The 68,972-nt window shown below is 40.0% G+C and overlaps 4 protein-coding genes and 1 long non-coding RNA gene across 8 annotated transcripts; 3 read left to right on the top strand and 2 right to left on the bottom strand.

The window, feature by feature from the left end:
• Positions 1-9,120: 9,120 nt before the first annotated feature.
• LOC130139565 (uncharacterized) lies at positions 9,121-9,889 on the bottom strand. Its single transcript, XR_008817673.1, has 2 exons — positions 9,261-9,889; positions 9,121-9,179 (listed from the first exon to the last, which is right to left on the bottom strand). It is a non-coding gene; the product is annotated as an uncharacterized LOC130139565 (long non-coding RNA).
• An 8,793-nt stretch (positions 9,890-18,682) lies between these two features.
• Positions 18,683-23,747, top strand: LOC115674174 (transcription initiation factor TFIID subunit 8). Its single transcript, XM_030596504.2, has 2 exons — positions 18,683-20,762; positions 23,289-23,747. The coding sequence occupies exon 1, from the start codon at positions 19,505-19,507 to the stop codon at positions 20,624-20,626; it is 1,122 nt and encodes a 373-aa protein (XP_030452364.1). The 5' UTR covers positions 18,683-19,504; the 3' UTR covers positions 20,627-20,762; positions 23,289-23,747.
• A 2,263-nt stretch (positions 23,748-26,010) lies between these two features.
• On the bottom strand, positions 26,011-30,007 carry LOC115674210 (membrane magnesium transporter). Its single transcript, XM_030596557.2, has 4 exons — positions 29,784-30,007; positions 29,610-29,662; positions 29,435-29,535; positions 26,011-26,439 (listed from the first exon to the last, which is right to left on the bottom strand). Exons 1-4 carry the CDS (start codon positions 29,854-29,856, stop codon positions 26,346-26,348), a joined length of 321 nt encoding a protein of 106 aa, XP_030452417.1. The 5' UTR covers positions 29,857-30,007; the 3' UTR covers positions 26,011-26,345.
• A 2,316-nt stretch (positions 30,008-32,323) lies between these two features.
• LOC115674208 (phosphoglycerate kinase, cytosolic-like) lies at positions 32,324-48,881 on the top strand. 4 transcript variants are annotated; one of them, XM_056316511.1, is made up of 13 exons: positions 32,324-32,933; positions 33,045-33,091; positions 39,984-40,254; positions 40,632-40,816; positions 40,908-41,193; positions 43,621-43,688; positions 44,098-44,352; positions 44,981-45,056; positions 46,210-46,286; positions 46,360-46,409; positions 47,207-47,291; positions 47,436-47,534; positions 48,004-48,881. In XM_056316511.1, exons 1-13 carry the CDS (start codon positions 32,762-32,764, stop codon positions 48,229-48,231), a joined length of 1,899 nt encoding a protein of 632 aa, XP_056172486.1. In that variant the 5' UTR covers positions 32,324-32,761; the 3' UTR covers positions 48,232-48,881. The 4 variants fall into 4 exon arrangements, with proteins under 4 accessions (XP_056172486.1, XP_056172485.1, XP_030452416.1 ...); XM_056316510.1 differs by having other exon boundaries at positions 40,548-40,816; XM_030596556.2 differs by having other exon boundaries at positions 40,476-40,816; positions 44,101-44,352.
• Positions 48,882-50,080: 1,199 nt separating this feature from the next.
• LOC115674207 (TSL-kinase interacting protein 1) lies at positions 50,081-57,157 on the top strand. The gene is made up of 15 exons (XM_056316512.1): positions 50,081-50,284; positions 50,404-50,520; positions 51,538-51,819; positions 51,927-52,009; positions 52,102-52,149; positions 52,250-52,359; positions 52,839-52,923; positions 53,035-53,302; positions 53,819-53,956; positions 54,047-54,198; positions 54,286-54,524; positions 54,605-54,956; positions 55,643-56,053; positions 56,183-56,314; positions 56,587-57,157. The coding sequence occupies exons 3-15, from the start codon at positions 51,693-51,695 to the stop codon at positions 56,767-56,769; spliced, it is 2,328 nt and encodes a 775-aa protein (XP_056172487.1). The 5' UTR covers positions 50,081-50,284; positions 50,404-50,520; positions 51,538-51,692; the 3' UTR covers positions 56,770-57,157.
• The last annotated feature ends 11,815 nt before the right edge of the window (positions 57,158-68,972 follow it).

Genomic DNA, 68,972 nt, shown 5'->3' with positions numbered 1-68,972 from the left:
TTTTTTGAGATGCCCAAAAAAATAAAAAAAATAAAAAACTTCAAAACTTCACAAAATGGCTTAGAATACCTGTAGCCACCCACTTTGAGTAAAATTTAAATTTTTTGAGGTGCCCAAAAAAATAAAAAAATAAAAAAATTCACAAAATGGTTTAGAATACTTGTGGCCACCCACTTTGAATGAAATTTAAATTTTTTTAGGTGCCCAAAAAAAATTCAAAAATTCAAAAAATTCAAAACTTTACTGAATGGCTTATAATACCTGTGGCCACCCACTTTGAGTAAAATTTAAATTTTTTGAGATGCAAAAAAAAATCAACAAATCAAAACAGATTTCTGTTCCAGAAATCAATTTCTGTTCCAGAAATCAATTTCTGGAGCAGAATTAGTCATGTTTTACCAAACAGACTTCTCCTCCAGAAATCAATTTCTGGCAAGAATTCCAGAAATCAATTTCTGGCAAGAATTTGATTTCTGGAGCAGAATGGTTACCATTCGCACCCTTTTTGTAGCTTCTTTTTTTCGGTGAAAAACGCATTCGGAATGCGAAAATGCATTCCGGAACTAAAAAAAGAATGTGTTTTTACCAAACGAATTTTTTGTCCAGAATGCAAAAATTATTCCAGAATGCATTCCGGAAATTTTTTAACAAACGTCATTCTGCTCCGGAATGCATTCCGGAGCAGAAATTTTGCTCCGGAATGGATTCCATGCGCACCCTTAAATCTTTCTGAAATAACCCCAACTTTCCAATTTTACATTTAAAACCCTATTGAAAAACTTTAATATTTTTGAAATTTTGCAAAAAGGACCTCAAACTATTTTTAATTTGCAAAACAAATTCTATGCAAACTGAGATCAGTTTTTTAGATCAAGCTCAAAAACTTTTCGCTACTTTGCAGATGAATGTTTTTTCATCAAACGAAGTTGGATTTTTACAAAAATTATATCATGGGAAAGTTCTTGATCTCGGGGAGAAGTAACATCTCGCAAAATATTTTGAAATTTCGAACACAAAAATTTCTAAAAATCGAAGAACATGCAAAGGTCGGAAGAACTCCGAATTTTCAGATTTTTTCCTTTAGTCTTAAAACACACATTCAAGTTGTTCAAGTTGCTGAAGTTGATTTAGGCAATATTCAACCTTTATCTAGTGCTTGTTGATTGTAACTCGTCTTGTAAATTACTAGTGCAATCCAGCTCAACTTGTGGCCATTAGTGTGAACATTGGGCGTTAGCTTAATGATAAAGCCGAACCACTATAAATTGCTGTGTGCTATTATTCGTTTCGGTATCATCTACTCGAGCACATAAGTACTTCATAATATTCGAAATTGCTTAAGGTTATTAAAACAACATATTCACCCCTCTACCTCTAGGTTGTATTGTTAGCCCTAACAATTGATATTAGGGCATTGTTGCTTGATACTTGAAGTGTTTTCTTCATAGCATAAAGATCTTCACTGATGACTAACTCTGATGGCTTTCTCACAAATAAAGCGCTGGCTTCTAGCAAGTCACTTACTTTGATGGATCCAACTATGGCTACTGGAAGCAAAGAATGCAAGCTTACATTGAGGCAATTGATCTTCTTATGTGGGATGTAATCTTTAATGGTGTCGAAATACCAACGGAAGTTGCTGCCGCACAACCAGCGGGAGAAAATGCTCAAGCCCCAAATGCAGTCGATGTTCCTACTACCGCTGCTACTTGCTTAGAAGAAGCTCAGAGAAAAAGTGCAAAGAATACCAAAGTTAAACATCTTTTATATTGTGCATTATCTCCATTTGAGTTTAACTTAATTTCTTCTTGTGGGACAGACAAGGGAATGTGGGATTGCCTCCAATTAATTGAAGGAACTAACAGAGTAAAAGAAACAAAGATGAACATTCGTCTTAGAAGCTATGAGCTATTCAAAATGAAATCTAATGAAATAGTAACACAAATGTTTACAAAATTCACTGAGATAGTGAACGGGTCTAGCAAATCAAGAAAAGATCTGCACAGACGCAGAAAATGTGAACAAGCTACTAAGAGCACTTCCGAAGGAGTGGAGTTATGTAAAGACCTCAGTACGTAACGCGTTGGCACAAGTCAAGATAGGTCATAGTCCTTTACTAGAAAACAAAACTAGGTCACATCAACACCGAGCATATCTGATAGATATCCTCAAAGGACCGTGTTCATGGATTACCAAAGAGCAACTATGGAAAATTTGATCATTGCAGTGCATACTCCTTGGGAAACAGATTAGAAGTTCATTCAAGTCAATAAATGATATTGCAACTAACCGATCTTTGCAGCTATTGCACATAGATCTATTTCGACCAACAAGAACAATGAGCCTCGGAGGAAGAAGATACTGTTTGGTGATTGTTGATAATTATTCAAGGTTCACATGGATAATGTTTCTTGCCTATAAGCATAAAGCATTCCAATCATTTGTGAAATTGGCACAAAGAGTTTAAAATGAGAAAGGATATAGCATCACGTCAATCAAAATCGACCATGGATGAGAATTCTAAAATCAAAGCTTCACAGAGTATTGTGATGAAAATGGTATGGATCACAATTTCTCTAGAGCCTACACTCCTCAATAGAATTGTGTTGCTAATAGATAAAATCGTTCTCTCTAAGAAATGGCAAGAACTATGATGATAGAAAGCAGCACTACTAGCTACTATGGGCAAAAGCAATTGCTATTGCTTGCTATATTATGAACAAGGTACTGCTGAGACCATTATTGGAGAAAACTCTCTATGAAATCTTCAAAGGAAGAAAGCCTACCATATCTTACTTCCATGTATTCTGATGCAAATGTTACATTCTCAAGAACGTGAATGACAACATTGGCAAGTTCGATGCTAAAGCAAATGAAGGTATCCTTCTTGGTTATTCAACTTCTTGTAAAGTTTCTGTGTGTTCAATAAAGCAACATAGGTAGTGGAGGAAGCTATAAATGTCAAGTTCAAAAACAACCAAATGATCAAAGAATCGATGCAAATGGTTACACCATCTGGTGATATCCACAAACATCAACAACCGAATGCACATTATTCAAATTCTACATTATTTCTGAAGGACTAGAAATTCAAGATGGATCATCCTAAGGAACAAATCATTGGGAAGATCGATGAAGGAATCAAAACCAGATCTTCACTCAAAGATCTGATGAACTCTTTAGCCCTTATCTTTGAAATGGTGCCGAAGGGAAATGATGAAGCTGTTGCAGATCAAAGCTGGATTGAAGCTATGCAAGAAGAGCTATTAATTCACAATCAATGAAGTCTAGGAAGTAGTATTTTGACCTCAAGATCATGATATTATTGGCACAAAATGGGTGTATCGCAATAAACTTGATGACAAAGGTAATATGGTTCGCAACAAAGCTAGAATAGTGGCAAAAGGATATTCTGAAAAGGAAGGTTTTGACAATGAGGAAAACATATGCTCATGTTGCAAGATTAGAAGCAATTTGATTATTATTAGCTTATGCTTGACGCGTGCGTGGGCGAGTGATTATGGAAATGGGGTTTTTTGGATTATGTGTATGGATGAGTGTGTGTTTGCGGGATAGTTACTAAAGGGTAAGGTAACGAAGGATAGATTTCGATCACCACCAAGATATAAAGTATGCGCCACCAACTAAGGATGAGGATCGGGATCAACGAAGTTCACCACCGAGACTTAAAGGACAAGCCATAAGATTTCGGGATAGGAGAAGCTCACTACCAGGGCCTAAAGGGTAAACCATCAGCCGAGGGTAAAGCGCTTCTTGGTCACCATTGAGGAGTAATCCACTCTCCACAGATAAAGAAACCGATATAGGAATTATCCACTCTTTAAAGATAAATCGCTCACGCATAGGAAATCTCATGTATTATCATTCATCAAAGTTTTCTCCATTACAATGGAGGATTCTCCTCTATTTATAGGGAGACTAGGACATAAGAAATAACCAAACATTAAAAACCTATAAACTAGAAGCGTTTAAAATCCTAGGAACTTAATACTTTGACTCTCAAGCCTTACACTCATAAAGACCTAGTAACTCAAAAGTGCATGGATGACACATAATCTGTCCAAATTTGGGTTTAAATTGAATAAGCGTTCCTTTATGGCTCACTTTGCTTTCTTGATTGATGATTGTGAATCAAAGTCAATTGACCTGAATATGTGTTTAATTAGAGCCTTATGCAAGTGATTGTTAGATTTATGTTTACAGTTGATGAATGATTCGACAGGTAGCTTAATGGGATGATTAGATTAGTGCTTAATGATGTTGTTCATTGTTTTGTGAATGTAAGCGGTGGTCAATTATCATTAATCTCAAAGAAAAAACCTTAGCTAATTAGGAGGTGGCTTGGGATGATCGAAGTGCATGAGTTCCGAAGGCTGACCTCAAGCAGGCTATCTTGTTTGTTGAGTGAATGGTGCTAATTGACTTGAGTTGATTGAGCGCATGTGAATGAATGAATGACATGAATGAAACCGACACCATAAATGGTGACCGAATAAGGTGGTCCATGGAGGAGGCTTCCGAGAATCTTGAAGACGATGACCAAAGACTGATGTCTATTCCGGCCTCAATTATTGTAATAGCTAGTGTAGTTTAGTTTAGATTAGTTAGTTAACAATTAGGTTCGAGTTAGCTTAGTTTCACAGCTAATAAAATCAATTAGATTTAGCATCACATTTTAATAAATAACTAGGGTAGTTTAGCATAAGCACTTTCATGATCAATGAATTAGAATTAGGTTCACCTTAGTCTCAATAGCAAGTTTCCAAGAACTCATGTCTCGAGGCTAAAAAACAAAGCCATGTCTATTATTTACTCGACATTGTATCGGGTTTTCATTTGCAAGACCTGACAAGTTGCAGGTTTTCCTTTTATTGCGCTTAAAAGAGCTCGCTTTAAATACTTCGGTGTTCACTACATTGCTCGTTAATTTCTTTTTTAGCCTAGGTTAGAATTAGTTTGGAATCTTAGGTGCGTTTGTTTGAGAGAAAGTGTTTTCTGGGAATTCATTTCCCGGACTTTCACTCGTTTGGTTCGCTGAAAATGATAAGTCAATCGAAAACACTTTCCAATCAAGAAAAACATTCATGTATAAAACTAACAAAATGAATTCCCTAATCTAAGAAAGTGAAAAGACTTTCCGGAATTGCTCATCTTGAATTTATTTTTTCTTTTCTTTTCTTTTTCTTTTTTCTTTTCTTTCTTTTTTGTTCTTTTTTTCTTTCTTTCTCCCTCTGCCGGTCTTCGGCCTCGGCGACAGGCAACAAGTGTGGGTTGGCAAAACAAATTCATTTTGAAATCATTCTCAAAATGAGATCCAAACACCAAAAAAAAATTTCGATCACATATCACAAAATAAAAGAAAACTAACCGTTTTTCTGGAAAATGATTTCCCGGAAAACATTTTCAGAAACATTAACGTTTTCTATGAAACAAACGCACCCTTAGTGAAAAACTCTAAAAACATCTGCATGATTATTAGAAGCGGCTTTTGAGACCTTTGGGATCATAAAAGGTAAATTAATATTGTATGACCACCTGAGGAAAAAAACAAACTAATTTAGGTACCGAAAGGACACTAATAAAAATACTAGCGTAATCAAGTCCTCGCGCATAGAATCTTTGGTTGCGTAGAAATTGAGACAACACTCCCACGTCTTGATTAAATTCTAACTAACCCCCAATAATGATTAGTGGCAATCCCTAAAAATAATAGGTTGTTAAAGAAAATTAAAAAAAATCCTGTGTCACGCGATGTATGGATTTGGAAGCGTTCGCGCTCTTGATTGATGGACCGATTTGTTGACGCCTGATTTTTAGCTCATTTTTTTCATATTTTTAAAAATCTCAAAATTAGGACTAGGAATCTTGGCCAAGCCTAGAAACCTACTTCTAAACCAAAAATATTTTTTTTAGCATTTTCCTGCATTTTTCCTTAATTTCTTTTAGTCAAAATAAGTGAGAAAATCAAGAAAAATAGCAAATGAAATCAGAAAATTCCATAAAAATAGTCTTTAGTCTTATTTTAAATCCAATTTCATTAATACATCATCAATTTTGAAAAATCTCAATCGGGTATATGTTTTTCCAAAATTGGGCAAAATCAAACCCGAATTGAACCAAAATGCAATTAAATCTTTTCTAGTCATCTTTAAGTCGTAGTGTCTTCACAACAAATGTTTCTGAGACCTTGAATTACATAATGGCTGGTCCAATTGCACAATTTGTCAAAGAAATCAGAAAACCCCAAAATTCAATTGAAAATTAAGAATTTTGAGCCCAAATTGGGAATCGTGCCCAATATGAAATTGTCGAACCATGAGACCATCGTTCCTAGGGTTAATCATATGTGGGTAATTTAATTTTGGCACCAATTTTTCCTAATCAGGTCATTAGGACATCGAATTGAACAAAACCCCAATAATCCGAATACAAAAATTTAAAAATCTTGGACATGATTTTAACAAAAATTGGGGAAAATCACATATTTGGGTTCAAAATGTGATGGGGAATTCAATTTTGGAATTTAATTTGAAAAAATCGGTCAAAATTGATCTCAATTTGAGTTTTTAATTAAAATCGGGCTTTCCGGGTCGACCAGGTCAACCCGACTCGACCCGACGACCCGTCTTCTTCACCCGGTTTGCCCTCAATAAAACCCAGAAAAAAGCAGTTCAACCCCGCGACTTTGCCGACTTTCTCCGATCAAATTAGCACGTTTTAATCGAGTTGGCCAGCTGGAGATTCTCCAGCTAGCGTCGGAAATCGGTTACAACCGATTGGAAGGCGGTGGTAACTGATTTTAGGCAGGAATTTTGATCAATAAAAGGCTGGAAAAAACTGAACGAGGGAGGGGAAGGTGTTCGACGAATGGCCGAAGAGAGAGAAGAGAGAAAAGCAGAGAGAAATAGCGCGAAGTTGAGAGAGAGAGAGAGAGAGAGAGGAGTAGAGATCCCTGGACCGAGTGATCGGCGCCGGTCGTTTGAACGGCGCCGGCAAATCGATCAAACAAGGAGATCTCCTCCTCGGGAAAGCTTGATCGTGAAGGTCTGAAACCGGACTTAGGCGGCTTGACCAGGTACCCTCGAACGGAGCTGAAGCCATCAACTTGAAGCCCAAGTGTCAAGGAGCAACTTCATGGGCGCCGATTAGCCCGAGAACTCCGATTTGTATACATTCGAGGCAGGTAAATATTACTCATGGTCACGGTTTTTCTAGAAATTCCAGAAAACATGATATGACTCAATCTTGATGTTCATGTTGTTCTAATCATGATTTTGTATTTCTTGATGTTCAAAACTTGTTTCTAATCACGTTTTATGTCGTTTGATTGCATTTTGGTGGATAAGCTTGCATAAACCGAACCAGTTGTCCATGAACCATCTCGCCGAAGTTCATCCAACCCTCGCCGGAGCATTGCCGTGGCCGTAGGGTCATTCAAGTTAGCCTCCTTGACCTTGTTTGATGTTTTGTTAGTCATTCGAACCGGATTAGACGACTAGGGCGAGTAGGATGGTCATTCAGATTCTGGAAATGTAAATCCTAGCCAGTGAAAGTTAGTGTTTTTGAGACTGGATTTCGCCAGCCGGCGAAGGTCTGGCGACACTCCGGTTAGGCTAGATTGGTAATGGGTAATATGGACTATGTAGTGAATTAATCGGAATGGCAAAATACTCGCCGGAAGGTCGCCGGAGACGGGCTAGAATCGGCGGCCTCGAAAATGCTTAATACAGAACTATGCACACCAAGTGCTCGAGGAAATGTCTCAATGAAATTTCCCGGGAACGATGCCGTTTCGGCGCTGCGTTCACCGGAGAAGATGACCGGCGCCGGCCCCGGCGAAGCCCAGTTCGGCCAAGCCGAACCGGGTTGAACTAGGGGTGAGCATGGTCCGGGTTGGGCCGGTCCACCCCTTAACCCTAGGACCAACCCGCACAGTGTTGGTTCTCAATTTTTGGGACCGAGGACCGGACCGACCCAATGGGTTCGGTCCGGTCCAGGGTCAACCCAGGACCAACCGATAATTTTTTTATTTCATTTTTTGTACCAGGTTTAACTAGGGACCAACCGACCCAATGGGTTCGGACCGGACCGAGCACGGCGAGTGGCGAGAGGCAAAAGGCTAGCAGCGAGCGGGACGAGCACTTTCAATAACGAGACTGCAACCCACAAGATGCAAGGAAATTCACAGAAAGACCAGCATTTTCACGACCAAATCACTAGCAAATGTCAACAAAGGAAACATGCTGTTGAGGAAAACTCCTATTGATTTTGAAGTTGACAAAATCTTCAATGTTATTGTAAATCTGATACTTATTCTGAACTATTCTATTCCAGGAATGTATATATATTATGGAAGCTTAAAAGGAAGTTTTTCAGACTTTACAAGCTGGTAAATACATTATTGAAGACCCACATAATCTAAGTCCTGAGACTCAGACGCTGAAATTATTCAGACGCAGACGGAGAAATTTTCAGAAGCAGATGCAGAAGCTGAAATTTTTCAGAAGCAGACGCAGACGTAGAAATTCTTTAGATGCAGAACTCAGAACGAAAAACAATAGCTAGTGATTTGGTATGGATTTCACAGAAGGAAAGCTTTGATCTCAATCAAATTGATTGACAATCAAAGATTACGACAAGCATGCATTACAACTTCACAAGCTCCACATTAAATACATCCGTAGCTTATATTATATATCACACATGGGAGTTTGCCACAAGTTCACAATAGTCAGCAAGTAAACACAACAACAACTTTCCTATTCTCAGGAATCAAAAGAGCAAGCAACTTATTAAGCTTTGAGAGCTCTTTCATTTCAAGTTCCAACATCCTGAAAACAAATAAGTATAGATGAAACAAGTCTGAAATAATAGTGTTTACAATTTACAGACACTTTGTATTGAAGAATATGAACTTACGCATGAATAAAAGCAGCAAACAACTTCTCAGGCTTTGAGTGCTCTAAAACTCCAAGTTCCAACCTCCTGAAAACAAAACAACAATACGTATAGATGCAGATAATCACACAACATTAGTTATAAATTAGAACTACAAATTGAAATCAAACAATTATTGAAAAATCTCACCACATATATTCCTTTCGCTTCAACTTGTAAACTCTATGTACTGTTAATCTCCACGTTAACATGATTCATATCTAATAAAAAGAAGATATTAAATAAAGCATTCACTCATTAGATATACGAAATAATTACAAGATGAAAAGATATGGCCTTACCCAACTCAAACTTTTCCGCATTCTCGATGCACTCTTCAATATTAATCGGCTCGATAACCGCTCTCAACCAATCTTGAGTGCAAATCAAAGCTTCCAAGACTCTAGGAGTCAAAGAACTTCTAAAGCCATCAAGCACACGACCAGATGTACTGAAGGTAGACTCTGAAGCAACAGTAGTTACAGGAACAGACAAAATATCTCGAGCCATCAAAGATAGAATTTTAAACTTTTGATCGATCATGCTCCACTACATCAAAATGTCAAGATCGCGAGCCTCTTCAAGTTCAGCTTTAAGATACCGATCGAGTTCAGATAAGTTGCCCTCAGACTTCTTTTTCTCCTCATTAAGAAAGGCTTCATATGATGGCTCTTGCACGTAGAAATCCAAACCGCAATCTTCCCCTTCATTTCCCTCATCGCAATAAGGATCGCAACTACTACCAGCACTAGTAGAACTCAAAAGTTGACCACCCAAATTCTTATCACAAGACCCAAGAGAAGATTTCTCATAAAATTTAAACAAACGTTCCATGGCGAACTTCACCTTGTCAAACATCTCATCAACTATTGCAATATCATCATAAATGAGTCTACAACAATACCTCACATAATTCATTTTTTTTCTAGGATCCAATACTACAGCAATCAACACCATCATATTCACTTTCTCAAAATTCCCATAGTATTTGTCAGACTTATCTTTCATTTTCGCACCCATAACTCTCACCCTAGGATCGAAAGCCTTCGCCGCTTCTTTCAGATAATTGAATAAAGAAGCTATTCCCTCAAAATAATCATTTGAAGTGATATACAAAGTCCCAGACATCTTGTTGGTTGCATCATAAAACTTCTTCAAAAATTTGCAAAGAATAATGGCATTTTCCCAATCAACACTAGTTGGAGTATCGGAGCTAAGCTCAGTTGAGAAAGAAATATCTTCTTCATCCATCCTTTCAAAAGCTTTTCTTAGCTTTATGGCGGTGTCTAACATTAGGTAAGTGGAGTTCCACCTAGTGGAGACATCAAGACAAACTGAACCCTTATAAGTGATCCTTGTTTTCTCAATGCAATCTTGAAATGCTTTAGCTCTCATGGGAGAACTTCTCACATACCTAACAACGTTACGAATACGTGCAATAGAATCGCGTACCTCAGCTAAGCCATCCCTCACAATCAAGTTTAATATATGAGCCGTGCACCTCATGTATAAAACTTCACCATCTAAGATCAAAAGTTTATCTCTTGCAAACTTTTCTTTCAAATAACCAATAGCAACATCATTCGAACTAGCATTATCCACAGTGATTGTTGACACTTTTTTCTCTATTCCCCACTCGTAAATGCATTTTTCAACCATTTTCCCAATATCCCTACCCTTGTGACTAGGCAACACCACAAAATTGATGATTCTTTTGTTCAATTTTCAGTTTTCATCAATAAAATGTGCGGTGAGACATAAATAGTTCAAATTCTGAAGGGAACTCCCTATATCAGTCGTGAGTGCGATTCTAGAATTAAGCTTATGAAAGGAAGCCTTCAAACTCTTTTTTTCACAAAAATACAACTTCATACAATCTCTAGCCACCGTAAATCGCGACACATGCTTGAAGAGAGGCTGTAATTGATTGGCATAATCACGAAATCCAACATGCTCAGCCATCGAAAATGGTTGTTCATCAATTATAATCATTCGAACTAGCATTTCCCTACATTTCTCCTGATCAAACTTCCATGTCGTTAAAAAACTAGCACTTCCAATACTAGTATTTCCCCCTATTATTTGATTCCCACATACTGTATGTGATGCAAACAATTTTTGCTTCTTATCTATATTGCGAGGATACTTAGGGCACTTTCTCAAATGTTTCAACATAGTTGAAGTGCCATTATCAACATGGTACAAATACTTGGTCCCACAATAATTGCAAAACATTTCAAGTTTCCCGTTCGCGTCAGTTTTGCCTTTACGAAAATGAAGCCAAGCTACTGATTTTTGCTTACTAGACTGAGGACAAGAACCAGATACCTTATCTGATGCCTCTTCAAAGTCATCTTCCCCTCCTCCATGTTCTAGTGATTCTGATTCAATTATTGGTATTATCTCATCATAGGATTTCTCTACTTCCATTGACATGTTAATAGATCACCTGCTCAAATCAAGCAACATGTCATTAACGGATAAAATTTAAGGTCATCAAGATTCAAAACTAAAGCCAGAAAACCCATCTAAACGACTCCGAAACGCAAAAAAACGACGTCGATCACGGCGTAGTCGTGACAAAACTTATCATAACGGGTAGGCTTGATGGGTCTTGTTAAGCCTCCCAACCAGACTTGAAGGTGCAAAAACATTGAGACCACATAAGAGATCTCAAGCACTTGTTAACTGAATACTTCACAAAAAAAAAAAGAAATTTACCAACATAGCAAACTTAATCGAACATAAAATACCAAGAATACCAATTCTAGAACACCAGCAGCTTGAACATACTAGTGACTGGTAAAAGAAAGCATCTTTTTGGGCATGGATGTTCCAAAATTTTGCCCTAAAGTTCTACCATCATGTTAACAAAAGTATAAAACTGAGAATCACTCGTGAGATAGGAGAGCATGGCTCATAATCAAGGCAAGCATTTATAAAACGCACAAGTACCGTAATGTTTTTTCTTTTTATTCAAGAAGCTTGATGCAATTTAGCGCTTGCTATTGTACACAAAACCAAACTTTCAGAAGGGTTCAAAACAAACCTACAAGATGCAAATCACCAAAAGAATATCGGCGTAAGAACAAGCTAATCTCACTTGTGTTCTCTGTTCGATTCTCTGGTCTTTTTTTCTACTGTCGGGATTTATTCAACAAGTCCAAGAAGAAGATCTCTTAATCATTGGCTTCATCTGCTTGTCCTCTTCCAGGGAAATCATTCCCAAGTGCGAAGGATCCTCCAGCATCATCTTCGCTACCAAATATCCTGCTATAGACCATGTTTGGTACTTTCTTGCTTGCTTGCCAACATATCTACCCATTTTACCATCATAAAACAGAGATGCTACCGAAGACCCATCTAAGTGCATCATTTTGTAAATGACTTTTAATGGGTAGTTTCTCCAACTAAACTACCCATTTACAACCCACTACCCGAGCAGCAAAATGCGGAGGAAAACTCGCGAATTTGACCAACCCATGTCGAGAATCGCACGAAATGTAGACGCTATCAAGCACCGAAACATGCGAAAGAGGAATTCACACGAAATAGAGATGCGACTGAAACACGCGAAAAAGGAATTCATGCAGCATAACATCCAAAGCCCAGCAAAGTGCGCGGGTTTCTTCGCACACGTACACCCCCACATTCAAGCAAAACGAAGCCACACCCCACAGAAAATCGAGAGAGCAGCAAATGCAAAGGACAACCGGCTAGAAAGAGATAGCGAGAGAGCAGACCTGGCAGTCGCAGTGGAAGAGACGGAGACCGGCGGACCCGATGGAGACGGAGACCGGGCGATGGAGACGGAGACGATGAGAGTCGGAGAGGAGAGAGTATCGCAGATTGAGACTTGAGAGGCGTCGACCAAGAGTGACTGAGTGAGCTTGTGTTGTGAGAGAGTATCCTGATTTAGGGTTTTGAATTTTTTAAATTAAAAATTAAAAATATTATATTATATATATTATACCGGTTCGGTCTGGGTGGGCAGGTGGGCGGTTCCACACCCGAAACCGGGAACCGAACCGGTACCCACCGATTCCAAAAAATTGGAACCGGGAATCGGACCGAAACCCTTAGAACCCACCGGTCCTGGTCTGGTTCCGGGCGGTCTTGGGCGGGTTGGGCGGGTACCGGGTTTTTGCACACCCCTAGGTTGAACCGGGTCGGTCCGGTTCATTTTCCCGGCGGGAGATTTTAAAAAATAATAATAATAAATAAATAAATATCTAAAAAAATTCAAAAAATTCAAAAAAAAATCACTAAAAAATTAAAAAAAAATTCATAAAAATGTAAAAAAATTCAGAAAAATAGGAAATTCACAGAAAAATAAAAATTTTCAGAAAATTCAAAAAAAATTCAGAAAATTCATAAAAATTCAGAAAATTTTTAAAATACAAATAAAAAATGAAAAATTCAGAAAATCTAAAAAAATTCGAAAATTAATAAAAATTTTCAGAAAATCATAAAAATCAATTCTCGGTTAATGAAATTCTCAGAAATTCAATTTTCGAAAAAAAAATCAATCAAAAAAAATCAAAAATTTCAAAAATTCACAGAATAATTCAAAAACACTGTGGCCAACCTTAGAAAGTGAAATTTGAATTTTTGGAAGTGCCCAAGTGGCATTTTTAGAAAATCTCAAATTCAGGGGTTATAACCCCTAAAAAACCCTAAAATCCTAAAAAAAATGCAAATCATGAAATGAATAAACTTCTAGGGCTTCATTAGGGTTTGATGTCTTGATTGATTTTCATTTTTAGAGACCATTTAGGATTGATTGATTTGACTGACATTGATTGCGTATTTAATCCTCGATTGATTTTCCCACGATTAGATTGGATAGAATTAGTGGGTAAGTCTCGGAAGCTTGCATGACACGTTAGACATCGTATCGTTCTTAGGTACCGAAAGGGCGTTAGGGATCTCGATTTGGGATCAATAACGTAACCAAGTCCCCGTACTCAGAATCTTTGGTTCGTAGAATCGTGGTATTTCTCCCATACCCCAATTAGGTTTCTAGTCTACCTACCAATAATGACTAGTGGCGACTCCAAAATTAAAAACTTAGACCAAATAAGAAATTACCATCCGCTGTCACGTGAGATATGGTATGGGAGAGACCCTTACACGAAAATACCTCCTTAGCGCGCAAATCCCAAAAGTCCAAAAAAAGCACGGCGCGACACGATTAGGTGGACAAATATGATATGTTCGAGCCATCTTTTCGATGATCCATTCGAACCGTCTTTCGAGCAAATACATCTAAATATATTCGCGAGGGCGACTCCTTGAGGGTAGGTCGCGACAGATTTGATCTTGTCATTCATAAGGCATAAAAAAAAAGGATACCGATTCTTTAGTCATGTCTTTATTACGACAGTCTATTGTTACGTTTTATAGGAGACAAGACCTTTTGACTCATACACCAATCCTAGAATTTACCGAAAGAAAGTCTCTCTATGGCTTCCATTATGCCGTGATATTCTAAATCTGCTTATTCAGCTGTCGAGCCAAATACCTCGCTATCAGGATCTTCGATATTAAAAAATTATTCCAATTTAGTTTCCATTTAGGAAACGAAGTATCCAAGGTGACTCGCCTACCTAGTCACGTTGTTTGATTGAGTCGAGGTTGGCGATTGTAGACATCTAATTTCATTGCCTAGCCCTCTTTGTGGTGTGCCACTCTTGAGCTTCTTCGCTCTCATCCGCATTGAATGATTTTCATTAACTCTTTATTTATAGACGATAACATATCACTCCAAATTCTCAAATAGCAATAGATAACCATGTCGAGTCTAAGTTAGTCCTTTCAGCCTCATAACCACATGAGAGTTCGAACTAGTTCTATAAGTTCCTTTTATCGGCTTTTCTCCTCGTGACATTCTATATCTAACAAGTGGAATTGATGCGGCGCTATATTAACAAGAGAAGAAAAATTAAGAAGAAAAAAATGCATACACACACCTACGCACAAAGATGGGAGAGGGCTCGATAAAATGGCCGACGATCTGTCGCTGCCCGACGTAAATACGTGTCGCGACCTTCGCCGGGAACAGTCGATGCATCGATGAGGGTCCCCAATGCTTTTTATGCCCACGAGAACTCCCGCTGAGGCCTGCAGCTATCACTCGCTCGAAAGAACTTGGGCGAGTCCAAATCTTTTCCAGAGTCGCAGCGCGTGAGCCTCTTGCTTGCCTTTCCTCTCATTGGTCAAATCAATGAGAAACAAAAGCCCTACGAATAAAACTTGCACTCTCACGCCTTTTCATCGACTTTGCTCCTCTCTCTCTTCGCCTCCTTTGATCTCACCCTTGAAGCTCAAGGTCTTACTAGGTTTTATCCACTTTTCAAAATCTCTCCCTTCAGAACTTTCCCGCTTTGTTCGCCGATCCCGATCCCACTTCTCATGCAAGCCCTAGATATCCCTCATCTTCTAGGGTTTATGAGAGCTCACTATCACGCATCTTCGATCCTTTGATCAATTATTATTTCTAAGGAATTTCGATGGTTCTTTGATTAAAAAAAAGTACGAATATCGAGAAGATTATAGAAACCTCGTGATTACTAGTATCGTCAAGTTACTAACATGGCAACTCTAAAAGAGAGGTTTTCTTTCCTTATTCTTCTCAGCTCCTATGGAACATCTAGCATATGGAAAAGAATCCATCTCCAATTCTTATTATCAACTATAGTTACTTCTTGTGGAAAGTTCGATTAAGGGAAATAGTGGAAAAGGGTTAAGGATAGCTTCCCATATTTGCTTGTACTTGTTTTATTCTTATCTAAATTCATTCAATTGCATTCTCAAATTAGGTGACTGATGTTACGAAAAACTATTCTTGATCTGATCTTGTCATTTATAAGGGCATTAAAAAAAAAAGGAAACCGATGCTTTAGTAATGTTTTTATTACAATAGTCTATTGTTACATTTTTTAGGAAAATAATCCATCTCCAAATCTTATTATCAACTATAGTTACTTGTTGTGGAAAGTTCGATTAAAACATGGAAACAGAGGAAAAGGGCTAGGGATTGATTCCCATATATGCTTGTACTCTTTTTTATTCTTATCCATTTCATTCAATTGCATTCCCAAATTGGTATATGCTAGTACCCTTTTTATTCTTATCCATTTCATTCAATTGCATTCTCAAATTAGGAGGTTGATGTTACCAAAGACTATTGTTGATCTCGTCTTTTCATTCATAAGGGCATAAAAAAAAGAAACCAATACTTTGATCATGTCTTTTTTACGATAGTCTATTGTTATGTTTTTTAGGAGACAAGACCTTTTGGTTCATACACCGAGCCCTAGAATTTACCCAGAGAAAGTCTCTCTGTGCCTTCCATCATGCCGTGATATTCTGAATGTGCCTATTCAGCCGTTGATTCAACTTCGATCGCCGTCAAGCCAAATATCTCGCTTTTAGGGTCTTTAATATTAAAAAAATTCTTCCAATTCAGCTTCAATTTAGGAAACCAAGGCTGCGAATGATAACCATTCTGTTTCTCTATTTCTGTTCCAGAAATAGGTTTGGAACAGAAATCCGTTTGGTAACGCAATTTTAATTTCTATTTCTGGAACAAATTTTTGTTCCAGAAATAGATTTGAAAGAGAAATCAGAAGTTAAAATTTTTAGCTTCTCTATTTCTGGAACAGAAATGAGAAACAAAATTTTTTTGTTCTTCTCATCACTTTCCCTCACTACTAGTCGGTCGCTCACCCACCGCCCATCGCCGGCCGCCGCCACCCGCCGACCGCTGCTACCCTTCACTGGCCGCCGTCGCCGGCCACCGTCTCCTGCCACCGGCTGCCTCCCACCACCGCCGGCTGCCGACCACCGGCCACCTCCCGCCACCATCGGTGGCCAGCCGCCTCCCGTCGGCCAAAAAAAATTCCAAAAAATCCTTAAAAATTGAAAAATTCCAGAAAAATTCATAAAAATTTCTAGAAAATAAAAAAAAGTCAGATTTCGGGAAAATAGGAAATTTGTTCATTTTTTCCAAAAAAATAAAAAAATTTCAAAACTTCACAGAATGGCTTAGAATACTTGTGGCCACTCACTTTGAATGAAATTTAAATTTTTTGAAGTGCCCAAAAAAAATAAAAATAAAATCAAAAATTTCAAAACTTTACATAATGGCTTAGAATATACGTGGCCACCCACTTTGTGTGAAATTTAAATTTTTTGAGGTGCCCAAAAAAATCCAAAAATCAAAAATTTCAAAACTTCACAGAATGACTTAGAATATCTGTGACCACCCACTTTGCGTAAAATTTAAATATTTTGAGGTGCGCAAAAAAATTTAAAAATAAAAAATTTCAAAACTTCACAGAATGGCTTAGAATACCTGTGGCCACCCACTTTGCGTAAAATTTAAATTTTTTGAGGTGCCCAAAAAAAAACCAAAAAATTTAAAACTTCACAGAATGACTTAGAATACTTGTGGCCACCCATTTTAAGTGAAATTTAAATTTTTTAGGTGCCAAAAAAATAAAAAAATAAAAAAATAAAAAAAATTAATTTCACTCAAAGTGGGTGGCCACAGGTATTCTAAGCCATTCTGTGAAGTTTTGAAATTTTTTATTTTTTGATTTTTTTGGGCACTTCAAAAAATTTAAATTTCACTCAAAGTGAGTGGCCATAGGTATTCTAAGCCATTCTGTGAAGTTTTGAAATTTTTGATTTTTTTTGGAAAAAATGAACAAATTTCCTATTTTCCCGAAATCTGACTTTTTTTTATTTTCTGGAAAATTTTATGGATTTTCTGAATTTTTTTTAGATTTTTAGGAATTTTCCAGATTTTCTAATTTTTTTATTCTATTTCTAAAAGAAATGAAGCGATTGTCCGCCGCCGCCGTCCACGCGCCGGCCACATGAGAAGGAGAAATTTTGTGCCGTTATCAAACAAATTTACGTTTCGAAATAGAAATTTTGTGTCGTTATCAAACATGTTTTTTAGCTTAGAAACTCCTCCAGAAACAGAAATAGAAAAATCAATTTCTGGCCAGAAATTGATTTCTGAAACAGAATGGTTATCATTCGCAGCCCAAGTATCCAAAGCTACCCGCCTACCTGGCTGCATTGTTGATTGAGCCGAAGTCAGCGATCACACACGTCTAGTTTCGTCACGGCGTGCCACTCTTGAGCTTCTTCTTTGCTTTCGCCCGCATTGAATGATTTTCATTAACTCTCTATTTATATACGATAACGTATCGCTCCAAATCCTCGAATCAAGTCAACTGATGATCGCGTCGAGTGAAAATTAACCCTATTAGTCTCATAACCACCCAAGAGTTCGAACTAGTTTTATAAGTTCCTTTTATTGATCTTTCTCCTCGCGACATTCTATATTCAACCAAGTGAAACTAACGCGGCGCTACATCAACAAGAACGGGATAGGGCTCGACAGAACGGCCGGCGGCCGGTCGCCGCCCCTGTGCAGATACATGTCGCGACCTTCCCCCGCGAGACGAAGGGGTACCCCGGTGGCTTTGGGGGGCCCCCCCAAGAGCTCTCCGCCGAGGGCCCCCCGGGCGAGTACGGATCTTTCTCCGGAGACGCAGCGCGTGAGGCCCCCACGCCCCAGCCCCGGCCCCTCCCTCGGGGGGCCTCCTCCCTCTCCTCCGATTGGTCAAACCAGCGAGGAGCCCAGCTCCCTATAAATACGGCCTCGCCCCCCTCACCTCTTTTGCCCATCGAGCTCGTTCCCCCATCTCTTCTCTCTCTACTTTCTCTCTCATAGCCATTCGATCTCTCGTCCTCGTCGTCGTCGTCGTCGTCTCTGTTCAAGCAGTCCTTCCTCCCTCCTCGAAGGGGTCTTACCAGGGGGTTTATCCCACCCTCTCTTCCCTGGAATTCCCGCTCCCGTTCGCTCCCCCTCGCCGCGAGCCCCTAGAAATCCCCCCCCCCCCTCCTCCGCCGTCTAGGGTTTCCGCCGGAGCTCCGGGGGGGTTTTGGGTTTCCCGCGCGCGGGGCTCCGGGATTTCTCGCTGGGTTTTCCGGCGACGATCGGTGGGTCGGGTTTTCTCGATTCGGTGTCCGGGCTCGCGGACCGCTTGCGGGGGGCCGGGGTTTCTTGTTCCCGGGCCGAGCCGGTCTTGAATTTTCCCCGTCCGCTCGCTCGCGGGTTGCCGTCGCTCCCGAGTGTGGTTTCGGCGGCCGCTAGGGTTTCGCGGAAGCCGGGCCGGATCTGGGTTTTGCGGATTGCCGCTTTTGGAGCTCGCCCATTCCTTCACCCGCTGCTGTAAGCCGGTAGATTTCGTTGTCTGCTGAAGTTTGGACCCGTTATGGAGGTTTCCGGCTTTCTTGGTACCTAATTGTCCGAATTCTCTGTTTGGGTTTGAAGCGTTTTTGTTTGTTTCTCCTCCATTTCGAACGCCCCCCGTATCGATGGAGTGGAAGTGGAGGAGAAAATGATTGCCCCTGATGGAGCAGATCTCGGGCTGGGCTGGGCTGAGCTGAGCTGAGAGATTCGTGGGTTGAATGAAGGAAATTTTGTTGTCGGGTTATCTTCCATTGATATGAGTCATCGAATATGAACAATGGAGGTGTAAATACAACAACTGGTAACGAAACGAAGGCTGATGCTCCGAGTGGAAGAGCTAAAGCTGACGACTTTGCTCGTGCGGTATCGAGGGTTGCGGTTGCACAGGTTTGTGAGGGTGTCGGGTTCGAGAGTGTCAGGGACTCCGCTTTGGACTCTCTTTCAGATATAGCGATTCGTTATCTTCACGATATCGGCAAGGCTGCGAGCTTTTATGCTAATATCTCTGGTAGGACTCAGTGTAATGTTTTTGACATTATTAGAGCTCTAGAAGATTTAGGGAATTTTCAAGGTTTCTCGGGGGCTTCGGGAGTTAGTCACTGCCTTGCCAGTTCTGGCACAGTAATGGAAATTCTGGATTATGCGCAATCGGCCGAGGAGGTTCCCTTCAATCAGTCGATACCTCGATTTCCAGTAGCCAGGGATAGGCGTCTGATCCCAAGTTTCACGCAAATGGGTGAGACTCCACCTGGCAAGCATGTACCTGCGTGGTTGCCGGCCTTGCCTGATCCTCACACTTATAAGCAGACACCCGTGTGGAATGAGCGGAAGTCGGATCTGCGTGCTGATAAGATCGAGCAAGCGAGGCAAAGGAGAAATGCAGAGAGGTCTTTGTTGAATTTGCAGCAAAGGCTAGCCCAGTTTGGTTCTGCAGGAGCTTCAACCTCGAATATTGTTCAAGATCACCAGCCGAAAGAATTGAAGGCAGACGAAGGCAATCCATATCTCACCACACCTTTGCCACCTGGTGAAAAGGAAGTCTCGTCTGTCAATTTGCCTGTTATTCTTTCTAATGGACCTACAAGGGAGAATAGTTTATCTGTCCTGGAGACATTTGCCCCTGCAATTGAAGCTATGAAAGATCGGTTCTGTGAAGATGGTGATGGCGATAATAAGATCCTTCCTCCTGATAAGAGACCTGCTATTCATTTCAAGTTCAAGACTGGAAAAAAAGTTTTCGGTCAGTCTTCGGATCTAAAACTTCATACTAAATATCTCAGCAGACCTGTCGCTCTGATTGGGCGTGAAGAGGAGAGAGATGACAAGAAGAGAAGAGCTGAATACATCCTTAGGCAAGCCATGGAAAATCCACAGGAGCTCACTCAGATGTAAATTGATAGAGAATAGCAGTATGATTTGCAAGGTGCATCAAATTGGTTGTCCGCTGAGGCCACAGTGTTGCTTCTGGTGGAAATTTTAGGGCAGTTTAGGCAGGAATTCTTGTAGTCCGGCTAACAATACTTCTGAGGTATGAGAGTGTCTCTTTTCATGCTCCGACTCTGCTTTGTAAACAATTCTTTGAATTACATTTTTCTTGTGTTCTTATCCAATATGTGAGTATCTCTTGCACCGTTACTGTATGGAATGACATTGTTTCTGCTCCCAAAGTACTTTTTTGTGGATGCATATGCGTATTGGAGGCAAGAAGCAGATCATGCACATTACTAAGCCCTGCCGCTTGAGCATCAAGGCCTGGGAGTTACTCGTCTTGGGAATATGAATTCGATTTGGAAAGTAACCTTGAGTATTTCAATTTAGAGTGCTATCTGAGGATATTACTTTCTTGTATTCCGATTTAAGCACTTCATTTAGAATACTCTGTTGGCTTGGAACTTGAGCATCAAGGCCCGTCAGTTACTTGTCTTGGGAATATGAATTCGATTTGGAAAGTAATTTTGAGTAAATCGTTTCCAATTTATGTTGCTATACAATTTTCTTGTTTTTGCTGCCAATTCACTTTCATTTGTAAAGAACTTCAAGATACGGTGGTCCGACATATAGCAGGTTATTTTGACTTACAAATACCATGTGGTTGAATTTAACTCAGAACTGGATTACTGAATAGGACAGAGCATGGTCCAGCTGGGTCATTTTTAAAACTGGGAATCGACCCAGACAGTTCTAGAACTGGTCGGGAACCTAATGGGCTGATCCCAAGCCAGTTCGTGAGTAGGACCATTCTAAATAAAAGGGGACTATGGAGATGAGATGGTAATTAAAAAGAGATGAGAGCACGAATAAAGGGGGACTTAAGACTTGAGAGAGAGAGAGAGAGAGATGTGCGCTTATGTGGTGGCTATAAAAAACCTAAAATGGTCAAGGGTCTTGAATATTCTTTGAAGTAGCATTAGCTATTTTCTGTCTTCGGGACCAAAGTTTGAATCTTCACTAACCACTAGACCTATGTTCTTATATTTTAATAAAGCCAAAAATTCGTTCGGTTCAAACCTGGAACCAACCTGGATGGTTCAGTTCCCGGTTGAACTGCCAGTTCCCAAGCAATAATTATGAACCTACTGGGTCGTGGGCCAGTTCCAGATTCTTGGAACCGCACCGACCAGGCCGGTTGCAGCCAGTTCCTATGTTGAACTGGACTGGCTGCACAATGTTAATTGTTGATTACTCATCAGTTATTTTCAACAGTAGTTTTAATCGTCGTGTTTCATTAAATAAAAGTGGAGTAATTAATGGTGTTTGCATCTAGTCATGTTGCTGTGCAAACATTTCACCAGAAGGCTGCCTATCTTTGCAGTATTCCGACATTGTACTTTGTTTTCGTTATGTATTGTATGGGTAGGTTGGAAATGAAACCCTTTAATCTCAGTGATCTACATTAGCATTTCATAGTTCTTCTCCTATCAAGTTACCATCCAAATTTAAACTTGTGTATGGAGCTTAACTGTTTGAAATGAAACACATTTATATGTTACAGCAGTAGTTTTTAGGTATCTGTTCTTGTAAGGGTGAAATATACAAGAAGTGTCCAAAAACCATTAGTTGATTAAGCTTGCGAACTGTTTAGTGATACCTGTCGAGTCAAGCCATCTTTTTGAATGCTTTACTATGTCATAGCTATTTGATGACCCTGAATTAACTTTTAGATGACATTGCACCTTGTCATATTTATATTGTTTGTTTCACATTCGAGGAAGTTTATAACTGCATATATATGATCAAGGAAGGTTTTTCGAGTTAACTTTTACTGGGTTATCCTGGTTAAATATGAGCTAAGGTAATCTGGGGCATATCTGTTCCTCTTGAAGTCTCTCTGTGGTGCATTGTTTGTACCACACACTTGAAACTAAAATGTCCTGGTTGCTCATATAACGTCTTAATGGAAAGGCATTACTTGTCATACTGATTGACCACTTTCTATATCTTGGATACTTGGTGTAATATTAAAACTATGCAGCATTCCTCATCCCAAATGTAGAATTTCTAGATTTACCTTGTGCTGTGTTATCTAGTACCTCGCAAATACTTGATTCTGCTGATGCCTGATGAGACATCCCATCGATTCTCTGGAATTCATGAGACATAAACAACTCTGTCTTGAACGGCAAGATCCCAGGATTTACAGCTTCTGCCATCAGTTGGTGCTGCAAAGTAGTTATTACCCTTGTACTTGGAACTAATTTTTACTGAAAAAGAAAGGATGCATGTCAATCCTTTCTCCGAGGTAACGTCCTAAAAGGGAGATATCCATTACATTACCCATTATACTTCAGGACTGCACAATGAGTTTGGGATTACTATGTAATTGATTGGAAACAGGGCTATGTCATGCATACTTTGTTCTGTTTTTCTTTTTTCACTATTTCTTCAGAACTAGTAAGCGGGATTCTGATATATGCCAATGAGATTGTTTCAATGATATTTTACTACACATTATGCATATATTTTCAACAAGTATGAGTAATTTGTTGGATTTGCTCTCCAGCTTGTTGGAATTTGACCTGCACTTGTCGATCCTGATCTGTACACTTCATGATAGGATTCTTTGGAGCTCACTTGGTTCGCAGGGGATTACAAGAACACCTTCTTGATTAAATCCAAATTCCTGTTCCGCTGCATCTAATAACTTGAGAAATGGAGGATGGCTGAGATATCTTAATTCAACGAAGAACTTCCTGGGCTCGCCATGTCCTATCGTGATGACAGAGAAGTATCCATCTTTCATTTTGGCCATTCTATCGTTTCCCTTGATGGTGTTGCAGTATCTCAAGGGCCATCTGCAGGGACAGAGGAAAACCTTCTGGAACTGTTTCCCTGCCTTTCCTAGACTGAGGAAGGAGCTATTTTTCCTCCATTTCGCTTTGCTCTCATCCTTGTGCTTGATGTGAATTTTTTTCCCCGTTTTTCGCCAACTATGCTAGATCTTGTGTAGGTTCTTTCTATGTAATGGAAATAGAAGCAGTGGCCGATTTATACTTGGAGTTCAGGCCTTTCCTCATTGAATGAGTGCAACTGTGCATGTGATCTCCTCCTTGTGGTTAGTCAACTTGACAAGCCCCTACCTTATGACATCCACTTGGCCTCTTTCAGGAAAACTTGAGGCAGAGAAATGGATTTTAAAGAACAATTAGGGCCCGTTTGGTAACGTGCCAAATAGTGAAAATTTCTGTTTTTTTGTTCCCAGAAATAATTTGGGAACAGAAATGCGTTTGGTAAACTTTTTATTCCCGGGCACATTTTTGCAAATATTTGTGCCGAGAAACAGTTTTGGAAGAGAAACAAGAAGTAAAAAAAAGTTACTTTTTGTTTCTCGGCACAATTTTAAGAATCAATTTTTTTTCTTCTTTTTCTTTTTTTTCTTTTCTTCTTTTTGTGTTGCTCTGTCGGCGAGGGCGAGGGCTGGACCCTTGCCGCCTGGGCGAGGCGGCTCGCCGTCGATCATGGCGAGGTCGGCCTCGCCCAGATCTGGCAAGGTCGAGCCTCGCCGTCGCAACCCACGGCGAAGCCGACCTCGCCGTCGCGACCCTCGCCCAGATTTGGTGAGGCCGAACCTCGCCGTCGCGACCCACGGCGAAGCCGACCTCGCCGTGGGTCGCGACGGCGAGGCTCGACCTCACCAGATCTGGGCGAGGTTGGCGAGGCCGAGCCTCGCCGTGGGTCGCGATGGCCGATGTCGGCCTCGCCCAGGCGGCGAGGGTCCAACCCTCGCCCTCGCCGGCAGGGGGGACCCTCGCCTCCGTCGGCGGCTGGTGAGGGCCGTGACGCTCTCGCCGGCCCTAGGCTGTGACCGGTCGCCGGCGACCGGCCATGGCCTGGGTAGAAAGAAAAAAAAAATTAAACAATTCAAAAATTATTAAAATATTATTAATAAAAAGAAATTTATGTGTAGTTACCAAACGAATTTCTGTTCTTTTCTATTTCAGGAATAGAAATTTTGGACAGTTTACCAAACGCCTTGAAATGCACAGAAATTATTTCCGGGCACAGAATAAAAAAAAATCATTTCTGTTCAGAAATAGTTCCCGGGCACATAATGGTTGTCATGCGCACCCTTATACTTTTTTCCTTCTATTGATATAGAAATTTATTTGGTGCGCAGTTCTTTATCTGAGGTCCCCATTCTTTGCGTACGAAATACGATGTGGAAGAAGATATATAAAGAACCCTCGACACTAAATGACCTGGTTTTGTGGTGTTTAAAAACGTCACTTCCTTGTTGAGTATTCGGCAGGGCATCAGCCCATACCAAAGGGAAAGAAAAGGACTGCTGGATTAGATACTATGCCGTGGAAGAATCACAACCAGGAGTCTGTCATATGGGAAGATTCATGCATCTACTTACGGCCCATCGCAGCGGTGCATGCATCTGGCTCGTATACTCTTGTTTGTCGCGGTCTTAATCTTGAAAATACTGAATTCAGAAGCCAAGGCCCTCGAGACTTTCAATGCCACGCCTAAGGTAAGATGAGGTGAAGACCAGCTTGTTTGGACAAAGCACATGACCAGGCGTTAACCTAATCCGCTGTCCCTCTCATAAAAACTGCCTTGACAACTCTCAAGTAAGCCTGTACTTTGCCATGGTAACTGGTAAGGGACCTCTGGCCAGGTTTCGTTTTTTATATCAATGTTCGTCCCAGGGGCTCTCTTGCCCTCCCGATACCTCCAGGCTTGTTTCTTCGCGCTAAAACTATATGCAACTTTTCTCATCTCTACGCCAATGACACTGTCAAACATCATGTGCCTATTTTCTTGATAAAATCTCGGCCGCCAGTGACCCTAAAACTGCCAAAGGTCGTGTACCTATTTTCGTTGTTGAAGTTACAATTGTACCAGAGCTTGAGGTGTTAAGGTAGAGCCACCGTATATTGCAGTCAATCCATGAGGAAGCCCCCCTTGTCCATGCCAAAGTCGGAACGTGTGCTCTATTTGGCAACAGAATTTTTTGTTGATTAGACAAGCTCTAATCCTGCACCGCTGCTCGCTTAATTCTTACCATTTCTCTCCGAAAATCTCTGAGACCACAGCTTACTGACGATCTAGAAAACTCTGTGCACTAAGGTCATATTCATATTCCTCCGGTGCAGCATTCCATGCTCCGACGAGTTATGAAGAAGCTTAAAGTCTGAAACTAGTGCGATTTGGGAAGAGAATTTCCAACTATTTAGTTATCCAAAATCTATTATAGAGTATAAAGCCTCCAGACATCGCTAAAATAAGCTCACCAGAAGACTAACGAGGTTTTGCATATAGAGCTCGAAACATCAAAAGGGAAAATCTAGATGGATCTCATTTTCACCAAACTAGAGCTCAAAACATCAAACATACACTAAACATACTCGTGATGTTTGTGTTCCCCCATTTTGAACGGTTATCGACCACTATCAAAATCAATCTTTCTGTTTGCACGAGAAAATCAGAAAGTACTCCAATAAAATGCAAATCTCCAGTTTTTTCCTACAGTTCCAGGAATTATACAGTGTGAAACCCTTTGGATTTTTGGTCAAGCTTGGATTATAAAACATCTATGCGTCTTAAGTTCAAAAAGGAGGGAGAGAAAGCTTATAAAGCCTTCAGGGCACTCATTACGTCAGACGTCTCAATGCTTCAGCTTCAGATCCAGTTGAGAAGGAAACACTCTACCACGGTGGTTGAAAATCATGAAGTCCAGGTTGTCTGGGAGAGAAACTATCCTGCAAAACCAAGAAAATGTCCGTTGCAGCGTAAATATGTATGTAGAATTCTTGAGCGCCCTTATGGGCCTCATTATGAATACATACAGGAGGATAAAAATGTAAATACGCAAGGTACAAATAATAGAACAAATCTAAACACTATTCTCAACAAACCAACTCTTAGGGTTATCACATTTCAACCACGTTACCAGCACAACATCTTCTAGTAATCATGTCAAAGAAGGCCAAAGACTAGATAGCTTCACAAAGATTTTTGGAAATCAATGAAACATACTAAACAAGAAACTTGGGACATCTTGGAAGCATCAAATTGTTCACAAAATTCTTGTATTGAGTAATATTTTTTATTAAAAAAGTCGTGAAAAAGAGTCACTCAAAGGGATTCCTCTCTTTTAATTCAAATTACATGGCATTTCAACGAAGCATATAGATCAACTGCATCTCTCACAAATATCTACACTCAATGAGACTTCTTTCTACGCAATAATAGTCTGCACATGCTAATGGGCACCATGACTAGAATATGTGTATTTAACGAGTCAAATGGCAGCTTCATCTTTCTTTAAACCTAGTTGATATACACAATTGAGGATCCATAACCATCTAAGTATCGACTTTACAAGATAATTGGTACCTTTGTAAAATCTTCTAATTCTCTTTCATCTAAGGAGTTCGATAAGTTGTAATGCAAAACATGTACGAAATCCATCTAGTAATACATACATGATATTCAATGTAAGTGCATAAGAATGCTAAAAAATCAGGCGCATGTAAACAATCTCAAGAAAAAAACAAAGATAATTGCCCATTCCGAGAAACATGGGAGCACATAATACAATCAGTTGAGAACTTTAGCATCATCATAAAGCATGAAGATGACCGTACTGAATCTCTTTTTAACCATAAAAAAGAGTGAAGTTTAAATCAACTTCTCATATTGTCCATACTTAATCATCATGAACAACATAGCCATAATTAGAGACGTATCATCATTGACGGCAGCCGGCTAAGCTATTCTAAGTTTCATGTCAGACATGTAGCAGATGCACCAACACCGCAAGAACATATTAAAGGAGCAGCTTAGCTATTTCTTCATTCTAGTTATAGACACTCTAGAGTTTACACGGCCACTTAATCACACTTTGAATCAACCTACCAAAGAAAATATCAACAAAAAAAAAGAACTCTTAAGCATCAACATGTAAACGAAAGAAGACATCCTCAACAATTGAAATATCCCATATTGCTTATATGCTGAGTCTATTTTGATGTTACATTATGTAGTCCCCCTCCATCTAACAGCTTAAGCTTTTCTATTGGATTTTCTAATATGAAATCAGAGTCAGTTTAAATTATTCATTTCCCATTCGTTATTTCATTTCCTATAGCCTTCTTGTTTGTCTCATTTGCTGTTTGTCAATTCCCATGTAGTGCTTTGTCCGGTTTACACATGAAAGGGAATACTGAAGCATTTTACATCGCATGTCTATAGGGTTTATTTGTTTGTATAATTTCTCTCCACTTAAAAACAAGCTTTTGTGTTGGACCTTTTGACACGGATAATAAAAAAGTAGTTCATTAAGAGAAAATTTCCCATGATTCATTTATACTTTTAATCTATAACATCGAAACCTCAACCATTGCAGAACAAATAGGCAAAAAGTCGTCCATAAGGGTAAGTCAAAGTGCTGATTGAGAGGATGTCTATAGAAGAAGTTGCAAACGAGTATGCACATCCTTTACATAGCAGTGAAGTCACTTTCAGACAAGTTATTATTGGAGAAATTCACCGTTGCTCGATAAGAGTTTCCAAGCGCTACTGAGTACTGACAGTGACAGCAAGGAGTAATTCTAAGGAATTTCAATTATGTCAAAACATAATATCAGGCAGGAAAATGTATCGTTAGGTGTTGATACATTGGTCCAAACTGCCACCAATAGATTATTGGTTCATATATTGTTTTAAGAAACATATACCCTAATTCTTATTTGAGGTTGCTTTTTATGTGATATTGAGATACAAACTCTTAAGATAATGTGGAGATATATTATGCAAATGTGCATTTTCTATCAATTCAAACCGATCCATAGTAGCCAAAGTTTAATCTGGGAGATTTTTATACCAAGCTACCATTTTTTGAAATTCTTCAACTTGACATCATTGAATCGCGTCAGAAACATATACCCTAAACTGAATCAAACAGCACCCTAATCCAACCATTTCCACAAATTATGAGATTGTGTACCTTAACGCTAGATGATATTTCATATTGACACATATCTCAAAGAAAAAGACACGATAAATTCCTCAACACGAAAGAATTTTTTAGAAGAGGTGTTAAAATGATTTGGGCACTCAAAATATTTTCTAAAGATGCTTTTGTGATACGATACGACTCTGTGGTTGGTTTATAACAACATTGGGGAACCTAAGTAAGACCTGGGCAGAAACTCTAGGGAAAAATATATGGGATTAATGTAGGACACTGTATTAGATAGAGTGCGAGGACATAATGGGATCTACATTCCTATCCCCATTGAACAAGAGACCGCTTTGTCTTCCTTGCAATTAAAGGATGGAGAAACATAGATACTTAAAACAAAAGAGTTAATCTAAAAAAGGTCATTGACATAAAAAATTATATCAACCACAGGAGACCAGTTCATGTTTTGTAAACCTTTACGACATAAAAGACAGAAAATACTATGACAACACCTAATTAAGCTGGATTCCGGTAAACTCTCGAACTTCTAACCAGATACTCAAGATGCTTACAATCCAACACGATCTGCAGTTAAGGCACAAAATCATTCACAACGTTTGCAGCTTCTTAACTTCCCTGCCGTATCTCTTGATTAACCACTCCACTTAAACATCACAAGTAACAAAACTTACAAGATTGCAACTTGAAGCTAAGACAAACCCCAAAGCAAATTTTCGCCAATCCAAATACTGGAAGAACCAACTGAACATTGGGGCAAACAATCTCACCTGTTTTCTTCGGAATCAGGATGGATCGAGAGGAACTTTCCGGGCACAGTGAGAGCAGCCAACACACAGAGAACGAGCCCCACGAGCAATTCAGCGACCACCTGCAGTTCAGCTCCAAAATTAGACGCTAAACACGATCAAATCCCGAACCGCGAAGCCATAGTTAGACGCTTACGTTGAGCGGAGGCCCCGAGAATTCCTCCTCCATGATCTTCAACAACCCCCTATCTGCAAAACCCAAAAACAAGAAAAGACGAAATCTCTCAAGCACCACCACTACACCCACGACTGCAAGCGCGTGAAAGGAGAAACCGAGAGGATTCGCACAAATTTGAGCGCGCTCGCTCACATTGGACGGTGGAATAGGCGGCGTGAGACAGGATCAGGACTCCGAAGGCGCCGATTGCGAAGCCGAACCTCATCGTCGCCGCTTTTCCTCCTCCTCCTTCTTCCGCCGACGGTCGCCGATGGGAGGCCGGCCGAGAGCTCCGATCGATCTACGATGAACAGGGACGGGGAAAGATCGCTGCTTTGCCTTGGAGGCTCTTCGGACTTCTTCTGAGCTGAAGGAGGGGGAGGCGGAAGTCCGGTCTGACCAACGAGAACCGACCCGGGTCCGGGGATGACGAGAAGGCCCAGATCCGGTTCATTTATGGGCCTCGAGGCCCAACCTTGAAAAGCCCTCCGTTTCTTTCTCTTTTCTCTTTTCTTTTTTTTTTTTAAATTTGATTTTAATTTAAAGCAGAAAAAACAATAAGACGCACCGTCGACTAAGGGTGAGCATAGTTTGGGTGGGCGGTTCCCACCCTGGAATCGAGAATTGCCCACTAAGAACCAGTTCCAAAAAATTTACCATCCGTTAAATTTGATTAATGTCACGAAAAACCACAAAATGTTAAACATGTGATAAACGGAGGGGTAAAACCCCAAATTACTACACCTATCAACTGGCACATGTCATCCAACTCAGTAATTTAATGGTAAAACGAAGGGTAAATTTATCATAGGTGTACAAGTTTGGGGTTTTTTGAGGTCAAAAAATTTATTTTGGATAAATTTGTCACATGTGTACTGATCTAGAATTTTTTGTAGCATTAACCCTAACGTGTATTATTCACTTTTTTATATTGCATGGTTTGGAAATATAATGAAACTTGTGTTGTGTTTTCCAAGTCACTGATCATGTTGGCCACGCATTCAGGTGCATATGCAAAATCAAATTGCTTTTAGCTAGTTTCGGAGTGATAATTGTACACACGTTCGTCTATATAAGCTAGGCATGTTTAGACTTTCTTTTGTGGTAGTTCCATGAATGGAAATTCTTAAAAAGAAATTAAAAGAAAAAAAAAGACACGACGACATGGTGACATGGAAATTAAACAATCTGATAAATTAGATGTCAACAGTTTATCTAATTGAAATGAAGATGGAAAAAATAAATTATTCAAAGGTAATAATATGAACAAGTTTAGACCAAAATATAGATTTGACATAATTTAAGACAAAAAAATGCCGTATTTATGAGAAGTACTTGCCTTTTGCGATTGAGTAGGTAAATTACATAAATAGTTAATACCACGAAAAATCTCAAACTGATACACCTGTGACAAATTTACCCAAAACTAATTTTTTGACCACTAAAAATCCCAAACTGATACACTTGTGACAAATTTACCCTCCGTTAGTTTCCGTTAAATTTTACTGTTAAATTGCTTTGTTAAATGACACGCAGCAGTTGATGAATGTACCAGTCTTGGATTTACCCTCCTTTTGTCACAAGTGTACTAGTTTGTGATTTTTTTTTGTATTAATCCAATTTAACGGAAATTAACGGAGGAGGGTAAATTTGTCACAAATATACCAGTTTTGGGTTTTTGGTGCTTAGAAAATTTAGTTTGGGGTAAATTTATCACAGATGTGTCAGTTTAGAATTTTTAGTGATCAAAAAATTAGTTTGGGGTAAATTTATCACAGGTGTACCAATTTGGAAATTTTCGTGGTATTAACCCTTACATAAAAGAAATAACAATATATATGTATGAAGACTTGGATGTTACACCTTTTGTAGCCTAGTACTATTTATATGAAGGGTTTTGCGAACGATAATTTAAACACATTTTAAACAATAAAAGACGGTACAAATTATTATAAACTTGGGTCATTAAGATATCGATTAATTGTCCAAAGTTTTTTTGGTTGCTTTATGTAAACTTTGTTTCGATCAAGATGAAAATTGAAGAGACATATGATGGATTTGCTATTCTATAGACAAATAATATGGTTTTGTACAACGACAAGATAATTGGACTTTTATACAAAGCCTAATCCATCATGGAAAGAATATATATAATTTTAAAAATTAAATTACGTGTTTAAGAAAGAATATGATCACTCACTTTAAGAATCGTCTTTGACAAAAAAATTCTAAATGTTAGGAATCTTTAACAAGATACATCGCCTCCTTTTTCCTTGAAAAATTACTACAAACTACTTTGATATTTCATTCACATCTAAAATAATAAGAACTTTATTCGGTCAAATTTGAACCAAACTCTTTTTCAGAAATTTTGGGTGTATATAATACACTTACAATTTTTTCGAAGCACGGAGGACTGCGTGAATCGAATAAGAAAAATCGTGCAATGATTATTTTTTTACTTTTTCACATATGTTTCGATGGATTTTTAGTTTTTACCCGGCGAAAATCTTGAGACAGATATTCTTTGATTTATTCTTAACTCGAAATATTTGAAATTTGTATAAATTATAACTAGCAAAGTATAAATTCATATGTACTTTTCTTTTTTTAATTTTCTAAAATTTAGATGTACTTTGAACTTTGATGAACTATTTAAAAAAGTTCAAACAAGCAGGTGCTCAAATTTTCCGAGCTAACTCTCTGTCCGTGCTGTCTCTGTCTCTGTCTCTCTCGGTAGCTCATACTGTCGATAACGTCTCCCTTCTCCGTTCTTGCTTCCGCCATTATCTTCCGACCAAGCTCTCGAGCTCCTGTGACGAAGCCGTCCGTTCGTGACAAATGCTCACCGTCGTCTAGTGGGTATCTCAAGCTCGTAGTTCTTGAGTCGAAGCTCTGCTTTTTTTTTTTTTTTTTTTTTCTTTCAATCATTTTCTTCTTGGCGCGAACAAGAACGATTGCTTAGCGGTGATTGTGCTCGAGACTTCGTTCGTCTAACGTTGGTTATACGACCTTCATCTTTGAGATTCTTTTTGATGCTGCTGATTCTTGTATTGGGTTGTCGCGGTCATCGCTCTGTGTTCGATTAAATGCCGCTGAGACTCATCTGAAGGGCTAGAAGGTAGCGGGATATGATGAGCATGAGCCAACTTCTGCATCCGCTCGGTGCCATACTCTTCTTCAACAATGCCCGTGATCCTCGGGGCCGCGTATTCAAATGGGTTCCCCCAAAATCAGGCTCTTATGTCAGCATAAATGCCGTGTTTTCTAGACTCTTTGTCGGAGCTCGATCGTCTTCGCATGGTAAACGTTATGATATAGATTACTTGATTAAAGTTGGTTGCCGATAGCTTTCCTCCCACTGCTCGTTGTCCGTTGAAAGTATGCTCGTCTTTGGGATTGAATTTTGGGCAGGTGATTTCCCGCCCGCAGGTTCTAATGAGACTTCGGCTAAACACAAGGTGCGACAGCTGAATCTGGGACTCATCTTTAGTTGTTTCTTTGAATTCTTTCTGACGTTAGTTTTACAATGAAATGGTCAAATGTTAAAGTTTCACGAGGTTCGTGCTAGTATGAGTTTATATGCTTATGTGCATTCTTATGGTGATCCACTTCTTGTTCTTTTTTTTAATGTCTGCAAATTGCAAGTTTTCTCTCTGTCGAGGATTGCCTTTGCCTTTGCTATCCGTAAGTAATCATCGATGCACACAAGTGATGTTTCTACATTGTTAAAGAGTGTGCATTGGTCACATTGGTGTTCGTTCATCTTGTGATCTGCACAATGAAATGGAGGACCGTGAAACATCAACTAGCTCTCCTCCTTCTCCTCCCCTTGTTTGATAAGAGATGTTTCTTGGTTAGACACTTAACTGCTGGTCCCCATTGCTTGATGTGACTGAGAGATGAAATAGAAGAGAGAAAAGAAATGGAATATCTTATCTCTGTCTTTTACGTAATTGGTGCTGACGCTGGTAGTCACAATGTGCCAGAAGTTTGGCTGTTGAAAGCTGTCTGGTCCATTAATGGATTAATCTTTTACATGTTTCCGACCCCCTTGCGTTGTGAAGAAAATAGGCTGCATGACAGAACTATCTCGATAGTGGACATAACCAGGACTACTGCATAAGAGTGAAACATATATGTAAAGTAGTACATTATTTTTCTTGGTAGAATCTTGACAAAATAGATTTATTTCTTCTATAAATTTATCATCATTTTCCGCAATATTATTGCCCTTGTCTTATATCATAACCACAGGGGATGCGTCCTGCCTCCACCTTTGCTTATTCAGGCAGCTGAATTTATAATGTCATAGTTTGTGTGGGGAAAGTTTGTAAAGATAATTGGCTTGCTTTTCCTGAGTAAACAAATAGCTGAGAATCATAGTTTGTATAAGTGCATTTTTTAACTTCAGTTCCATGTATTGATAGGCAACATTCAAGGACAATTATCAAGTATCTGTTTTATATTCTGTAGGTCCCACCACCTTGGATGATAAATAGATGACAATTCTAAACCCACAAATTTTTTTAACTTCCAGATTTGGGAAGGAAGTGTGGGGTGGAGTTTTTTAGGATGGAAGTGTAAGGTGGAGAAATGCTGGGTGTGCTAGTTTCTGTCATTGACTGTGCCCTTGATGAATATGACGATTTATCCCTCCTTCTCATTATTTATGTTGACCTCTGGTTTCCCATTAGTGACTCACAGTATGTCCTTTCTCTTTAAACATGCCATATGAAGGTATATGTAGCACAATAGAGGTTAGAGAAGGGACAACATTGGAACGTTGCTAAATTCATAACGTCATTTAAAAAAAAAATACCATGAGCGAGTGCCTGTGGGCCACTAGTCAAGTAATTCAACAAGGAAAATTTTCAATCTTCAAGGCATGTTTGTTCTTATGATATGCATATTACATGTTTTGAAAAACCAAAATCCTCCTCATTAAGTAAGTTATGACAAAAAAAAAGAAGATGGATTCTTTTAATGTCATCAGACTTCTTCACGGTATGCTTATTTTTTATATAATGGAAAGTGTTAGAAGTATCAAGGGCAAAGTGGTCTTTAGGATTCTTAGGGTTTATTGGGTTACCATTGTATAAATACTTTATTTTGCTGAATAATAAATCAACTTTTCCTCTCTAACATGGTATCAGAGCAACAAAAATTCTAAACCCTAAACAGCCGCTTACCACCGTCTACCCCTAGTCGCCGCCGTGAACCATCCACCGTCGACCACCAACCAACCCCCTTCAATCAACCCTCTTCTCACCGGAATCTTTAGATCTCGCGTTGCCCAGGCCCGGCGAGCCTTGCCGGGGCGTCATCTAGGCCGGCGAGCCTTGCCAGGGCGTCGCCTAGGCCCGGCAAGGCCAGATCTAGAGTCAGCAAGACCCAGCGACCCATGTAGAGACGTCACCCAACGTCACCGAGGCCAGCAAGTCCAAATCCAGTGCTGTCCATCGTTGGGGAGTCTTGTAGAGAGGTCGTCCAGCATCAGTGAGGCATCGTCCATTGTCAGTGAGCCAGATTCAGCACCCATGTCTCTCGGTTAGGACCCACAGGTTTGATTTTTTGGCGGCTTGATGGTTACTGAGCTTCACAGCAGGAATTTTGCGGCGTTATTTGTTGATTAGGCTTGATAATGATGTGGGTAGCGCTTTATTCGAGATATGGATGTGTTTGTGGAATGTTTCTGAATTTTTCGGAACTTATGCGATGCTGATTAGGTGAATTTTGGAGATTTTGGAGTTAATTATTTGGGGCTCTAGTGGATTATTGAATTGTTAAAGATGAATGATCCGAGTAAAATTGATGGTAGTTCTGGAAAGAGTGATACTGTGATGACTGAGGTAATTTCCTCTTTATCTTCTCGAATTACTGACAAGAAGCTTGAGGGTATTACCAATTTTCAACAATGGAAGAAGATTGTTAAGTTTGTTTTGACTGGTAGAAATCAGCATATGCACTTGACTGAAACTAAACCTACTAATGATGCAAATTGGGATGTTATTGATGCATGTCTTATGGGTCAGCTTTTGAACTCCATGGAGAGCAATATTGTAGACTTGGTAACTCATATTGATACAGTCAAGGACTTGTGGGAGTACTTAGATGTATTGTATTCTGGCCAGAACAATATTTCTAGGATATATGAACTATCACAGGAATTTCACCGATCTGAGAGCAAAGGGCGTTCTATTGATCAATACTTTGTTGATTTTAATAGAATGTATGAAGAATTGAATGCTCTCCTTCCTATTTCTTCTAATGCTGAACAAATGCGACTCCAAAGAGAACAGTTGGCTGTAATGAATTTTCTAGGAGGTCTTGCTCCAGCCTATGATACTGTTTAGTCTCAGATTCTTGGAGGAGAGACTATTGCGTCACTTAGGGATACATATGCTCGAGTTCTTCGAGCATCCCGTGGTTCTTCTCAGAGCACCACAGCTGTGGTTGATAATTCAGCTCTTGTTTCTTAATATCGAACTGGTGGAGGTAGGGGTGACGAAGGAAATCGTGGAGGGTATAATGTTCGTGGTGGCCGTGGTGGTCGAAGCACAGGAATAGGAAGAGGCCAAGGACAAAGGCAGCTTTATGGATCGTCCCAAACTACTGCTGAGAGCTCAGGGACTATTCGAACTTGTCATTATTGTGGAAAACCTGGCCATATTCAGAAATTTTGCTACAAGTTACATGATAGACCAGGACAGCAACAACAGTTTGCAAATGCTGCATCTGGCACTGACTCTTTGTCCCTACCACAGCCTTCACAAGGCAATGTAGTGGTTATGTCTAATGAGGAATTTGCACGGTACAACCAGTCTCAGATTTCACTACCTACTTCGTCTTCCACTGCTACTCTAGTCCAGACAGGTAATGCTACTGCATGCGTTTCAGCTAGTTCTCACCCTTGGGTCATTGATTCAGGGGCATCTGATCACATGTCAGGTCTTTCAGGTATATTTTCCTCTCTTACTCCATCATCGTCCACCGTTACTTTAGCTAATGGTTCATCTACACATGTTAAGGGAGTTGGCACAGTTCATCCAACTCCCTCACTGCCTTTGACCTCAGTGCTTTATCTTCCACAATTTCCTTTTAATCTCATGTCAGTTAGTAAGTTAACTAAAACCTTTTAGTGTTCAGTAACATTCTATCCTGATTCTTGTATATTCCAGGATCTGGCTACGAAGAGGACGATTGGTAAAGGATGTGAGGAAGGGGGACTGTATGTGCTTGAAGACTCAACTTCCTTTGCATGTTCTGGTGTTACTTCTCTATATCAGATCCATTGTCGTCTTGGTCATCCTTCTCTACACAGTCTTCAGAGATTGAATTCCAGTTTTAAATCTATTTCTAGTTTAGAGTGTGAGTCATGCCAACTTGGCAAATTGCATCGTGTTAGTTATCCGTCTCGAGTCATTAAACGAACAGAGTCTCCATTTTTGTTAGTTCATTCAGATGTTTGGGGTCCATGTCATGTGACTTCCAAGTTGGGTTTTAGATATTTCGTTACTTTTGTTGATGACTATTCCAGAGTTACTTGGTTATATCTAATGAAAAATCGTTCTAAGTTGTTTTCTATATTTCGTGCATTTATATTTGAAATCTTTACTCAGTTTGGTGTGCATGTTAAAGTGTTGCGTTCTGATAACGCTAAGGAGTACTTTTCTGCACCTTTTTCTGATTTTATGACACAGCATGGTATGATTCATGAATCTTCATGTCCTGATACACCACAAATGAGAATGGTGTTGCTGAGAGGAAGAATAGACATTTGTTGGAAGTTACTAGATCTATGTTATTTGAGATGAAAGTCCCTAAAGTCTTTTGGTCTGATGCTGTCTTGACTTCATGCTATCTCATTAATCGCATGCCTTCCTCTGTTGGTATTCCATTTTCTACTTTGTTTCCAAATCAGCCACTATTTGCCTTACCACCTCGTGTATTTGGTTGTGTCTGTTTTGTTCGTGATCATGGACCTGGAGTATCCAAACTTGATCCCAAGGCTATCAAGTGTATGTTTCTTGGTTACTCCCATACTCAAAAGGGTTATCATTGTTATTCTCCCTTACTGAACAAATACTTCATAAGTGCTGATGTCTCATTCTTCGAATCCACTCCATATCATGATGATCCAATTTCTGTGTCTGAGTTGGATGAAGAATTATATGTGACTACAATTCGGTCAACTACTCCAGCTGTTTCACCTGCGTCTACACAGGAACCACCTCCTCTACAGGTTTATACTCGGCGTCCTCGGGTTCATACTCCCCCCCTTCCTCCTGTCACGACTGCGTCATCTTCCGTCCCAGATCCACCATTAGTCGATTCTCCTCATGTGTCAGATCTTGATCTTCCAATAGCTCATCGCAAAGGTACACGTGCCTGTACACAACATTCTATCGCAAATTTTATTTCATACTCTTCTGTGTCTCCTTCTTTTCGATCATTTTTATCTACTGTTGACCAATATCCTATTCCCAAGTCTGTATCTGAGGCATTACAAATTTCTGGGTGGAGGACAGCAATGGAAGAAGATTTAAAAGCTCTACAGGTAAATCAAACTTGGGACTTGGTACCTCTTCCTTCAGGCAAAACTGCTATTGGTTGTAGATGGGTGTATGCTGTCAAAGTTAATCCCGATGGTTCTCTTGCTCGCTTAAAAGCGAGACTTGTTGCGAAAGGGTATGCTCAGATGTATGGGATTGACTATCTGGATACTTTCTCTCCTGTTGCCAAGCTTACTTCTGTTCGTATTTTGATATCTCTTGCTGCCACCTATCATTGGCCTTTATTTCAGCTTGATATTAAGAATGCCTTTTTGCACGGTACTCTACATGAAGAAGTTTATATGGAACAACCTCCAGGGTTTGTTGCTCAGGGGGAGTTTGGAGGAATGGTTTGCAAATTAAAAAGATCTTTGTATGGTTTGAAGCAGTCTCCTCGGGCATGGTTTGGAAGATTTTCTGAAGCTGTACTTTCTTTTGGACTGTCTAGATGTGACAATGATCACTCTTTCTTTTATAGACAGTCAATGAAAGGCAAATTATTGTTGATTGTCTATGTGGATGATATTATTATCACAGGAGATGATTTAGTTGGTATAGATGAACTAAAGATCTATCTTCAGAAACAGTTTCAGACTAAGGACCTAGGAAAATTGAAGTATTTCTTAGGAATTGAGGTGGCACAGTCACAGAAGGGTATTGTTCTGTCACAACGAAAATATGCCTTGGATTTACTCATTGAGACAGGCATGTTAGGATCCAAGCCTCTTGATTCACCCATGGAACAAGGAGTTAAACTGGTTGCCGAAGGAGGAGAGCTATTCGATAGTCCTGAGAGATATAGAAGATTGGTAGGCAAACTAAATTATCTCACAGTTACTTGACCAGACATTGCCTTTCCAGTTAGTGTGGTCAGCCAATTTCTGTCTTCTCCTCGTACTTCTCACTGGGATGCAGTAATTCGAATTTTAAGATACTTGAAGAAGACTCCAGGGAAAGGCATTATTTATCAAAATCATGGTCATAGTAGAGTTGAAGGATTTTCTGATGCTGATTGGGCAGGGTCTCCAGATGATAGGAGATCTACTACTGGCTACTATACATTGGTCGGAGGAAATCTAGTGTCATGGAAGAGTAAGAAACAGAGTGTTGTTGCCCGCTCTAGTGTTGAATCAGAGTATAGAGCCATGGCACAAGCAACATGTGAATTAGTGTGGATTCAGCAGCTGTTGACTGAGTTAGGCTTGAAAGTTTCAATTCCTATGTCTCTATGGTGTGATAATAAGGCTGCAGTACATATAGCATCTAACCCGGTGTTTCATGAGAGAACAAAACACATTGAAGTTGATTGTCATTTTATTCGAGAGAAGCGCAAAGTGGAATGATTCTTCCTAGTCATGTTAGAACCGGTGAACAACTTGCGAGACATTTTTACTAAATCTTTGGGTAGCGGGAGGATAGAATATATTTGTAACAAGTTGGGCATGATTAATATCTATGCTCCAGCTTGAGGGGGAGTGTTAGAAGTATCAAGGGCAAAGTGGTCTTTAGGACTCTTAGGGTTTATTGGGTTACCATTGTATAAATACGTTATTTTGCTGAATAATAAATCAACTTTTCCTCTCTAACAGAAAGGATAGTTCCAATTCAATGCCTTCCATGCAAAAACTATGGTGTCTATAAAACTTTTTCATCAGGACCAGCGATGTCTGCTTACGTCCTTATATAATTGGCGTAACTTTTTTGTAGTTAATTTCTTCATGTTATACACTCTTGTGTCAATAGTTTGTGTATATTGGTGAAATGCAATAATTCTCAATGCTTCATTTTGTCTTCTCAGGCCTTTTTTAGGGAGCGAGGAGAATCTGATGCTCTCCCATATATACAAACACTTGGGAAGTTTCCTAAGGAGGAGCTTGAGGATAAAGTAGTCATGGTCAGATTTGATTCTGCCATATTGCTTCGAGAAGATCAGGACCATACGGTTCAGTCAAACTTTTATGCGCATCTAACCATTAAATATTTACTGGAAGCCAGGGCTAGGATCGTTCTAGTGAGTGATTGGAATGATGGAATCAATTCAAAATTTCCTGATCTTCAGTCCGTTGCAGGTATACTATTGTGAATTATCATTGTTAACAATATGGGTCTAAATGATAATCATTCTGCACTTAACTATATTTTAGTGAGAATTTTGTAACTTGATAAAGTATGGAAACTGGTATCAGTGTCTTGAATCATTTGCTCAGAAAATCCTTATCAAATTTGATTAGGGACATGGTGTTTTTCATGCTATGGCTGATCATTTATACGCGATGTATCTATATTTCAGAGCACCTCTCACTAGTCCTTGGGGTCAATGTTGTGCCATCACATTGCCTTTCTCATTACAGTCCACCTACAGAAGCTCTAGAGATGGTGAAAGTGCTTCTTCTTGAGAACCTTTCTGAGTTTAAGGAGGAAGTTTGTAATTCATTAGAATTTGCAGAGACTCTATCATCAGGAGTCGATATCTTCGTCAATGAATCGTTTTCCCAGTCACATAAAGTTCTTGCATCCACTGTTGGCGTTACTCGCTTTTGCTATTCCTCTATTGCTGGATTTCATTTTGAGGAGAGCCTGAGAAAACTGAAGGATGTTGTGGAAAATGACAAAAGGCCACATATAGCAATTGTATGTTCTGCTGTTACTAAATAATGGTATGGATATGCGAGTACAATATTTTGTTACTCTTCTCTCACAAGTAATTTAATGTCTGATACAGATTGGGGGGACTAATCTCTCCAACAAAGCAGCTGCATTGTGCTCCTTGGCTTCTGTTTGTGATGGGCTGGTCTTTGTGGGAATGATGTCTTTTCAGATTATGCATGCGTTGGGTCTCTTAGTTCCTATAAACCATTTGGAATTAGGGGCTACTAAAGCAGCTTCAGAGTTAGTCCAGGTTGCACAAGATAGGAACATTCCTATTTTATATCCAAAAGATTTTTGGTGCCTGAATGAAAATGTTCCAAATCAGTTGGAACTATTTCCTGCTCATGCAATTTCAAAAGGTGAGTTCTCAGCTTTTCTCTTTGTTGACTTATTGTTGCAGGAAGCTCTGTCTCTGTGTCCGTGTCTCTCTCTCTCTCTCTCTCTCTCTCACCCCAAAATTACCTGTGGCAAGTTCCTTGTCCTCCTTTCATTTTGGAATTCAAGGTCTTTGGAGCTGTGTGATGCTATTACGAGACCCTTAAGGAGATCATTATCACTTCAATTACTGTCAAGCTAGAGATATTGGCATTGCAAGGAATAAGGTATTAGGCACTAGGTTAGAAAAGAAAATAGTTGTGACTGGATCTCTTCTTCGATCTTTTTAAACCATGTGTTGGCAGCCCGTGTTTGCCCTTCAGTGGAAAATTACCCTTTAACCTATATAAACCCAACAAACAAATCCTTTCATGTGTAAGAAGCAGGAGTATGCCTTTTTATTTAGGCTAACTGTCCCAGGCTTCTACATAAGTCATGCGCGGGAACAGCTTTATGTCCTCTCGTTTCTCTTCTACTCATTGAAGAAGCTTAACACTCCTTTTTCACTTATTTAACTTCTTTTTACGTTTTGATATCTTCTTCAGAAGATCTTTGGTGTGCCCTTGTGGGTTTGTGTTTGTCTATGTATTCGTGCATGCATGTGTTTGTGTGTATTCTGTGACGTCCAATAAACATAAAGTTGTCTAGCTTCTTGGATCTTGTGGGCAATAGTTAAGCTCATAATAACTTTTTTCCCCTGCTATTGTGGTGGTAAGGTTTCTGATGTGTTTGATGTCAAACACATTTGAGCTGATACTCAACACAATGGTTATGAGGCTACTTACATTGATGACTGCAGCACTGGCAGTTTAAAGTTTTAATGGTCATCAATTTTTCATATTCGTTTCTGCTGAAACTTGTGGTCTTTTGATCCATCGCTTCCTCTGTTGCAGTATATATGTTGCTTAAATTAGTATATCGTAATTGGGCTGCAACACACAGATCGTTTAAGATGGTGATCACCTATGGGCTCTAGTCTATGGCGTTTCTCATATAACTTGTTCTTGCTAGATGAGGGCAGAAGTGTCTAGACTTATCTAGTGTATATCTGCTTTGCTTGAATTGACACTATTATTTGCTGAAAATTCTTCCTGTTCAGCGCATTTTTTTAGATTGAATTGACGATTTATTCATTATTTCACAAGGAAAGTAATATCATTTTAAGGGCATTGAGGGGACAAAATCCATGACAAACAGGTCATTGCCTAGAAACTAGAAGGCTATCTAGGGATCCATCTTTAACCCCTGCAACGATGAGGTCCCAAAATTTTCTACTCCTTGAATCAGGCTCCCAGAGGAAGATAATTGTAGGAAACCTTCTTAGTCTTCAACCCAGAACCTGGGCTTGAGGTCACCATTATCATCTCCTAAGAGATTTGGTTCATTATTCATAAGGTGAGGGACTTCTCTTTTTGAAAGGAGAACAGAATGGAGGAGGAATTCCATACCATATGATAATTGTGGTACAGTCATCAGAGAAAGATCCATCATATGCTGAACGCATTATTAGTCATCTGACTCTATGTGGCATCTTTTGGCTCTTCTGGCGGAGAATCCATGGTTACAATGAAGCACTAAAGATTAGATGCTTCACCATGCCAAAACAGCATTCCAAATGCACATATTGAGAATGTTGTTTTGTGTGGAGTTAGCTTTCATTCTGCATATACACAAAAAGATCGTCCTACAAAAATTTAACTGGTGTCCATTCTTTTCCTTCTTATGCTGTGATGCCACTATTTCATTCCACTCAAACTGCATCTGGGAATCAAACTTTATTTCATTAGTTTTCAAATCTTTGCTTTGCATGGTTTATAAACAACCCTGGTTTTCTTACCTAATGTTGAATGTCTGTTTATCTTCCAATTATGTTTCTAACATAGTGGATAGGCCTCTTTGCATGTTTGGAATTTCTTTCTCCGAAGTGTTATTTTAGATCTAGTATGCTTGTGTACTGCAAAAAAGAGTCGTTTGTGTTCACGAATGCTCTTCAAGAAATCTGGTTTTGCATTTCTGGCTAGAAGTCGTGTCACCCCTATTGTCATTGTGGTTGTCATTTCTAATCATGGTCTATATCTCGTCTTTCACCTAACTGAGAGGAATTTATCTAATAAAGTAAAGTGGTAAGTGCCATTGGTGCGCCATTTTGGAGTTATATGAATGGAAACTTTGTTTTAATTAGTCCTTACCAAAAAAAAAAACTTTGTTTTAATTAGTAGTGAGTTAAAGAATCTACTGTTATTAATGTTTGGAACTTATTAACCTGACATCATTTTACCCAATCTTAATTGGTCCTCTCAGATCACAAGTCACAATTATCTGCTGTTGGCGATGGTTGTTTTATCTTCATCATCCTCCTTCAGTGACCTAAATAGTATTCCTGGTGCATCTTTCCCTTCTTATCATTTTAGGCTGGATGCCTGTTGATATTGGACCCAGGACACTGGATGAAATAAAGACACTGCTTAAAAAGTCCAAGGTAATTTCAGATCTTCAATTGATAATGGAAGTCTTAATTTGAGATTCTTGCTTCCTTATTAAAACACTTCTGCCTTTTCTTTATCCTTGGTGAAAAGTTATTTGCCACCAACAAAGAGTTGACTTCGCTAGGTATGGGGTATATGGATCTTATCCTTGGGAAAAGGATTTGATGGCGGTTCTTCCTGTGAGATATCCCATGCCACTTTTGGTTGAAGACTTCAAGAGAGCTCTTTTCCCCCTTACAGTCTCCTAACTTCATTCTTGAAACTCTTTACTGTTTATATGATTGCTGCCCTTACATTTAACCCTTTTTGTTTCCTGCTATCTTACTGCTCTTTATTGCACTCAATAAGAATCTCCATCTTTTCTCATGGGACGAGCTTTTTTACTCGTTTCCTCATGATCAGCAGAAAGCCACATGGACTGGTCCAGTCAAATTCAAGTCACGCCATTCATCTGCAATTGGAGCAAGTAAATTGGCTTGTATACTTAATGCAAAAAGTCAAGGTGATTGTGATGTAACCATAGTTGGCTCTGTAGCATGCAAAACAATGACAGACGAGTCAAGCTCTATCCCTGCTTTTTCTGTGATTGAAAACGCTTCCGTATGGTGGGATTTCCTCAAAGGAAGAAAACTTCCTGGTGTCATGGCCTTAGATAGGGTAAGTTTCTTAACTTTTTGATTGCTTATACTTTCTTTCATGGGATCACAAAAGAGCCTTTTTGAAAGATAAATAGTAAATGCCAACCTTAAATTGCAAAATACCGCCCATCTCACGTTGGATTCTTGTATTCCATGTGATGCTTGTGAACCTCTTGGTAGAAGCTACTCTTATCATGTCGAGATCGATTATCAGGCAAGAGGAGACTTTATCAACTGGTGTTTAGGATCATGGAAAGAAACTGAAACACATCCTGGTGACGCCTTGCGGCCCAAGAACTTTGCAGTTACTGTCGCATTCTTTTTATTTAGAACCAGTGCAATGCTTACATTAAGATGTGGGTGGGTCTGATTATGTTTAAGATATATCTAAATGAAGAAGGTACAAGCATGCAAAGCCTTATATGTCTCGGATGGATGAAGTCTTTTTGGCAATGGCCAATTTGTCAATAGAACCCTATTTAGAAAAGAAAAAGCAGTAGGATAGGTTCAACTGTCAATATTCATTGACACACCCAATCGGTAACCATGATTGCTTTAATTATTGATGCCCCACAAAATGCCGCCGTGTGCTCAAGTTGTGATTGTATAGTACTAGACTCATTCGGAGAACTTACCTTTATGTGCAGGCATACGCACTTGAGGTTGATTGGAAGTCTGTATATAGTGAACCTGCTCAACCTTTGGTAGTCGATATTGGAAGTGGTAAACTCCTTATGCTTCTTAGTACTGGATTTACTTAATGACTTAATGGAAGTTACCTAGTTATGCTTAGCCACTTTATATCCCATCGGGATAGTAGAGGGAAAAGTGGACGAAAATCCTTTTGGAACTTTTCTGGATAGTCAATGCTTCATCTGTATCTTCATCTATTCTTTTCCATACTGGAAGTTAATGGAGCTTCTGTGAATTATTCTAATTTTCCAAGCAGCTTTGAGAAACCTTAAATTCTAGGTTATTCAATTTGTGACAAGGGAGTTGCAATAGCAAAAGAAAAGATAAGTTCATTATGTAGTGGGTGCAGGCACTTTCTTGAGTAAATTTTTGCTGTAAGACCTGATTAGGTAGATTATCTCATTTCCATCTAAAAATGTGATCTCAATTGGCATTTTCTATTAGTAAGCACCAAAATTTAGATTCGCATTCAAGATTGTTGTGATTGCGCAAGCTTAAAACTTATAGTGTCTGTGCACTAGAGTCCTAAAACTTGTACTTTGTTCATTTATGTGATGATGAGAGAAAGGATTGAAGAGAGAAACCGTGTGTCGTGGAGATCGCACAGATTTATATATACTATATTCAAGTGTCACAAGATAGGAAACCCAAGAATAAAGAATATTATACAGTTGATGTACACATCTCCTATGACACTGTTTATGATTTCTAACACATCTAAATGTGGTCCGAGACTGACTTGTACATGCTTTGAGAGGTTCTCCATTAACAGTCCATCCAGTCCTCGTTTTCCATACTACTGATCAGACGAGTGCATGCCATTAAATCTTAGCAACACACTTCATGCTCTATAATTACCCTAGCAAGAAGGACGAGTACTAACCTTAACAGCACATTTTGTCACCATGTACTTTCAGCTGTACAGACTTTTCCCGTGGAGTTCTATCTATTTACAGGATATGACTTAGAATGCATCCCAAAAAATTAACCTTGTGATGCGATGTTTGTTTTTGAATTGATATCAGTGAGTTCTTTCATTGTAATGTTCCATTTCTTTGACCTATGAAATTTAATCAATGCCAATGGCCTTCTAGGCTGTAATTATCTGGAGACCAGGAAATAAATTCTGCAATAACTGTTTCATTAATCTCTATTTCCCTTATGTGTGGAACATCATTTTCAGGTAACGGATTATTTCTGTTGGGAATGGCTAAAAGGTGGGAGCATCTTAATTTTCTTGGTTTGGAGATCAATGAGAAGGTTGTCTACATGTTTTTCAGATGCTTTGCGCTTTTTCTTCTCTCATATAATTTACTCAATACTAATCTTTCAGCTTGTGCGGCGCTGCTTAATTGCTGTCCATCAATCGAACTTGAAGAATGGGTACGTGCTACTTCTTTGTCGGTTTAGGCTAATTTTATTCACCTGGAACAAAAAAAAACTTGTTTGACTGTATAAGGTTCCTCTTCTCTTAGGCAGCTACATATATAATTCGGGTCTTACAGATCATTGTTCCTCTCTACTTCTCTTTTCTGTATTTTCATGGTGATTAGTACCTCAAAATATGCATGACTCTTTGAACTTGTGGGTGAATTTTTGCTTTCTTCCTGTGATAATATAACCCATGGATTTGGATGCCTATCTCAAGCTTTATTAGGCACATTGGGTTTTCTCTCCTGGAAGAATGCTAATAATCTCATTGCATTTGCCTGTTCGATTTCATGGTGTTATAGTTACTAAGTCTGCTGATATAAGTTTATTGAGTTACTGGATAATATTAAATAAAAAGATGTCAATGGGTGAATGGACAAAGTAGACCTTTGATTAACAATTTTATTTGTCTGTGACTTAGTTGGGAAGTTAGTGGGTGTTAAATTAGGAAAAAAATCTGAGACGCCTGAAATTAAACTTTCAAAGTGGATGTCTTTGCCTTCATCGACATCTTGTTTAGAAAGACTAGCCTGTTGACCCACAGCATCAGCTCGCAGCTGTCAAATGCAGGAATTTTTATGATCAGTGGAGACACACAAGTCATATTGTCTACAAACTAAAAGGGCAAATTAGTAATGTCGAGTGTCATGTTCATCTTTTCCAGAAATGTAGTTTAATCTTTAAAATGCTAACTGTTTTATTTGCTATTCAAGTACATGATTGTTGCTCAAATTTTGTGGTTGTCTCAGATACTTCATTGCAACCAATGCAACATCCACATTTTGCTCGATTGTCTCCAGTTATCCTGGAGATGTAATTCTTGTCTCAATACAGGTAGTGATTACACCACACTTTGTCTAGATTTTCCCCCTAGTATAGTATAGAAGCAACTGCAATAACATCAATTTATTCTTTTAGTTCAATTTTTCTTGAGTTATTATTTATGTGGTTTATCTGGTATGTGTTTGTTCTATCTAGTGCCCAAACCCTGACTTTAACAAACCAGAACATCGGTGGAGGATGCTTCAAAAATCATTAGTTGAAGCAGTTGCTGATCTCCTCATCCCTAATGGAAAGGTAACAATTGCTGCTGATAAAATTAGTTAAAAATCTTAGAATTTGATTTCAAGTAGGAGCTTTGACCTTTTCTTTTCATTCCTGTTAATACAGTAACTAATAATGCAACGGCAGATGCATTGGATGGCCCAAAAAAATGCTGTTGCATCATATTTGAAACTCAAAGTGTCTCTGTATGAAGATGTACAATGTGCAGTGCTCTAAATATAACTTCGGATATTTACACGAGATTGATAAGTAGTTGCTTCCTTTGGTAACTGGAGGTTCTGCTTCACTTTTAAGCTCTTGAATTGTACACAAATGTTTGGACAATTTTGTTTTCATGAGGAGTCAGATTGTATCTTCTAGGAAACCGGCTTAAGAAATTCTTGTTCGTTCTTTTCTGTCATATTAAAAGCTAAAAGAATATCGATCTCTTTCACCCAACTATGTTTCAGACTTTCATCTGACATTTTCTCCGTATGTCTAGGTATTTCTACAATCTGACGTTGAAGCGGTTGCTGTAAGGATGAAAGAACAATTTCTGAGATATGGCAAGGGGAAGCTTTCAATTTCGCAGGCACAAGATACCACTATAAATAGAGGGTGGCTAGAGGAGAACCCGTTTGGAATTAGATCAGATTGGGAACAACATGTTCTAGATCGTGGGGCCCCTATGTATAGGCTGATGCTCTTGAAATCAAACAATGAGCAGTAAAGATGTGGGATTGACTGATACACAGCTACTGAGTGAGTTTGTCCCAGTGAAAGTGGTTTGATTTCACAGGCTAGTCTGCAAGGAGGCTTGAATCTGGAGCAACAAGAAGGCACCCTGCCATTACTGCGGTTTTGCATCCCAACCAAACCATGGCGAATGAAAATGTTTGTTATGGAAATGCAGTGAAAATGGCATTATGCTCAATCTCAGGAGAATTATTCAGATCATTGGATTGGAGCCATTGGGATAATAGGGATTGAAATGCATTATCAGTGAAGATCTCTCGGAAGAAATACATATTTGCAAGGATAGTAGGAATTGAATGCATCATCTTGTGGAAATGTAATCGAGCAGCCAAAGCATGCAAGAGAAGAATTTTTTGAATCTGGGCAAAGACATCAGGGTGACTACTAATAATAGTCAGCTGTGGTTAGTGGCTGTTTGGAAGGGCAGAACAACGGTTAAGGCTGTCTATCATCCCACAAATGTGGATATTCTTCCATTGATTTTTCACCCTCCGCCATAAGTTGAGGCGGCAATCTGTAATCTACCTTTTACTCATTATGGATAGAACCTCTTAATGTAATACTGAGTATTTAAATTATGCAACCATCGAAGTATTGAAATGAACGATTTTCTCTTTTATTCTACAGATGAGGGTTCTACTTATTTTGATTTTCTTCATCTCATAGTAATGTCGTGATAACAATTTATCGGAATTTTTTTTTCGCGATAATGATTATCTCTTTACCGATTTCTTTCCCTTCTAACTATTCTGGTAAATCGGTTAAGTATAGTCCGGTAAAAAATGCTCAATAGCAGTCAATGAGTGCAAATAGTAGCACACCAGTTAAAGTTTTGGGGATTGGAAAAGGGTGGGTGGGGGTGATGGAGAGCCTTCCTGTGTACCTTTTGATGTCCAAGTCAAATTGCCAGGAGAAGGTAGAGAGAGAAGGACGTAACGTGGGACAAGTCTCTGCAAAAATTCAGTTTATAACAATTTGGGAGGAGGATATTCCAAAAAGCTTTGAAAGTGACAAAGAATGCTTCTTCTTAGAAAGCTAACTATTCCCCCGCATGGTCCCTCATTTTGTGGGTTAATAAGTAAAAATTGCCTCTCCATGCCAGCAACTTATGTTGAAGCACTCGACAAAGTCTGCTTAGGTCAATTACTCAAGAAGAGCTGGGCCATTGGTTGGTCACATGTTTTTGATTGTTTGCCCCAATGAGTGATGATAACTTGTGGAGAGACATGAAACCTTCTGGGGCCTTGTATCGTCCATAACATATTCCTCACTATAAACAACTCTCCATTTTTTTTTTTCGTTTGCTTTTCTGGGCATAAATTTCCGCATTTCCCATTATGCCCCTTCTGCCATTTTACCAACTTTATTCTTCTTTTTTTCTTTGAAAGGTTCCTTCTGCTTCTAATCCAATCTGCTACTCTCTGCACCACAGAACTTCCTTTCACAATCATCAATCTTTAACTTTCTCTAACTTTGATCCATTTCCTAACCTCAATTGCTTATGCAGTTTCACTCCCACACCAGGTCTCATTATTTTGGGCACACAGCAAAGATCCATTTTCCTCCCAAAGCACCCCCCTCATGCCACTTTGAATTTCAAAATTTGAGCAGTGCTAATGTCACCCACCTGCAGAAGAGGTGTACCCACCTGGTTGTGTACAACACAGCACTCAAACATGAAAAAAAGTTAACAACACCCCATCACCAAACTGGGCTCTCCTGACACGATTAGGTCACAAACAAATGACATCTGTTGATTTTTTTTTTTGCAATGACATCTATTGAATTAATTTAATATTCCTTTAAAAAAAGGAAAAAAAAGAGAAAAATAGCCCAAATTTGGGGGGCATTTCTGAGTTGCATGTCATGTTTGTACTTTGTAGTTATGTTTTACCCCGTGTAGGAAAGGAATACTTACCAAAAAGCCAAAACCAAAGTCCCCTATGTTGCCATCATCATCATCATCTTCGTCAATAAACCCAGCTTTTACCCAGAAAAAAAAAGGAGAGAATTTTTATTCAAACAAGGTCTCTTCTTTTTCGTGCTTTTCTGTTTTTTAATTTTCCGGCAAAGTAAAAAGGGAGAAAAAAAAAAAAGTACTTGCTTCTTCTCCTTCCCCTTCCATCTCCTTCCCCCTCCACTGTAGCGTTCGCCGGTAGATTCTCGCCGCTTCCCAAATCGTTGTTCTTGGCGATTTCGGAGCTCGTTCCTGCCGGTGCTGATCTTCCTGGGGGTCGTCGGAGCCTCGCGATCTCGGTCTCAGGTAATGTTTTCGGCTTGAATTCGTCGAGTTCTTGTCCCGTTTTTCGTTCGATTGAAGATTTCGACTTGTCGCGCTGTTGATTCCTCGTTCCGGAGCCCTAGCTTCTGTTGGGCCGCTGCGAAAATCTAGAAAGTTTGAAAATTTGTGGGTTCGCGTGAAATTGGGCGAGGCGGTTTTGTGGGGGTCGTAGCTGTGTTGCAGTCAGATCTGGAATTTGTTTCGAAGCAGCGACGGTATGGAGGGATGCAGTTTTGCTCTGATGTTCACGTAGAAAGTGGATCGGGATGGAGATTGGTTAATTATTCGGGGCTTGGTTGGTTGCTTATTCTCTAGGATGGATTCGATTGATCTCGTGGTCAATGCAAGATTGTAGGTTGAATTCCAGGTGATTAGGGTTTCTTTTAGCATGGGCTGAAATTGGGGCTAATGGAAGTACTGTGTTTCTAAGATCATTGACTCACCATCGAAATGACTTGAGCATTTCCTAGGTTTCTGAAATTCACAACTAGAACTCTAATGTGTTAGAGGAGCGTCTGAAGAAAACTGCATCCAGGGGATACTAGGAGAAGGAGGAGAAACCTAAGATGGACAGAGTAGCTTGATCTGCTGGATCTTTTAATCTCCACAGCATTTTCTTGAAGCCGTTTTAAAATATGCTTGCGAATTGAACTGCTGATCGAAGTGGAGCTAACTAGAAAGATCGGTAAAATAATCTTGTTCATGGCAGCTATGGGGAAGAAGAATACGAATAAAGATATACACCTCGGCTGATGAAATTTGTGGCCTGTTAGCATTAAAGGATTCATTCATCTGTGAGGACTGCAAAATTGGTGAAATTATGCCTAGTTTTAATTAGTCACGATCTCTTCTTTCTTTTTACTCTTGGCCTGAATTGACTCGGAAGGAGAAGTATCAAGGAGGTGATTGTGCTAATGAAAATTGTCCTTTTACTTGTTTGGTATGCATGACTTTAGAGTTCCTTGGAATCTTATTTTGTCGTTCTTTGTTTTGTCTCAGTTCCTGCGATCTGTTGGTGCGGAGCTTCTTTTATAGCTGGCTGTATAGAGCTGCTGAGTTTGGACTCTTCGCTAGTTGAAGGGCCAATAAAGCACCCTGAGAGAGTATATGGAAGCTGAAGAGAATTAAGTCTTTTTTTTATTTATGACTTAATCATGCAGTCAGAGGTGCAGATTTCCTTAGACTCCGAGACCAACCTTCATCCAGAGAGTCATGTAACTCAGGATGGAGGTGCAGGTCTAACAGCTTCCACCACGGCTCCTGTTTTGACACAGCAACCTGGTATGCTTGACTGTACTTCTTGTTCATTGTTGCAATTTTGAAAGAAATCCCGCCTGATGGAAAGCAGGAAGTTCTCCCTTTAGTGATAGTGCCTACTGCCTGTGCAGCAAAAAGACCTACACGGCAATGGGCTGCTTGGACACGTCAAGAGGAGGAAAGTTTCTTTGCTGCATTGCGTCAAGTTGGCAAGGTGTGTTGCAGTCTATACCTTTTAGAACGTGATTTTTTTTTTCTATTTTTCTAATTATCGCTCTCCTTGTTACATTAATATATCATGTGCAGAATTTTGAGAAGATCACTTGCCGCGTGCAAAGTAAAAACAAGGATCAGGTACATGCTTGACTAACTAATTTTGACTACGTTGGACAATTGAAAAGTGCTACTATCTCCTGTAGTATTTAGAAAATATATCCTTTTTTTCTGTATGCAGGTCAGACATTATTATTATCGCCTTGTTAGGCGTATGAACAAACTACTGGGTCCAGGATTGTGTCTTGATGCCAAGAACTCTAAGGATACTAATGCTGCAATGCTTAGATGGTAAACTTAACCTACTATCTGTTCCTTTCTTTTCAATGGAGACTTATACCATTCTATGATATCTTTTTAAATTTGAATCAGTTCCTCGAAATGCTAGCTGGGAAGCAGTGCATAATTTAATTATTTCACAAATATTTTCCACGAATTGACCTTTTCAAGAGGGAAAGGATGCGAAAGGATCGGACCAAAAATAAAAAAAAAAAGAGAGGGAAAGGATGGGAAGTTTCATCCCTTGCTTTGATTGTTGGTCATAATGTTCTTGGGTAACTGCAGTTACATTAGCCATTAGTTCCCTGGGGGCCTGCATGTACATTAGAAAATCTTTTCTTGAGCATATGGCTAAAGGGTATTGGTGTCTGCTTCTACTATGTCATTGGCATTCATGATAATTAACTTGTGTATACTACATTTCTGCTGTAATTAAAATTGTACCGCTGATGAGTTGATCACGAAAATTACTATGTGATTTGTTTAAATAGGTGGTCTTTGCTGGAGAAGTATAGCTGTAAAGCATCGAAGCTTCACTTGAAGCCCCGGAGGTTCAAGATATTTGTAGAAGCTTTGGTTAGTTACTTCTGGATATGTTGTGTTCATCGTGTCTGTTAGCTTGATATGAATTTGAAAGGTTTCAGTTTCTTCATGTGCTTACCGGATGTATATTATTTTCCTTGGAAGGAACATCAACTGCTGAAAGACAGGAAGAAGAATGTGAGGAAAAGATCTCAAGGGGAGAATTGTTCTTCTCCGAGCACTATTTCAAGTCATGGTCGAACATCTGGACATGACAGTCGTGCAGTCAGACTGGTTCTAGTTGACAGTCAGAATATACAGAAATTAGGATCTGGAAAGCCACCATTGAAGCGCCCCTTAAATGTTGTCCACCGTGGCAATGGCAAGGTAGAATCTACAACAATGAAGCCAGCAAGACAGCGACGAAAACCGGGTATGTGTCTTTGTTCTTCCACATAGATTATATCTGGCTCTTATTGTTTGGCATGGAGGAGAAGCATTTATTTGCAAAATATGTTGTCTGTCATGTTTTAATTGCATCCATATTTTTGGGCAGAATGACCATTCAAATGACTTGCTCTTATTTACTCATTTATGTACTGGCTTTTCAATCTAGTTCGTGGATTATAATTCTTATCTATTAAGATTAGTTCTACATGTATGATCACATTCTTAGCTCCTTACACGTTTATGCTTCCAAAATTTAGTTGATTCAGGGCAAGTTCCGGTCCTATATCCATGTTGCCATGCCAGCGCCTTTATGGATAGCATAATTGACCGCAGGGCGCGGGGGGTGGGGGTGGGTGAAAATGCTGATGAGGAATTAGCTTGAGAGCGATTCTTGCCAAAATAATAGCGCAACATTCTTTTTTGATGAGTTTTATCAGTCAATCAATGTGTCTTTAGTGCCTAACTGAAAACATTTGCTGATTTTTGCTACTAATTTCAGGTGGTGCTGTCTCGTCTGCTGCATATAAAAAGTGGGAAAAGGCTGCCATAGCTGGGGTTTCATTGGTTGCTGATGCTGCAGAGCATTTGGAACGAACTGCTGTTAGTAAGGAGGTTGAAAATGACCAGTGTATTCCAAGTGAGTTATTCCTGGTTAATTCACTTGACAGAATATTAATCTAAGAAGTAAGACCTAATTTTCTGACTCTGGTTCTCTGTCTTCTACTAGAGCAAAACGGTTCTGATCATACTGGAGAAGATCTTCCACCTCTTCCTTGTTTCTCGAAGAACCAATTTGTAGAGAGCAGTTTACAAGCTTCTATGAAACTAAAACTTCAATTATTTCCGATTGATGATGCCACAAGAAGAAGCTTGGAGAAGGTTTGTATCTTTGGAATCTTTGTTGACTTGTCTGATATCGTCCCTTCTTCTAGGTGTTTGATGAAAAATGTATTTCCATGTTCGTAGGATAATCATAATCCCTTCCTTGAGCTCACTCTCAGTAATCGTAAGAAAATATCATCAGTCATGGAGCATCTGAATCGCAAATGGGGAAGTTCGAGTGTAGCATGTGGAGAGCTAATGCTTTGTCCATATGGTGTTGAAAGGGAGAAATTGGTTGGTTGTCAAAGATGGACCCAGGATACAGCTATGAGTGCAGCAGATGTTTACACAGTTCTGGAGAATCCCGCGGTGTTCCGCTTAAGGTCCTTCCCCTAAATTTGATTGCAAGATGCTAGTTCACATTATTTTTTTACTTGTGGTTAACATATAGTACTATTTGAAGGTATGGCTGGTTTTCCAAGGATGAGTTAAGTTCGACAACATTTCAAGAACGTCAAGCACCGTGCTTCCCCAGGGAGTCTGTTATGGCGTGTAACAGCACTTTGGATTCTGAACAAATTCCTCCATCAGCTAATCATCAGTTTGAGAAGGTCGGACATACCTATGAGGATCAACTGCTTTCAGTGAGTGCTACCGGTGGTCTTGCATGTCCCTCAATTGTTTCCGAAGAGAGAAGTGGTTATGTTGCCGTAGGTTCGAAGAGTGATCTTATGAAACCATCTACTACTGGTACTGATGCAATGTGCTATGCAAATGAGACAGGTGGTGGGATTATGAGACAGTTGAATGATGGGGTAATAAATCTTACTTGTTCCTATGCTCTCTGTCATATGAGATACTTCTAGCAATTTCGAGCTTTGCATTTAGTGCCCCTATGTTGTTATCGGTATTTGTCTAATATAGCTGCAACTCATATAAATGACAGGCTGGTAAAAAATAAGGTCTAGTACATCAATTTTAGTCTAGCAGAGTGGCCTTTTCCTAGTGCAAATTTTCACATCAACCTCATTGCATTATGGACTAGGAAAGTTCTTGGGTGCTAACCTTGTACATTTGAAGCTTAAATTTTTGCCTAACTTGGGCTAATGCACTCAATTTTATCTTCAGGGTTTATACTGTTCTTTTTTCTATTTTTTGGGGGCCCACTAAGTTGATTCTTTCCTTTCCTCTCTCGTCCACATTTCACATTCTGTCACCAAAATGTAGAGGACCACGCACATGGATGGGATAGTGTTGGCGTATTTGGCCCTAGTTTAAGTGCAGAGGCACTGTCTCCACTCCTCTGATATGAGAAAATTTTTTGTCGGATTTTTAATGTTTGTCTTAGTAAGTGGAATGTCTTTTAATTTGTCACAGATTTGTATACATTCATACTGTTAGATCATTCTAACACAATCTGTTTCCGACCACAGTACCTTTGCTGTTGGAATTTGCAATTTGTGTGCATGTTTTGAGTGAACTAATCCTGTAAACTTGGCAGGATGAACTGAGATCCGGCAACAATATATCAGTGTCAGCCTGTGAGTGGGCTGATAGTCTCACCAATATAAGCATAGGAGATTTACTTGAAGCATCTTATGACTTGCATGTTAACTGTGACGATGAAGGAGTAGCTGCCAAAAGTCCTCAGTGCATGCCACAGATGTCATTTAGCTGTGATTCATTTGATGCTGCTATAGCCGCTCATATTTCTAGATATCAAAACAAGATGGGATCTGAGTCGACCTTATTGTCCCATGCAACATCCATATGGGATGCTGAAGAAACTTGTGATGCCTTCTCATTCCAAAAGAATGCTGCTGTTCATAAGGTCACTTCTGTGTCTGCCACTCATTCTGAAGCCAGTGCACAGATTAGAACAGGTCCTGTGGGCTTGGACGGCTCCATTGAGGTAATACTTTTGGATCTATAAAGAGGACTTCTGCTTCCTAAAGTGAAGATTGATGTATCTCTCTCCAATGGAAAAAAGACGAAAAAAAGAAAGAAGATGGCTGTATTACTCATCATATCTGCTTTGCAGGAATTACGGCAAGCGGAAAAAGCTACTTACGATATTGATCCTGCTGACCCTATGGATGAGTGTCAGCCACAAGATCAACATATTGTGGAGAATACAGCGAAAGATGGTTTTGGGCTGACAGATATTTATTGGGTATACTCTCTCTCTCTCTCTCAGATGCATAAACCCACGCCAGCTCACACAGAAAGGCAGAGGTTGCTCGACTTTACCAGCATTTATTTACTTTTTTTCTTTCTTTCTGGAGTTCCAAGATTGCCTTAACGTGTAGGAAAGGAAATTGTGCTGATACATAATGTCATTTTGCTCATGGATATGACGCTTCAGTGATGCAGAATCTTTTCTTATGGTATCTAGTAGCATTGAGATGCTCTCTTTTAATAAACTTAATATTCCACCCATTGCAGCCCGACTCTTTAGGACCTTTGGATTTGGATGTACCATCTTCAAAGTACCATGCAGAAGATCTAATTTTGAGTGACAGTCTCAGTAGCTTGAACCGTCTGATGGCCAACAGTTTGGATGCATTTCAAAATTGCTCTTTCTTTGGAATGGACAAGAAAGAATCTGGATCTACGGTTGAAGCTTGAGAAAGCGCCTAATCTTGTGGTTACACTGACATTTTACCCGGATGTATCTCGGAGTGGCACGAGGGGAATAATCTGTACCTGTATTTTGTCGTCTTCCCAATTAACTGACTCGAGGTACTGATGCAAGTCTTGAGAAGTTCAGCGATGTGCAGAAAGTTTCCTCACAGATGACTCGCTCAGTTGTACAAAAATAGACATGAGCGAATGTTCGTGACTTCTGTATCTAATTATTAATTTTTTTTGGCTACTTTCTCTGTACATTGTTAATCTCAACCAACGTGGACAATTGTTAGTTTTACTTCGGTTCGTATTCCTGTAACTGTTGTAGCAAAAGAATGAGAACTGTTTCAAGCAAATTTGGAATGCCACCAGACAAGATTTAAAGAGACCATGACTTGGTGGATGCTTTTTTGAAGTAATGTGGTCGTCTCCATTGCCACTGTGTAAAATGTTAATGGTGGCAATGAGGAATCTCTGTCTTTAATGGCAAGAATGCATGGCGGTTGAGTACCCAAGCACGGGTACTGAGATCCCAAGCCATGCCTCTGTGGACCCAAGCCTAGGTGCCAGAGCCTCTGTGGACCCAAGCCTAAGTGCCAGACTGGGTCTCAAGGCAGGGCGCTGGACTAGGCCTGATTTCGAGCGCTAGTGACCTGGGCACTATAGTCGGGTACCCAAGCATGGTTTCCAAAGTCTTAGGCCCAACCTTAAGGAACTTTGGTCCATCCTTTATGGACCATGGCCTTGCCATCGAGGAACTACACCCAACCTTGATAGACCCAAGTCGGGAGCCGGGTACCTGGGAATAGCTGCTGGGGACCGGGACATGGGCTCTAGGGTCTCGGGCACGGCCGCCGAAGACCTGGATATGGGTATTAGGATCCCGAGCTTGGCCTTTATGGACTCAGGCGTGGTCTTTGTGGACCCAGGTCCCGCCTCTAGGACAAGAGCCAGGCTGTCGAGGACCTGCACATAGGCGTTAGGGTTCAAGTGCCCAAGCGCTGAGGCCTCTGGTCCAAGCGTCGATGTATAGTTGTATTATGTTCAAATTTAAACATGAGTTTTTCCGTTGACAATGAAAAGATTTTCCATTAACTCATTTTTTTAAGCAATCAAAACGTCGGAAAACGAAGATTCACGAAACAAATGGAGCCTTAGTCTCTTACTCACTCAAGTAATAACATAAAATGCAAAACACACACGCACTCTCTCTATCTCTCTCTTCCTTACTCTCCCTTCATCTTGCTTATCGGAAAAATATTGCTAACATAAAATTTCTAAACACGACTCGTGCATATTATTTTTCAATAAGTTGAGAAGGAGCATGTATTGGGAAATAACGGTGAGGAAAAATGGCGAAGCTGGGTTGACGGGAACCTATCCTTTTGTATTTAGATCAGAGTCATTAAAAAAAAAAAACACAAATAGCCGCTACAAACTATCGTGATGTGGGAGTTTTTTAGTTTTATGAAGCATGTAAATGAGAGAGAGAAACTTTTCACATTTTCCCGCTTCTGATCCTGATCACGCGGGTACTGTTCACTTTCTCTCCCGTTTTCTGCTTTTCGCGGTACTGTTCACTCGCCTAGAAGGTGCGCCTCCTGGGGTGTTCCAGCCACCGTTTGTGGCTGTAACTTGGTGGCTAGACTCGCAAGGTTAGCCTTTCACTTTCTCCCGCTTGAATCTAGAGATCTTTGTGTCTGCTACTCGGGAGAACAGATCTGGAAATTTGGGTTTCGGTTTTACGGCTTTACGTCGGTTTTGGGTGATTATCCGGGCGATTCTTCCCGGTTCTCGGTTCAATCCTCTGCATTACGCTAGTCCGGGGGTGGGTTGAATCTTTAAGACGGGGGTAGAATCCTTACTTGACTCTACCCAGAATCTGAGCTGGGTGCTGCTCGACTGGGTTTGAATCGTACCATCTGCTATATGGCTCCCCTCCTCCAAAGCTGACCATGACTGAAAAGCAAAGTTCTGGGATCCCTTACCGCGTCTGAAGGGAAACATGGAGCAGGTTGTCCCGCTGAAGGGACCTTCTAAGCCTCCCACACACAATGCTGGCCCGTCTAGAGTCAGTGCCCAATCTGACCATTCTGGGAAAACAGAGCAACCTGCTGTTCAACCAAAGAAAAAGTCTGTATATGTGGCTCATCATGAGCAACGAAATTCTCGGGGTCGAAGTAGGGGCCGTTCCAGGTCCAACAGACGCCCTTCTGATGCTGGGATCGCCTTAGTCCCTCCAAGTGACCGATCTCATCGAAGCCGAAGCAAAGGGGCAGCATCTTCCAAGGACCCCCCCTCAGGGAATGAAGCAGCAAATAACCCAGAAATCATGGGCGATGGTTGCTAGAACGATGGAAAAGGGGTATGGCCTCTCCTTTATACCTCCAACTATTGTTGATGGCAAACATGTTGTTAGAATATCTGATCATATATTGGAAGAAGCTAATCCGAAATGGAAAGAATGTATCGTTGGATACTTTGTGGGGAAAAAACTCCCCTTCAAGTTGACAGAAACAGCAATAAAAAATGTCTGGGGGTCAAATGTTATTGAAGTCTTAGCTAATGCTGATGGTTTCTTTTTTTTTTTTTTTTCCACATTCCGGACGAATTCTATCGTCGGAAAATTCTGGATGGGGGGCCTATAACCATTCTCAGAGTCCCCATGATGTTACAGCAATGGCATCCTACTCTGAAACTAGTGAAAGACCAGCATAAGTCTCTTCCGATTTGGGTGAAGTTGAGGGACATGCCTGTCTCCCTCTGGTCAGCTACTGGTATTAGTGCTGTTGCCAGTGCAATCGGAAAACCTCTTCATGTTGACCTTCAAACAGAGAAGATGAAGATGATATCATACGTTAGAGTGTGCATCGAAATTAGTGCTACACAAAATCTGGCTGACTCCATTGACATTTATATGAATGAGGAAATCTGGAAGATCAAGGTTGAATATGAATGGCGCCCAATCTCGTGCACGACTTGTGGCATCTTTGGGCACAAATGTCCTCCCACAAGTGTGATACCATCTGGGCCTTCCACAGAGCCTAGTCCTCCTATTAGTGCTGATAAAGCCCCTCACAATGCTGATTCATGGCAGACGGTGAGAAACAAAAAGGGCATTCCCCGCAATATTTCAGTAAATAATGCCTCCCCTGATAGTGGTGATCTCTCGGTCCCCCTCCAGATTTCTCAAAAAGGGGATCGCCAAACCCACCAGGTCAATGCAGCGACCTCTTTGGAAACCTCACCGGATTCCTCTAACTCGGAAGACCAGATAGGTGATCATGGTAGCAATGTTGATAGTGAATCTGAGGATGAGTCTCCCTCCCCCCTCCCGACTATAACTCAACGCAAAGCTCCATTGAATCAAGCCGAAGTGCCAGCTAGCCATCCCTCTACTTCTGGAGTGGCCGACTCTTTGGCTGCAATCTCGATGGATGATGCTGATCTTGCTACCAAAGACCATCCTGTGCCTATTACTAGGGGCCCAGTTCAAGAGAGCAGTCCCACAACTGCTAAGGCGGCCAGCCGTAAACCAAAAAAACGGGCTGGCACTAAAAGGAGGTAATTTCTCTAGACCCTTCCTTAATGTTTTTTGGCGTATGGAATATTAGGGGTCTGGGCGACTCCATTAAACAGGCAGAAATAAGAGCCCTCGTTAGAGCTCACAATATATCCTGTCTTGGCATCCTTGAGACAAAGATTAATCCGACCCTTTTTGAATCCCTCTCCGTTGGACTCGTGCCGGGCTGGGAGTGGAAGACCAATTATGATCTTTCGCCGCGTGGTAGAATATGGATTGGGTGGAATCCGCAAGAAATAGAACTCCAAGTCCTTTCTAGAACCACCCAAGTTATCCATGGTCGGGTTCGTTTGTTGGCACTAAATAAGACTTGTCTATTTTCGGTTGTTTATGGAGAGCATACTTTTGTGGCTCGCCGTGCTCTTTGGGCAGATCTTGTGCTTTCAAGTAGTCTGTTTGAAAATGAACCTTGGCTGGTTGCCGGGGATTTTAACGCTATAAGGGACAACTCTGATAGAATGGGTAGTTCTAACGCATGGTTGCCAGCCTTTGATGATTTCGGCATTTGTTTGGACCAAGCTGGTCTTGATGACCTGAGATATATTGGCCACCGGTTCTCTTGGTCAACTGCAGTGGGAGTAAATCGCAAGCAAAGGAAGATTGATAGGGTGCTGATTAATGCTAACTGGACCAGGTCGTTCTCTTACTCCGAGGCAAACTTCTTGGCCTCTGGAGTTTCTGATCACTCCCCGATGATCATCAGAATTGAAAATGCAGTCTCATCGAGAAAGCCATTCAAATTCTTCAATTTTTGGCTATCTCATCAGGCTTTTCCGGATATTGTTAAGCAAGTGTGGGAGTCTCAGATCACTGGAACTCCAATGTTCCGGCTGTGCCAAAAACTCAGAATTCTAAAAGGGAGACTGAAGCAGTTGAATAGAGACTCGTTCTCTGACATTTCGGCCCGCACAGCTCAAGCAAGAGAGATGCTTACGTCCACCCAAGATTCCTTAGCTTGTGATCCTTCTAATATGGATCTGGCGAACCTAGAAAAGGAGCAGCTTCTCAACTTTTCCAATCTACGTCTCCAGGAGGAAGCTTTTTACAAACAAAAATCGAGGATAAGATGGCTGAATGATGGGGACTTGAACACCAAATATTTTCATCATTTCGTCAACAAGAGGCAGCATAGCAACCGCATCCTCTCCGTCTCGGACTCTAATGGTGTCCTCCTTTCAGACCCGACATTAGTCCATAACCATATTATCTCGCATTTTCAGACTCTAGTATGCGCAAGAGATTCTGTTGATAGGCCTTCCTATGTTGACATCCGGCCTATGGTGGCTCGTACTCTCAGTAGTGAACAAATCAACTTGTTATCCAAGGAGGTCTCGAAGTCCGAAATTCGTAAGACTCTCTTCTCCCTTGCCAAAGGTAAGGCCCCGGGGCCGGATGGGTACAATGTTGATTTCTTTATCTCCTCTTGGCAAGTCGTTGGGCCGTCGGTTATATTGGCTATTAAGGATTTTTTTCAGTTAGGCTGCATGCTAAAGGAGATCAATGCCACTATTATTACACTTGTCCCCAAGGTTTCAAATGCCACGGGAATGAACGACTTTAGACCAATTGCATGCTGTAATACAATTTACAAGTGTATAGCCAAAATCCTGGCTAACCGAATTGCTGCTGTGTTGCCGTCAATTATAAGTCCTCAGCAGAATGCTTTTGTAAAGGGTAGGAGAATAGGAGACAATATACTCCTCGCACAGGAGTTATTTGCAGGCTTTCACCATGAACCCTATCTACCTAAGTGTGCCATCAAAGTTGATTTCCAGAAGGCTTATGACACTGTAGATTGGAATTTTTTGAAATCAGTTCTGGAAGTCTTTGGGTTCCCTACGATGATCACGAAACTTGTTATGGAATGTGTCACTTCTCCTAAATTCTCGTTAGCTATCAATGGAGAATTACATGGTTTCTTTGCGAGTGGAAGAGGAATACGGCAAGGCGACCCCCTATCTCCATACCTGTTCACGTTGGTTATGGAAATATTCTCTGGAATTCTGAATTCACAAACTAGGCTCCCGGGTTTTAAATTCTACTGGAGATGTAAGCCCTCTTGCCTAACACACATGTTCTTTGCCGATGATGTCCTTCTATTTTTAGAGGGAAATATCGCATCTGCCACCCTCCTTAAAGAAGGGATTCAGCTCTTTTCCAAATGGTCGGGTCTTTACCCGAACCCCAACAAAAGTGAAGTGTTTTTTTCTGGTGGAGCTGCAGATACTAAGGATCGTATTCGAGCTACCTTGGGTTTTATTGAAGGCACGCTCCCTTTCCGTTACCTCGGGATACCCATCCTCGCTTCGAGGATAACGAAAGCGGATTGTAACTCGCTTGTTAACTCTATAACGGCTCGGGCACGCTCTTGGTCCCATCGTTTTCTGTCTTTTGCTGGGCGACTGCAACTAATCAGGTCTGTTCTCTATGCTATGCAAGTATATTGGACCAATGTCTTCACTATCCCCCAATCTGTGCTGCATAGAATAGAAATGATTCTTCGGCAATTTTTGTGGAAAGGTCCTGAATTGGGTATTGGGGGGGCCAAAGTCCCATGGAATGAAGTCTGTTTGCCTAAGGAAGAAGGTGGGCTGGGCATTCGTAGGCTGTTCGATTGCAATAGAGCAGCGATGTTAAAACACATATGGATTCTATTTTCAGATAAAGAGTCCTTATGGTGCAAATGGATCCATTCTACCTTCCTCAAGAATAAAAACTTTTGGTTGGTACCGAAGCCCACCTTCTGCTCTTGGGCTTGGAAGAAAATCCTGGATCTCCGGTCCCAATTTCGACTGCAATTTCGTTGGCATATAGGTGATGGCTCATCTGTATCATTTTGGTTTGATAATTGGCACCCTAAAGGCCCTCTTTATGAATTGTTCTCTAATAGAGAAATATATTCCTCTGGCATCCCGAGAAGTGCAACTGTCCAGGATTTCTTTTGCTCTTCATGGCATGCATCTTCCTTCATGGGAAGTTTCAACTCATGGACCGACCCATTACCAACAATTGGTGACAGTCCCGATACCTTCATCTGGCAAAGCCATTCTACTGGGACATTCTCCACAGCATCGGCGTGGGAGTTCATCAGAACCAAGAGACCAAAAGTGTTCTGGAGCTCCTTTATTTGGGACCGTAGCATTGCACCAAGGTATGCCTTTTTTCTATGGCTTATCTCCAAAAATAGACTCCCAACTCAGGTTGTGTTACTCAACTACAACAGAATTTCGGAAGCTGTTTGTGCATTCTGTAAATGTAGGCCGGATTCTATAGACCACTTGTTTTTTGGTTGCCAATGCACGGGATCCCTTGCACTGTTTTGGGCAAACACTTGCAATCTCTCTTGGAGGAACAAACCGTGGGTAGATAATCTCCGCTGGGCAAGCAAATACATTACTGGTAACAGCTTCCATCATTGGATAGCTCGGTTCTCTCTTGGTGCATTGTGCCACATTATCTGGTCCGAACGGAATCATATACTTTTCAGGAACAAGGCGATGTTCCTACCAGCCATGCGCAATCATCTTGTAAAGGTTGTTCGGGATAGAGGGTTATCTATGCATCCTGTTCAAGACACTCGCCGCAACAGGAAAATACAAACTAATTGGGGCATTTCCTCGTCCATATTCGCGTAACCTGCTGATGCGGTCTTTGTATGTATTTTTCATAGTTAGTTGGCTGTCTTTTTAGCCTTCTTGCTTTGCTTCCGTACCTTGTTTAGCCTAACACCTTTGCACCTGTTGGGACACTTAGGTGTCGCTCTATGTGCGGGGTTTTTGTGTTTGGCTATCATCTTTGTAAGCTTCGGTTTGAAAAGTTAATACAATCCTTACCTTACCAAAAAAAAAAAAAAATGAGAGAGAGATACACCCTTGAACTAGTTGTGACACCCTCCCGTGTTGCCTCTTGTTCGGGGTTTTTGTGTTCGACTACTCTCTTTGTAAATTGTGTTGAAAAGTTATAATACTCCTTACCTTACCAAAAAAAAAAATGAGAGAGAGAGAGAGAGAGAGAGAGAGAGAGAGAGAGAGAGAGAGAGAGAGAGAGAGAGAGAGAGAGAGAGGAGTAAGCTGATTTTTTGTTTTGTTTTGATTTACGTTCTTTCTTCTTACCTTGGGTTAACAATACTGTAAGTACTTTTAGTTTTGAGAAAATATTCAGTGATATGTAGCACGTCACTGGCCAATATGGTGGGCGTGAACCTAGTCAGCTCCACTCAAAGGGCGACACGGGTATTTGAAAAATAAAAAATCAAAATCAGAAGCTTTCTCTGGCGCTGGATAGCAAACTGGTGAGTTAAAAAGAGACTGAGCAAACAAAAGCAATAATAAATGCTAACATATGAACCTCGCCAAAAACACTCCTCTTTTCAAGTTTCTTTTCTCTCTCTCTCTCCTTTTCTTAGTCCGTAACAAAACTCATTTCACGTTTGGAAGATGAAGAGGCGTTCTTTCAAATTTCTTAGCTCCTTCCACTAAACTCGTTTCTCTGCTTTAACAAAACTCGTTTCTTAGTTGCAGGCTCTCTCACATAGCTTTCCAAGGAGGTGCAACTCTGGAGCTAATAACAAGGGAGCAACATATCTGAGATTTCAAGGTATTGCGGTCTTCTCTGATGATTTTGCTTTCGTCGTTTCTCAAAATCTCCGTTTGGCTTAGAGAACAATTTTTTGTGAATGTTAATAGAGAGAGATTGATTATGATTTTTTAGTTTAATCGTTGTGTGGAGTACAAGATAAATGCGAGTGAATGAAGTGCGGCTCGTATTGCAAGTGTTTTGCCGATAAAATTCGGTGAAGGAGTAGGGTTCCAGTAGGATGTGGTTTGAAAATAAGAAATGGAAGCTATAATCTGATTTCTTAGCTTCTTATAATTGAGCGAAAAAAAATTCTCTTGCTCAAGTCGTGGTTTTTATGGGTTTCACATTACAACTTTAGTGGTTGTTCTGCGAAAATCTCTAATGAATAATTTTCTTCTTCCCTCTTTTCAACTTACACTTCATAGTCAGTTTCTCTCTATCAACATCAACTTCCACTCCATTCACTCACATTTATCTTGAATTTGGATTCAAGCTGATAAGATTGTTTTGAAAAAGCGAAGAGTGAGAAGAAAACTAGGAGTGACCTGCAAATAAGTGGATATGACGTTTTCTATTACGACTGAAATATGCCTACACACACAATCTTTTGAAGTCAATAGCTTACATTTATACAAATTTTCGACATCTTATTCCTAGTCCTCCGTAGATAACTCGACTTGTTGTCGGGATAAATGGGTATGGCTTATCTTTGTAGAATTAAAGTTTGTTTTCACTTTATCTGTCTTCTTTAAATAATTAGATTTTTTCTTTTAGAAATTTGTAGAGGATACAAAGGATAATATCATCGTGCATAACGTTGATATTGAGTTTGAATTCATAACTGGTATAACATTTGCTAACGAGGATGAAACTTATAAGACACACAATGTATAGGCAATTTCCAGGGGATTTGGAGTGAGAAGAGGACAAAAGACAAACAATAGTAAAGGAATATTGCGAATATGTACATCTCTTTTGTAATTGTGTGTTGATACCTAAATTTTGGATAATCATTTAGGGATTTATTTCATAGAATATTAGGGACCGACCCTAGTCCCCTAAACAAAATATTAATTAGCTTGCATATAGTTTAAGAACATTCATCATATAGATTAATTCATTCATTGCATTAAATCGGATTGGCGGTGGATGGTGCTAAACTTAATTGAATTATTTGGACCAAGCCTGTGTAGCATAATTCGGCCAAGCCTAGGGCGTACAATAGTGGCAAAAAATTACAAGCTGAAAAAGGGAGTTCGAAGCTTTAATTGAATCGGGTTAGGCCTGTTTAATTGGAGTTGGAATTTATTATACCTTTTGAGCCTAATTCAGCCCATCAATATGCAAAATTTGGCCAGCCCTTACACGATAGGGTTCGCCGAAATTTGGCAAGAGAGAGGGGCTATTGAGCCTTAATTGAACATAATTTAGCCCATTAGAGTGAAAGGCCTATTAATTATTAGAGCATATTGTTTAATAAGGCTGAAATAAGCCAGTGGAATTGAGGTTAGACTTAGGTTAAACATTATAAATATGTGGTTATTGCTTCTAATTCGAGGTCGGGAAAATTTTATTCTCAAAACACTAAGAGAAACACACAAGAAAAAGAGAGAGTAGGGGGGCGAGTGGCCACCCAACTCGCGACGCCGCAGCAGCCCCGACCCTTCTGCTTTGCCAAGCTGCTGATCTACTCCAACGCCGCTGAGCCCGCTTTCCCTTCCCCTTCGTTCGTGAGCCACGACAACATGCCGAGCCAACCCTACTACTTCGCCTGGTTGCTGCACTGTGACGAGCTCCTTGCTGTCTACCCACCGTATCTGCACCACCTTCCGTCGATGCTGCTCCACGATCGATGACGCCTAGCCAGTAGCCCGCAGCTGCAACACTAACTAAGGAGACGCTCGTAGAGATGAAGATTGCATCGGCACGACCTGCCTCCCCTCGACGTGCCCAAGCTGCAAGCCTTGCCGCGGCCAACCTCACTGAGTCACTGCTCCTATCTTCATTACGGTGTGACGTTGTTGCTGCTTCTTCGTGACACCCGTTGCACCGAGACATCCTCAGCAACCTTCCCCACGACCTGAGCCGTGCCCTACACCACCTTGTCGCTGCTCCTCCATGTCCTGGATACCAACCCGAGCCACCTGCCTCTCACCGAGTTACTGCTTGCTTGGCGGTTTTCCTCTGTTTTGCTGGTTCACCTTTGCCGTGATCAACCGCCATGACCAAGCCACAACCGTGAGCAAACCTTGGCCGAGTCGGCCACCGTGAGCCATCGACGAGTCTTGTGACACCAGCAACAGGGTCTTCATGGTGATCCTCATATTGCTGGCCGAGCACCACCGTGAGTCCATCAGTCGGGTCCGATTTGGAAACTATAATCTTTAAATTAGGTAATTTCATTATATGATTTGAATATTCGATATTGTTGCCTAATTTGAACATATTGTGATCTAATGCATATCTTTGATATTTTTGGGCAATCATCCAAGTAGGAAATTTTCCTAATTCGACAATGTGTATAGGTCGACAATCCGATCTCTACCCCAAGTTACGATTCTCGATCACTCGAAAAATTGGCCAATCCAATTCTCAAGCTGTAAGATATGATTGTCAGTTTTATTGGTTACCAAATTTGAATTGGTTGGAATATTCCAGGCTTATCTTTCGTGATTTGGTGATTATCTGTTGTAGTGAATGTTTATCTTTGTTTGATTTGTTCCCTTATTTGATAAATACAAAAAGATTAGATAAGTATATGATAAATTCTAGAATAGATATTAGATAAGATTTCATAATAAATTAAAATAAGTTTTAGATAGCTTTCTCTAGATGGATTGCATGCTAGGATAGTTTTTATCTAGTTACGATAGGTTTCCATAAAAAAGAGAAAAGGATTTGATTTAGTCTAGTTTGAATCGGATAATATCTTACTCTAGATAATTTATTTTCATTGATTATTAATTACTAAATTTTAATAAAAATCATAAAAATATCATGTGCATGTCATATAAATTTGGTCGCGTTATGCTTGTATTACTATTTGTCGTGTCATCAATGCCATGTCATCTTGCTACATCATGCCATGTCATATGCACGTCATCTAGCTATGTCATGCCACGTCACATGCCATGTCATATGCTACATCATCGCTTACATGTTATTTAGTAATTGCATGTTAGCGACATTTAACGTGTGTCATATTAGAATAATTTCATGTTAATTTTTTCCCATCATTAGAATTAGGTCATGTAGTTAAACATTTGCCCGTCATGTTAGAATAGTCCCTTTAATTGTCATTAGAAATAGGACATTTACATAAATTATATGTCGCATGTCACGTTAGATTTGTAGCATGCATTGCACATAGATTAGTCTTTATTTCTAAAATAATAGAAAACCCCAAAAAAAACTAATCATAATTTGTGATATTTGATTTTCACTTTCTCTCTTGTAATTTATTTATTAGTCTTGATTATTGAGTGTTAATTTTATTGATTGCGCACTCGCATAATCATCACTCACATGATAGTGGCTAGGTTTAAAATTAATCCAAGTTGCCTGCAAACATTTTTGAAAATAAAAGAGAAAAGGTACTGAAAGGGCATTAGACCAATATAGTGTAATCAAGTCCCAAAATCCATCTAATCTCTGATTCGTAGAATTAAAGTAAACTCTCACACTTTACTTGGATTTCTAATCGACCCACCAAAAACTGATTAGTGGCGACTCCAAAATGAAAATGATTTGCATGTTAAATATTGAACCTAATTTGCGAATTTGTATGAGCTTGAGAGAGCCCGAGCTAGGTGTAAGCTTAGAAATCCATGAGCCAAACCCTGGGTGATCTATGCCTTCAGGAGGGTTGCAACATTGTGAGTGACACTCTCTACCGATCTGACCTCATGACCGAAGAGATATTTATAGGACAGTGAAGAGAATTGGATATCAAGCTTGCATAAAAGTTAAAATCAAAGATGAAGTTTGGATAGTTGACAAGTTTAAGGGCTTTGAAAGGATATTCCTACCTTATTGGGTGAAG

The sequence above is a fragment of the Syzygium oleosum genome, unplaced genomic scaffold, assembly GCF_021117445.2.
Source record: "Syzygium oleosum isolate NSW1041296 unplaced genomic scaffold, Sole_v2.1 Sole_v2.12, whole genome shotgun sequence".
Taxonomy (NCBI): domain Eukaryota; kingdom Viridiplantae; phylum Streptophyta; class Magnoliopsida; order Myrtales; family Myrtaceae; genus Syzygium; species Syzygium oleosum.
This window is presented reverse-complemented; position numbering and strand designations above follow the sequence as displayed.

Bases quoted from the DNA above. Each gene is read 5' to 3' on its own strand.
- LOC115674174 (XM_030596504.2), top strand. From the start codon at position 19,505: ATGAACAATGGAGGTGTAAATACAACAACTGGTAACGAAACGAAGGCT.
- LOC115674210 (XM_030596557.2), bottom strand. From the start codon at position 29,856: ATGAGGTTCGGCTTCGCAATCGGCGCCTTCGGAGTCCTGATCCTGTCT. The intron at 29,663-29,783 runs GTGAGCGAGCGC...TGGGTTTTGCAG, and splicing joins CGCCTATTCCACCGTCCAAT to ATAGGGGGTTGTTGAAGATC. The intron at 26,440-29,434 runs GTGAGATTGTTT...TTGGTTTTGCAG, and splicing joins CCTGATTCCGAAGAAAACAG to GATAGTTTCTCTCCCAGACA.
- LOC115674208 (XM_030596555.2), top strand. From the start codon at position 32,762: ATGATGAGCATGAGCCAACTTCTGCATCCGCTCGGTGCCATACTCTTC. The intron at 40,817-40,907 runs GTATGTTCTGCT...TGTCTGATACAG, and splicing joins AAAGGCCACATATAGCAATT to ATTGGGGGGACTAATCTCTC. The intron at 44,353-44,980 runs GTAAGTTTCTTA...CTTTATGTGCAG, and splicing joins GTGTCATGGCCTTAGATAGG to GCATACGCACTTGAGGTTGA.
- LOC115674207 (XM_056316512.1), top strand. From the start codon at position 51,693: ATGCAGTCAGAGGTGCAGATTTCCTTAGACTCCGAGACCAACCTTCAT. The intron at 52,010-52,101 runs GTGTGTTGCAGT...TATCATGTGCAG, and splicing joins CATTGCGTCAAGTTGGCAAG to AATTTTGAGAAGATCACTTG. The intron at 53,957-54,046 runs GTGAGTTATTCC...GTCTTCTACTAG, and splicing joins AAATGACCAGTGTATTCCAA to AGCAAAACGGTTCTGATCAT.